Here is a 72089-nt window from a genome sequence, read left to right as displayed (position 1 = left end):
GTCTTTGAGTACTGCTTTCTACTCTCCCCGTTACCTCTTTGCTAACATTCTCTCGAGAGCGTTGTGCTCAAAAGCAAAGCACATATCAAGACATATCTCCACATGGAAACTGCCAGCAGGGAAAGGTGGGGACTGTTCTTGGACTCGATAGGAACTCCTTCAAGTCACCTAATTATGTTTCTGCCTACTCTCGCCATAGAGCTAGGCGCAAAACCAGCCAACAATCTTCTTGCTCTCCCTCCAACATGGAAAGAGCCAGGAGGGAATTGTAGGGCTTGTTTCTCAGTGTCTCCAATAACGGCATTCAGTGTGCCACCAACTTTTGTGCCTACACCCTCGAGGAGTTCTCCTCAAAATCCATAAACGTCTTGTTATACGTAAAACAAGCAAAGGGCCAAAAGTGAATTGTATGGTTGTTCTCAGTGTCTCTGAGAATTGCTCTGATTATCTGTGTGACCTCTTTGCTAAGACTCTCCAGAGAGACGTCCTCAAAACCAACACACATCTTGACATATCTCCCACATTGATGGCAGTGTCTCCAGGAACGCATTCAAGGAGCCAGGAACATTTCTGCCCACACTGTCCGGGGACAGTACCTTAAAACCAATATACATCCTGCTATATCTCCCACAGGGAAAATGCCAGGTGGGAAATGTAGAGCTTGTTCTCCCTGTCTTTGAGTACTGCTTTCTACTCTCCCGGTTACCTCTTTGCTAACGTTCTCTCAAGAGAGTTGTGCTCCAAACCAAAGCACACCTTGACATATCTCCCACATGGAAAGTGCTCTTAGGCAATTGTAGGATTTGATCGCAGTGTCTCTCCAGGAACGGCATTCAGGGAGCCAGGAACTTTTCTGCCTACACTGTCCACTGAGTTGTCCTCAAACCCGGTATATATCCTGCTATATCTACTACATGGGAAGTGCCAAGAGAATAATGTAGAGCTTGCTCTCCCTGTCTTTGAGTACTGTTTTCACTGTCCCGATTACCTCTTTGCTAACATTCCCTTCAGAGCTGCAGTGAAACCAGGAACCACGTGGAGAAGGCACCCACACTGAAAATGACTGGAAGGAACATTGGGGCTTCTTCTCAGTGTCTCTGACATAGGGTTTCACTGTCCCGGGAAAGTCTCTGCTAACAGCCTGCAGAGCGCAGTGCCCAATATACAGAAACGTCTTGCGGTATCTCCTACAGGGAAAGTGCCAAGAGCGAATTTTCGAACTTGTTCTCAGTGTCTCTGAGAATTGCTCTGATTATCCGTGTGACCTCTTTGCTAAGACTCTCCAGAGAGCCGTCCTCAAAACCAACACACGTGTTGACATATCTCCCACATTGATCGCAGGGTCTCCAGAAACGGCATTCAAGGAGCCAGGAACTTTTCTCCCTACATTGTCCATTGAGTTGTCCTCAAAACCAGTATACATCCTGCTATATCTCCTACATGGGAAGTGCCAGGTGGGAAACGTAGATCTTGTTCTCCCTGTCTTTGAGTACTGCTTTCTACTCTCCCCGTTACCTCTTTGCTAACATTCTCTCGAGAGCGTTGTGCTCAAAAGCAAAGCACATATCAAGACATATCTCCACATGGAAACTGCCAGCAGGGAAAGGTGGGGACTGTTCTTGGACTCGATAGGAACTCCTTCAAGTCACCTAATTATGTTTCTGCCTACTCTCGCCATAGAGCTAGGCGCAAAACCAGCCAACAATCTTCTTGCTCTCCCTCCAACATGGAAAGAGCCAGGAGGGAATTGTAGGGCTTGTTTCTCAGTGTCTCCAATAACGGCATTCAGTGTGCCACCAACTTTTGTGCCTACACCCTCGAGGAGTTCTCCTCAAAATCCATAAACGTCTTGTTATACGTAAAACAAGCAAAGGGCCAAAAGTGAATTGTATGGTTGTTCTCAGTGTCTCTGAGAATTGCTCTGATTATCTGTGTGACCTCTTTGCTAAGACTCTCCAGAGAGCCGTCCTCAAAACCAACACACATCTTGACATATCTCCCACATTGATGGCAGTGTCTCTCCAGGAACGGCATTCAGTGAGCCAGGAACTTTTCTGCCTACACTGTCTGGGGACAGTTCCTCAAAACCAATATACATCCTGCTATATCTCCCACAGGGAAAGTGCCAGGTGGGAAATGTAGAGCTTGTTCTCCCTGTCTTTGAGTACTGCTTTCTACTCTCCTGGTTACCTCTTTGCTAACGTTCTCTCGAGAGAGCTGTGCTCCAAACCAAAGCACACCTTGACATATCTCCCACATGGAAAGTGCTCTTAGGCAATTGTAGGATTTGATCGCAGTGTCTCTCCAGGAACGGCATTCAGTGAGCCAGGAACTTTTCTGCCTACGCTGTCCACTGAGTTGTCCTCAAACCCGGTATATATCCTGCTATATCTACTACATGGAAAGTGCCAAGAGAATAATGTAGAGCTTGCTCTCCCTGTCTTTGAGTACTGTTTTCACTGTCCCGATTACCTCTTTGCTAACATTCTCTTCAGAGCTGCAGTGAAACCAGGAACCACGTGGAGAAGGCACCCACACTGAAAATGACTGGAAGGAACATTGGGGCTTCTTCTCAGTGTCTCTGATGTCGGGTTTTACTGTATCGGGAAAGTCTCTGCTAACAGCCTGCAGAGCGCAGTGCCCAATATACAGAAACGTCTTGCGGTATCTCCTACAGGGAAAGTGCCAAGAGCGAATTGTCGAACTTGTTGTCAGTGTCTCTGAGAATTGCTCTGATTATCCGTGTGACCTCTTTGCTAAGACTCTCCAGAGAGACGTCCTCAAAACCAACACACATGTTGACATATCTCCCTCATTGATCTCAGTGTCTCCAGGAACGGCATTCAAGGAGCCAGGAACTTTTCTACCCACACTGTCCGGGGACAGTTCCTTAAAACCAATATACATCCTGCTATATCTCCACATGGAAAGTGCCAGGAGGGAAAAGTGGGGATTATGTTTAGACTTCCTCAGAACTGCTTCAAATCAACTAGATATCTTTGTGCTGTAAATCTCCCAACAGACAAATGTAAAAGCAGCAAACATCTCGCTCTATGTCCCACATCCAAAGTGCCAAGAGAGAGCTTGCTCTCCCTGTCTTTGAGTACTGTTTTTCACTGTCCCGATTACCTCTTTGCTAACATTCTCTTCAGAGAGGCAGTGAAACCAGGAACTATGTGGAGAAGGCACCCACACTGAAAATGACTGGAAGGAACATTGGGGCTTCTTCTCAGTGTCTCTGATGTCGGGTTTTACTGTATCGGGAAAGTCTCTGCTAACAGCCTGCAGAGCGCAGTGCCCAATATACAGAAAGGTCTTGCGGTATCTCCTACAGGGAAAGTGCCAGGAGGAATTGTGGAGCTTGGTCTCAGTGTCTCTGAGAATTGCTCTGATTATCCGTGTGACCTCTTTGCCAAGCCTCTCCAGAGAGCCGTCCTCAAAAGCAACACACATGTTGACATATCTCCCTCATTGATCGCAGTGTCTCTCCAGGAACGGCATTCAGTGAGCCAGGAACTTTTCTCCCTACACTGTCCACTGAGTTGTCCTCAAAACCGGTATATATCCTGCTATATCTACTACATGGAAAGTGCCAAGAGAATAATGTAGAGCTTGCTCTCCCTGTCTTTGAGTACTGTTTTCACTGTCCCGATTACCTCTTTGCTAACATTCTCTTCAGAGCTGCAGTGAAACCAGGAACCACGTGGAGAAGGCACCCACACTGAAAATGACTGGAAGGAACATTGGGGCTTCTTCTCATTGTCTCTGACATAGGGTTTTAGTGTCCCGAGAAAGTCTCTGCTAACAGCCTGCAGAGCGCAGTGCCCAATATACAGAAACGTCTTGCGGTATCTCCTACAGGGAAAGTGCCAAGAGCGAATTGTCGAACTTGTTCTCAGTGTCTCTGAGAATTGCTCTGATTATCCGTGTGACCTCTTTGCTAAGACTCTCCAGAGAGCCGTCCTCAAAACCAACACACGTGTTGACATATCTCCCACATTGATCGCAGGGTCTCCAGAAACGGCATTCAAGGAGCCAGGAACTTTTCTCCCTACATTGTCCATTGAGTTGTCCTCAAAACCAGTATACATCCTGCTATATCTCCTACATGGGAAGTGCCAGGTGGGAAACGTAGATCTTGTTCTCCCTGTCTTTGAGTACTGCTTTCTACTCTCCCCGTTACCTCTTTGCTAACGTTCTCTCGAGAGCGTTGTGCTCAAAAGCAAAGCACATATCAAGACATCTGTCCACATGGAAACTGCCAGCAGGGAAAGGTGGGGACTGTTCTTGGACTCGATAGGAACTGCTTCAAGTCACCTAATTATGTCTCTGCCTACTCTTGCCATAGAGCTAGGCGCAAAACCAGCCAACAATCTTCTTGCTCTCCCTCCAACATGGAAAGAGCCAGGAGGGAATTGTAGGGCTTGTTTCTCAGTGTCTCCAATAACGGCATTCAGTGTGCCACCAACTTTTGTGCCTACACCCTCGAGGAGTTCTCCTCAAAATCCATAAACGTCTTGTTATACGTAAAACAAGCAAAGGGCCAAAAGTGAATTGCATGGTTGTTCTCAGTGTCTCTGAGAATTGCTCTGATTATCCGTGTGACCTCTTTGCTAAGACTCTCCAGAGAGACGTCCTCAAAACCAACACACATCTTGACATATCTCCCACATTGATGGCAGTGTCTCTCCAGGAACGGCATTCAGTGAGCCAGGAACTTTTCTGCCTACACTGTCTGGGGACAGTTCCTCAAAACCAATATACATCCTGCTATATCTCCCACATGGAAAGTGCCAGGTGGGAAATGTAGAGCTTGTTCTCCCTGTCTTTGAGTACTGCTTTCTACTCTCCCGGTTACTTCTTTGCTAACGTTCTCTCGAGAGAGTTGTGCTCCAAACCAAAGCACACCTTGACATATCTCCCACATGGAAAGTGCTCTTAGGCAATTGTAGGATTTGATCGCAGTGTCTCTCCAGGAACGGCATTCAGTGAGCCAGGAACTTTTCTGCCTACACTGTCTGGGGACAGTTCCTCAAAACCAATATACATCCTGCTATATCTCCCACAGGGAAAGTGCCAGGTGGGAAATGTAGAGCTTGTTCTCCCTGTCTTTGAGTACTGCTTTCTACTCTCCCGGTTACCTCTTTGCTAACGTTCTCTCGAGAGAGTTGTGCTCCAAACCAAAGCACACCTTGACATATCTCCCACATGGAAAGTGCTCTTAGGCAATTGTAGGATTTGATCGCAGTGTCTCTCCAGGAACGGCATTCAGTGAGCCAGGAACTTTTCTGCCTACACTGTCCACTGAGTTGTCCTCAAAACCGGTATATATCCTGCTATATCTACTACATGGAAAGTGCCAAGAGAATAATGTAGAGCTTGCTCTCCCTGTCTTTGAGTACTGTTTTCACTGTCCCGATTACCTCTTTGCTAACATTCTCTTCAGAGCTGCAGTGAAACCAGGAACCACGTGGAGAAGGCACCCACACTGAAAATGACTGGAAGGAACATTGGGGCTTCTTCTCAGTGTCTCTGATGTCGGGTTTTAGTGTCCCGGGAAAATCTCTGCTAACACCCTGCAGAGCGCAGTGCCCAATATACAGAAACGTCTTGCGGTATCTCCTACAGGGAAAGTGCCATGAGGAATTGTGGTGCTTGGTCTTAGTGTCTCTGAGAATTGCTCTGATTATCCGTGTGACCTCTTTGCTAAGACTCTCCAGAGAGCCGTCCTCAAAACCAACACACGTGTTGACATACTCCACTGAGTTGTCCTCAAAACCGGTATATATCCTGCTATATCTACTACATGGAAAGTGCCAAGAGAATAATGTAGAGCTTGCTCTCCCTGTCTTTGAGTACTGTTTTCACTGTCCCGGTTACCTCTTTGCTAACATTCTCTTCAGAGCTGCAGTGAAACCAGGAACCACGTGGAGAAGGCACCCACACTGAAAATGACTGGAAGGAACATTGGGGCTTCTTCTCAGGGTCTCTGATGTCGGGTTTTACTGTATCGGGAAAGTCTCTGCTAACAGCCTGCAGAGCGCAGTGCCCAATATACAGAAACGTCTTGCGGTATCTCCTACAGGGAAAGTGCCAAGAGCGAATTGTCGAACTTGTTGTCAGTGTCTCTGAGAATTGCTCTGATTATCCGTGTGACCTCTCTGCTAAGACTCTCCAGAGAGCCGTCCTCAAAAGCAACACACGTGTTGACATATCTCCCACATTGATCGCAGTGTCTCTCCAGGAACGGCATTCAGTGAGCCAGGAACTTTTCTGCCTACACTGTCCACTGAGTTGTCCTCAAAACCGGTATATATCCTGCTATATCTACTACATGGAAAGTGCCAAGAGAACAATGTAGAGCTTGCTCTCCCTGTCTTTGAGTACTGTTTTCACTGTCCCGATTACCTCTTTGCTAACATTCTCTTCAGAGCTGCAGTGAAACCAGGAACCACGTGGAGAAGGCACCCACACTGAAAATGACTGGAAGGAACATTGGGGCTTCTTCTCAGTGTCTCTGACATAGGGTTTTAGTGTCCCGAGAAAGTCTCTGCTAACAGCCTGCAGAGCGCAGTGCCCAATATACAGAAACGTCTTGCGGTATCTCCTACAGGGAAAGTGCCAGGAGGAATTGTGGAGCTTGGTCTCAGTGTCTCTGAGAATTGCTCTGATTATCCGTGTGACCTCTTTGCTAAGACTCTCCAGAGAGCCGTCCTCAAAACCAACACACGTGTTGACATATCTCCCACATTGATCGCAGGGTCTCCAGAAACGGCATTCAAGGAGCCAGGAACTTTTCTCCCTACATTGTCCATTGAGTTGTCCTCAAAACCAGTATACATCCTGCTATATCTCCTACATGGGAAGTGCCAGGTGGGAAACGTAGATCTTGTTCTCCCTGTCTTTGAGTACTGCTTTCTACTCTCCCCGTTACCTCTTTGCTAACATTCTCTCGAGAGCGTTGTGCTCAAAAGCAAAGCACATATCAAGACATATGTCCACATGGAAGCTGCCAGCAGGGAAAGGTGGGGACTGTTCTTGGACTCGATAGGAACTGCTTCAAGTCACCTAATTATGTCTCTGCCTACTCTTGCCATAGAGCTAGGCGCAAAACCAGCCAACAATCTTCTTGCTCTCCCTCCAACATGGAAAGAGCCAGGAGGGAATTGTAGGGCTTGTTTCTCAGTGTCTCCAATAACGGCATTCAGTGTGCCACCAACTTTTGTGCCTACACCCTCGAGGAGTTCTCCTCAAAATCCATAAACGTCTTGTTATACGTAAAACAAGCAAAGGGCCAAAAGTGAATTGCATGGTTGTTCTCAGTGTCTCTGAGAATTGCTCTGATTATCCGTGTGACCTCTTTGCTAAGACTCTCCAGAGAGACGTCCTCAAAACCAACACACATCTTGACATATCTCCCACATTGATGGCAGTGTCTCTCCAGGAACGGCATTCAGTGAGCCAGGAACTTTTCTGCCTACACTGTCTGGGGACAGTTCCTCAAAACCAATATACATCCTGCTATATCTCCCACATGGAAAGTGCCAGGTGGGAAATGTAGAGCTTGTTCTCCCTGTCTTTGAGTACTGCTTTCTACTCTCCCGGTTACCTCTTTGCTAACGTTCTCTCGAGAGAGTTGTGCTCCAAACCAAAGCACACCTTGACATATCTCCCACATGGAAAGTGCTCTTAGGCAATTGTAGGATTTGATCGCAGTGTCTCTCCAGGAACGGCATTCAGTGAGCCAGGAACTTTTCTGCCTACACTGTCCACTGAGTTGTCCTCAAACCCGGTATATATCCTGCTATATCTACTACATGGAAAGTGCCAAGAGAATAATGTAGAGCTTGCTCTCCCTGTCTTTGAGTACTGTTTTCACTGTCCCGATTACCTCTTTGCTAACATTCTCTTCAGAGCTGCAGTGAAACCAGGAACCACGTGGAGAAGGCACCCACACTGAAAATGACTGGAAGGAACATTGGGGCTTCTTCTCAGTGTCTCTGATGTCGGGTTTTAGTGTCCCGGGAAAATCTCTGCTAACAGCCTGCAGAGCGCAGTGCCCAATATACAGAAACGTCTTGCGGTATCTCCTACAGGGAAAGTGCCATGAGGAATTGTGGTGCTTGGTCTCAGTGTCTCTGAGAATTGCTCTGATTATCCGTGTGACCTCTTTGCTAAGACTCTCCAGAGAGCCGTCCTCAAAACCAACACACGTGTTGACATACTCCACTGAGTTGTCCTCAAAACCGGTATATATCCTGCTATATCTACTACATGGAAAGTGCCAAGAGAATAATGTAGAGCTTGCTCTCCCTGTCTTTGAGTACTGTTTTCACTGTCCCGATTACCTCTTTGCTAACATTCTCTTCAGAGCTGCAGTGAAACCAGGAACCACGTGGAGAAGGCACCCACACTGAAAATGACAGGAAGGAACGTTGGGGCTTCTTCTCAGTGTCTCTGACATAGGGTTTCACTGTCCCGAGAAAGTCTCTGCTAACACCCTGCAGAGCGCAGTGCCCAATATACAGAAACGTCTTGCGGTATCTCCTACAGGGAAAGTGCCATGAGGAATTGTGGTGCTTGGTCTCAGTGTCTCTGAGAATTGCTCTGATTATCCGTGTGACCTCTTTGCTAAGACTCTCCAGAGAGCCGTCCTCAAAACCAACACACATCTTGACATATCTCCCACATTGATCGCAGTGTCTCTCCAGGAACGGCATTCAGTGAGCCAGGAACTTTTCTCCCTACACTGTCCATTGAGTTGTCCTCAAAACCAGTATACATCCTGCTATATCTCCTACATGGGAAGTGCCAGGTGGGAAATGTAGATCTTGTTCTCCCTGTCTTTGAGTACTGCTTTCTACTCTCCCCGTTACCTCTTTGCTAACATTCTCTCGAGAGAGTTGTGCTCAAAAGCAAAGCACATATCAAGACATATGTCCACATGGAAACTGCCAGCAGGGAAAGGTGGGGACTGTTCTTGGACTCGATAGGAACTGCTTCAAGTCACCTAATTATGTCTCTGCCTACTCTCGCCATAGAGCTAGGCGCAAAACCAGCCAACAATCTTCTTGCTCTCCCTCCAACATGGAAAGAGCCAGGAGGGAATTGTAGGGCTTGTTTCTCAGTGTCTCCAATAACGGCATTCAGTGTGCCACCAACTTTTGTGCCTACACCCTCGAGGAGTTCTCCTCAAAATCCATAAACGTCTTGTTATACGTAAAACAAGCAAAGGGCCAAAAGTGAATTGTATGGTTGTTCTCAGTGTCTCTGAGAATTGCTCTGATTATCCGTGTGACCTCTTTGCTAAGACTCTCCAGAGAGCCGTCCGCAAAACCAACACACGTGTTGACATATCTCCCTCATTGATCGCAGTGTCTCCAGGAACGCATTTAAGGAGCCAGGAACTTTTCTGCCCACACTGTCCGGGGACAGTTCCTTAAAACCAATATACATCCTGCTATATCTCCCACATGGAAAGTGCCAGGAGGGAAAAGTGGGGATTATGTTTAGACTTTCTCAGAACTGCTTCAAATCAACTAGATATCTTTGTGCTGTGAATCTCCCAACAGACAAATGTAAAAGCAGCAAACATCTCGCTGTATGTCCCACATCCAAAGTGCCAAGAGAGAGCTTGCTCTCCCTGTCTTTGAGTACTGTTTTCACTGTCCCGGTTACCTCTTTGCTAACATTCTCTTCAGAGCTGCAGTGAAACCAGGAACCACGTGGAGAAGGCACCCACACTGAAAATGACTGGAAGGAACATTGGGGCTTCTTCTCAGTGTCTCTGATGTCGGGTTTTACTGTATCGGGAAAGTCTCTGCTAACAGCCTGCAGAGCGCAGTGCCCAATATACAGAAACGTCTTGCGGTATCTCCTACAGGGAAAGTGCCAAGAGCGAATTGTCGAACTTGTTGTCAGTGTCTCTGAGAATTGCTCTGATTATCCGTGTGACCTCTTTGCTAAGACTCTCCAGAGAGCCGTCCTCAAAACCAACACACGTGTTGACATATCTCCCACATTGATTGCAGTGTCTCTCCAGGAACGGCATTCAGTGAGCCAGGAACTTTTCTCCCTACACTGTCCACTGAGTTGTCCTCAAAACCGGTATATATCCTGCTATATCTACTACATGGAAAGTGCCAAGAGAATAATGTAGAGCTTGCTCTCCCTGTCTTTGAGTACTGTTTTCACTGTCCCGATTACCTCTTTGCTAACATTCTCTTCAGAGCTGCAGTGAAACCAGGAACCACGTGGAGAAGGCACCCACACTGAAAATGACTGGAAGGAACACTGGGGCTTCTTCTCAGTGTCTCTGACATAGGGTTTTAGTGTCCCGAGAAAGTCTCTGCTAACAGCCTGCAGAGTGCTGTGCCCAATATACAGAAACGTCTTGCGGTATCTCCTACAGGGAAAGTGCCAAGAGCGAATTGTCGAACTTGTTGTCAGTGTCTCTGAGAATTGCTCTGATTATCCGTGTGACCTCTTTGCTAAGACTCTCCAGAGAGCCGTCCTCAAAACCAACACACGTGTTGACATATCTCCCACATTGATCGCAGGGTCTCTCCAGGAACGGCATTCAGTGAGCCAGGAACTTTTCTCCCTACACTGTCCATTGAGTTGTCCTCAAAACCAGTATACATCCTGCTATATCTCCTACATGGGAAGTGCCAGGTGGGAAATGTAGATCTTGTTCTCCCTGTCTTTGAGTACTGCTTTCTACTCTCCCCGTTACCTCTTTGCTAACATTCTCTCGAGAGAGTTGTGCTCAAAAGCAAAGCACATATCAAGACATATGTCCACATGGAAACTGCCAGCAGGGAAAGGTGGGGACTGTTCTTGGACTCGATAGGAACTGCTTCAAGTCACCTAATTATGTCTCTGCCTACTCTCGCCATAGAGCTAGGCGCAAAACCAGCCAACAATCTTCTTGCTCTCCCTCCAACATGGAAAGAGCCAGGAGGGAATTGTAGGGCTTGTTTCTCAGTGTCTCCAATAACGGCATTCAGTGTGCCACCAACTTTTGTGCCTACACCCTCGAGGAGTTCTCCTCAAAATCCATAAACGTCTTGTTATACGTAAAACAAGCAAAGGGCCAAAAGTGAATTGTATGGTTGTTCTCAGTGTCTCTGAGAATTGCTCTGATTATCTGTGTGACCTCTTTGCTAAGACTCTCCAGAGAGCCGTCCTCAAAACCAACACACATCTTGACATATCTCCCACATTGATGGCAGTGTCTCTCCAGGAACGGCATTCAGTGAGCCAGGAACTTTTCTGCCTACACTGTCTGGGGACAGTTCCTCAAAACCAATATACATCCTGCTATATCTCCCACAGGGAAAGTGCCAGGTGGGAAATGTAGAGCTTGTTCTCCCTGTCTTTGAGTACTGCTTTCTACTCTCCTGGTTACCTCTTTGCTAACGTTCTCTCGAGAGAGCTGTGCTCCAAACCAAAGCACACCTTGACATATCTCCCACATGGAAAGTGCTCTTAGGCAATTGTAGGATTTGATCGCAGTGTCTCTCCAGGAACGGCATTCAGTGAGCCAGGAACTTTTCTGCCTACGCTGTCCACTGAGTTGTCCTCAAACCCGGTATATATCCTGCTATATCTACTACATGGAAAGTGCCAAGAGAATAATGTAGAGCTTGCTCTCCCTGTCTTTGAGTACTGTTTTCACTGTCCCGATTACCTCTTTGCTAACATTCTCTTCAGAGCTGCAGTGAAACCAGGAACCACGTGGAGAAGGCACCCACACTGAAAATGACTGGAAGGAACATTGGGGCTTCTTCTCAGTGTCTCTGATGTCGGGTTTTACTGTATCGGGAAAGTCTCTGCTAACAGCCTGCAGAGCGCAGTGCCCAATATACAGAAACGTCTTGCGGTATCTCCTACAGGGAAAGTGCCAAGAGCGAATTGTCGAACTTGTTGTCAGTGTCTCTGAGAATTGCTCTGATTATCCGTGTGACCTCTTTGCTAAGACTCTCCAGAGAGACGTCCTCAAAACCAACACACATGTTGACATATCTCCCTCATTGATCTCAGTGTCTCCAGGAACGGCATTCAAGGAGCCAGGAACTTTTCTACCCACACTGTCCGGGGACAGTTCCTTAAAACCAATATACATCCTGCTATATCTCCACATGGAAAGTGCCAGGAGGGAAAAGTGGGGATTATGTTTAGACTTCCTCAGAACTGCTTCAAATCAACTAGATATCTTTGTGCTGTAAATCTCCCAACAGACAAATGTAAAAGCAGCAAACATCTCGCTCTATGTCCCACATCCAAAGTGCCAAGAGAGAGCTTGCTCTCCCTGTCTTTGAGTACTGTTTTTCACTGTCCCGATTACCTCTTTGCTAACATTCTCTTCAGAGAGGCAGTGAAACCAGGAACTATGTGGAGAAGGCACCCACACTGAAAATGACTGGAAGGAACATTGGGGCTTCTTCTCAGTGTCTCTGATGTCGGGTTTTACTGTATCGGGAAAGTCTCTGCTAACAGCCTGCAGAGCGCAGTGCCCAATATACAGAAAGGTCTTGCGGTATCTCCTACAGGGAAAGTGCCAGGAGGAATTGTGGAGCTTGGTCTCAGTGTCTCTGAGAATTGCTCTGATTATCCGTGTGACCTCTTTGCCAAGCCTCTCCAGAGAGCCGTCCTCAAAAGCAACACACATGTTGACATATCTCCCTCATTGATCGCAGTGTCTCTCCAGGAACGGCATTCAGTGAGCCAGGAACTTTTCTCCCTACACTGTCCACTGAGTTGTCCTCAAAACCGGTATATATCCTGCTATATCTACTACATGGAAAGTGCCAAGAGAATAATGTAGAGCTTGCTCTCCCTGTCTTTGAGTACTGTTTTCACTGTCCCGATTACCTCTTTGCTAACATTCTCTTCAGAGCTGCAGTGAAACCAGGAACCACGTGGAGAAGGCACCCACACTGAAAATGACTGGAAGGAACATTGGGGCTTCTTCTCATTGTCTCTGACATAGGGTTTTAGTGTCCCGAGAAAGTCTCTGCTAACAGCCTGCAGAGCGCAGTGCCCAATATACAGAAACGTCTTGCGGTATCTCCTACAGGGAAAGTGCCAAGAGCGAATTGTCGAACTTGTTCTCAGTGTCTCTGAGAATTGCTCTGATTATCCGTGTGACCTCTTTGCTAAGACTCTCCAGAGAGCCGTCCTCAAAACCAACACACGTGTTGACATATCTCCCACATTGATCGCAGGGTCTCCAGAAACGGCATTCAAGGAGCCAGGAACTTTTCTCCCTACATTGTCCATTGAGTTGTCCTCAAAACCAGTATACATCCTGCTATATCTCCTACATGGGAAGTGCCAGGTGGGAAACGTAGATCTTGTTCTCCCTGTCTTTGAGTACTGCTTTCTACTCTCCCCGTTACCTCTTTGCTAACGTTCTCTCGAGAGCGTTGTGCTCAAAAGCAAAGCACATATCAAGACATCTGTCCACATGGAAACTGCCAGCAGGGAAAGGTGGGGACTGTTCTTGGACTCGATAGGAACTGCTTCAAGTCACCTAATTATGTCTCTGCCTACTCTTGCCATAGAGCTAGGCGCAAAACCAGCCAACAATCTTCTTGCTCTCCCTCCAACATGGAAAGAGCCAGGAGGGAATTGTAGGGCTTGTTTCTCAGTGTCTCCAATAACGGCATTCAGTGTGCCACCAACTTTTGTGCCTACACCCTCGAGGAGTTCTCCTCAAAATCCATAAACGTCTTGTTATACGTAAAACAAGCAAAGGGCCAAAAGTGAATTGCATGGTTGTTCTCAGTGTCTCTGAGAATTGCTCTGATTATCCGTGTGACCTCTTTGCTAAGACTCTCCAGAGAGACGTCCTCAAAACCAACACACATCTTGACAGATCTCCCACATTGATGGCAGTGTCTCTCCAGGAACGGCATTCAGTGAGCCAGGAACTTTTCTGCCTACACTGTCTGGGGACAGTTCCTCAAAACCAATATACATCCTGCTATATCTCCCACATGGAAAGTGCCAGGTGGGAAATGTAGAGCTTGTTCTCCCTGTCTTTGAGTACTGCTTTCTACTCTCCCGGTTACTTCTTTGCTAACGTTCTCTCGAGAGAGTTGTGCTCCAAACCAAAGCACACCTTGACATATCTCCCACATGGAAAGTGCTCTTAGGCAATTGTAGGATTTGATCGCAGTGTCTCTCCAGGAACGGCATTCAGTGAGCCAGGAACTTTTCTGCCTACACTGTCTGGGGACAGTTCCTCAAAACCAATATACATCCTGCTATATCTCCCACAGGGAAAGTGCCAGGTGGGAAATGTAGAGCTTGTTCTCCCTGTCTTTGAGTACTGCTTTCTACTCTCCCGGTTACCTCTTTGCTAACGTTCTCTCGAGAGAGTTGTGCTCCAAACCAAAGCACACCTTGACATATCTCCCACATGGAAAGTGCTCTTAGGCAATTGTAGGATTTGATCGCAGTGTCTCTCCAGGAACGGCATTCAGTGAGCCAGGAACTTTTCTGCCTACACTGTCCACTGAGTTGTCCTCAAAACCGGTATATATCCTGCTATATCTACTACATGGAAAGTGCCAAGAGAATAATGTAGAGCTTGCTCTCCCTGTCTTTGAGTACTGTTTTCACTGTCCCGATTACCTCTTTGCTAACATTCTCTTCAGAGCTGCAGTGAAACCAGGAACCACGTGGAGAAGGCACCCACACTGAAAATGACTGGAAGGAACATTGGGGCTTCTTCTCAGTGTCTCTGATGTCGGGTTTTAGTGTCCCGGGAAAATCTCTGCTAACACCCTGCAGAGCGCAGTGCCCAATATACAGAAACGTCTTGCGGTATCTCCTACAGGGAAAGTGCCATGAGGAATTGTGGTGCTTGGTCTTAGTGTCTCTGAGAATTGCTCTGATTATCCGTGTGACCTCTTTGCTAAGACTCTCCAGAGAGCCGTCCTCAAAACCAACACACGTGTTGACATACTCCACTGAGTTGTCCTCAAAACCGGTATATATCCTGCTATATCTACTACATGGAAAGTGCCAAGAGAATAATGTAGAGCTTGCTCTCCCTGTCTTTGAGTACTGTTTTCACTGTCCCGGTTACCTCTTTGCTAACATTCTCTTCAGAGCTGCAGTGAAACCAGGAACCACGTGGAGAAGGCACCCACACTGAAAATGACTGGAAGGAACATTGGGGCTTCTTCTCAGGGTCTCTGATGTCGGGTTTTACTGTATCGGGAAAGTCTCTGCTAACAGCCTGCAGAGCGCAGTGCCCAATATACAGAAACGTCTTGCGGTATCTCCTACAGGGAAAGTGCCAAGAGCGAATTGTCGAACTTGTTGTCAGTGTCTCTGAGAATTGCTCTGATTATCCGTGTGACCTCTCTGCTAAGACTCTCCAGAGAGCCGTCCTCAAAAGCAACACACGTGTTGACATATCTCCCACATTGATCGCAGTGTCTCTCCAGGAACGGCATTCAGTGAGCCAGGAACTTTTCTGCCTACACTGTCCACTGAGTTGTCCTCAAAACCGGTATATATCCTGCTATATCTACTACATGGAAAGTGCCAAGAGAACAATGTAGAGCTTGCTCTCCCTGTCTTTGAGTACTGTTTTCACTGTCCCGATTACCTCTTTGCTAACATTCTCTTCAGAGCTGCAGTGAAACCAGGAACCACGTGGAGAAGGCACCCACACTGAAAATGACTGGAAGGAACATTGGGGCTTCTTCTCAGTGTCTCTGACATAGGGTTTTAGTGTCCCGAGAAAGTCTCTGCTAACAGCCTGCAGAGCGCAGTGCCCAATATACAGAAACGTCTTGCGGTATCTCCTACAGGGAAAGTGCCAGGAGGAATTGTGGAGCTTGGTCTCAGTGTCTCTGAGAATTGCTCTGATTATCCGTGTGACCTCTTTGCTAAGACTCTCCAGAGAGCCGTCCTCAAAACCAACACACGTGTTGACATATCTCCCACATTGATCGCAGGGTCTCCAGAAACGGCATTCAAGGAGCCAGGAACTTTTCTCCCTACATTGTCCATTGAGTTGTCCTCAAAACCAGTATACATCCTGCTATATCTCCTACATGGGAAGTGCCAGGTGGGAAACGTAGATCTTGTTCTCCCTGTCTTTGAGTACTGCTTTCTACTCTCCCCGTTACCTCTTTGCTAACATTCTCTCGAGAGCGTTGTGCTCAAAAGCAAAGCACATATCAAGACATATGTCCACATGGAAGCTGCCAGCAGGGAAAGGTGGGGACTGTTCTTGGACTCGATAGGAACTGCTTCAAGTCACCTAATTATGTCTCTGCCTACTCTTGCCATAGAGCTAGGCGCAAAACCAGCCAACAATCTTCTTGCTCTCCCTCCAACATGGAAAGAGCCAGGAGGGAATTGTAGGGCTTGTTTCTCAGTGTCTCCAATAACGGCATTCAGTGTGCCACCAACTTTTGTGCCTACACCCTCGAGGAGTTCTCCTCAAAATCCATAAACGTCTTGTTATACGTAAAACAAGCAAAGGGCCAAAAGTGAATTGCATGGTTGTTCTCAGTGTCTCTGAGAATTGCTCTGATTATCCGTGTGACCTCTTTGCTAAGACTCTCCAGAGAGACGTCCTCAAAACCAACACACATCTTGACATATCTCCCACATTGATGGCAGTGTCTCTCCAGGAACGGCATTCAGTGAGCCAGGAACTTTTCTGCCTACACTGTCTGGGGACAGTTCCTCAAAACCAATATACATCCTGCTATATCTCCCACATGGAAAGTGCCAGGTGGGAAATGTAGAGCTTGTTCTCCCTGTCTTTGAGTACTGCTTTCTACTCTCCCGGTTACCTCTTTGCTAACGTTCTCTCGAGAGAGTTGTGCTCCAAACCAAAGCACACCTTGACATATCTCCCACATGGAAAGTGCTCTTAGGCAATTGTAGGATTTGATCGCAGTGTCTCTCCAGGAACGGCATTCAGTGAGCCAGGAACTTTTCTGCCTACACTGTCCACTGAGTTGTCCTCAAACCCGGTATATATCCTGCTATATCTACTACATGGAAAGTGCCAAGAGAATAATGTAGAGCTTGCTCTCCCTGTCTTTGAGTACTGTTTTCACTGTCCCGATTACCTCTTTGCTAACATTCTCTTCAGAGCTGCAGTGAAACCAGGAACCACGTGGAGAAGGCACCCACACTGAAAATGACTGGAAGGAACATTGGGGCTTCTTCTCAGTGTCTCTGATGTCGGGTTTTAGTGTCCCGGGAAAATCTCTGCTAACAGCCTGCAGAGCGCAGTGCCCAATATACAGAAACGTCTTGCGGTATCTCCTACAGGGAAAGTGCCATGAGGAATTGTGGTGCTTGGTCTCAGTGTCTCTGAGAATTGCTCTGATTATCCGTGTGACCTCTTTGCTAAGACTCTCCAGAGAGCCGTCCTCAAAACCAACACACGTGTTGACATACTCCACTGAGTTGTCCTCAAAACCGGTATATATCCTGCTATATCTACTACATGGAAAGTGCCAAGAGAATAATGTAGAGCTTGCTCTCCCTGTCTTTGAGTACTGTTTTCACTGTCCCGATTACCTCTTTGCTAACATTCTCTTCAGAGCTGCAGTGAAACCAGGAACCACGTGGAGAAGGCACCCACACTGAAAATGACAGGAAGGAACGTTGGGGCTTCTTCTCAGTGTCTCTGACATAGGGTTTCACTGTCCCGAGAAAGTCTCTGCTAACACCCTGCAGAGCGCAGTGCCCAATATACAGAAACGTCTTGCGGTATCTCCTACAGGGAAAGTGCCATGAGGAATTGTGGTGCTTGGTCTCAGTGTCTCTGAGAATTGCTCTGATTATCCGTGTGACCTCTTTGCTAAGACTCTCCAGAGAGCCGTCCTCAAAACCAACACACATCTTGACATATCTCCCACATTGATCGCAGTGTCTCTCCAGGAACGGCATTCAGTGAGCCAGGAACTTTTCTCCCTACACTGTCCATTGAGTTGTCCTCAAAACCAGTATACATCCTGCTATATCTCCTACATGGGAAGTGCCAGGTGGGAAATGTAGATCTTGTTCTCCCTGTCTTTGAGTACTGCTTTCTACTCTCCCCGTTACCTCTTTGCTAACATTCTCTCGAGAGAGTTGTGCTCAAAAGCAAAGCACATATCAAGACATATGTCCACATGGAAACTGCCAGCAGGGAAAGGTGGGGACTGTTCTTGGACTCGATAGGAACTGCTTCAAGTCACCTAATTATGTCTCTGCCTACTCTCGCCATAGAGCTAGGCGCAAAACCAGCCAACAATCTTCTTGCTCTCCCTCCAACATGGAAAGAGCCAGGAGGGAATTGTAGGGCTTGTTTCTCAGTGTCTCCAATAACGGCATTCAGTGTGCCACCAACTTTTGTGCCTACACCCTCGAGGAGTTCTCCTCAAAATCCATAAACGTCTTGTTATACGTAAAACAAGCAAAGGGCCAAAAGTGAATTGTATGGTTGTTCTCAGTGTCTCTGAGAATTGCTCTGATTATCCGTGTGACCTCTTTGCTAAGACTCTCCAGAGAGCCGTCCGCAAAACCAACACACGTGTTGACATATCTCCCTCATTGATCGCAGTGTCTCCAGGAACGCATTTAAGGAGCCAGGAACTTTTCTGCCCACACTGTCCGGGGACAGTTCCTTAAAACCAATATACATCCTGCTATATCTCCCACATGGAAAGTGCCAGGAGGGAAAAGTGGGGATTATGTTTAGACTTTCTCAGAACTGCTTCAAATCAACTAGATATCTTTGTGCTGTGAATCTCCCAACAGACAAATGTAAAAGCAGCAAACATCTCGCTGTATGTCCCACATCCAAAGTGCCAAGAGAGAGCTTGCTCTCCCTGTCTTTGAGTACTGTTTTCACTGTCCCGGTTACCTCTTTGCTAACATTCTCTTCAGAGCTGCAGTGAAACCAGGAACCACGTGGAGAAGGCACCCACACTGAAAATGACTGGAAGGAACATTGGGGCTTCTTCTCAGTGTCTCTGATGTCGGGTTTTACTGTATCGGGAAAGTCTCTGCTAACAGCCTGCAGAGCGCAGTGCCCAATATACAGAAACGTCTTGCGGTATCTCCTACAGGGAAAGTGCCAAGAGCGAATTGTCGAACTTGTTGTCAGTGTCTCTGAGAATTGCTCTGATTATCCGTGTGACCTCTTTGCTAAGACTCTCCAGAGAGCCGTCCTCAAAACCAACACACGTGTTGACATATCTCCCACATTGATTGCAGTGTCTCTCCAGGAACGGCATTCAGTGAGCCAGGAACTTTTCTCCCTACACTGTCCACTGAGTTGTCCTCAAAACCGGTATATATCCTGCTATATCTACTACATGGAAAGTGCCAAGAGAATAATGTAGAGCTTGCTCTCCCTGTCTTTGAGTACTGTTTTCACTGTCCCGATTACCTCTTTGCTAACATTCTCTTCAGAGCTGCAGTGAAACCAGGAACCACGTGGAGAAGGCACCCACACTGAAAATGACTGGAAGGAACACTGGGGCTTCTTCTCAGTGTCTCTGACATAGGGTTTTAGTGTCCCGAGAAAGTCTCTGCTAACAGCCTGCAGAGTGCTGTGCCCAATATACAGAAACGTCTTGCGGTATCTCCTACAGGGAAAGTGCCAAGAGCGAATTGTCGAACTTGTTGTCAGTGTCTCTGAGAATTGCTCTGATTATCCGTGTGACCTCTTTGCTAAGACTCTCCAGAGAGCCGTCCTCAAAACCAACACACGTGTTGACATATCTCCCACATTGATCGCAGGGTCTCTCCAGGAACGGCATTCAGTGAGCCAGGAACTTTTCTCCCTACACTGTCCATTGAGTTGTCCTCAAAACCAGTATACATCCTGCTATATCTCCTACATGGGAAGTGCCAGGTGGGAAATGTAGATCTTGTTCTCCCTGTCTTTGAGTACTGCTTTCTACTCTCCCCGTTACCTCTTTGCTAACATTCTCTCGAGAGAGTTGTGCTCAAAAGCAAAGCACATATCAAGACATATGTCCACATGGAAACTGCCAGCAGGGAAAGGTGGGGACTGTTCTTGGACTCGATAGGAACTGCTTCAAGTCACCTAATTATGTCTCTGCCTACTCTCGCCATAGAGCTAGGCGCAAAACCAGCCAACAATCTTCTTGCTCTCCCTCCAACATGGAAAGAGCCAGGAGGGAATTGTAGGGCTTGTTTCTCAGTGTCTCCAATAACGGCATTCAGTGTGCCACCAACTTTTGTGCCTACACCCTCGAGGAGTTCTCCTCAAAATCCATAAACGTCTTGTTATACGTAAAACAAGCAAAGGGCCAAAAGTGAATTGTATGGTTGTTCTCAGTGTCTCTGAGAATTGCTCTGATTATCCGTGTGACCTCTTTGCTAAGACTCTCCAGAGAGCCGTCCGCAAAACCAACACACGTGTTGACATATCTCCCTCATTGATCGCAGTGTCTCCAGGAACGCATTCAAGGAGCCAGGAACTTTTCTGCCCACACTGTCCGGGGACAGTTCCTTAAAACCAATATACATCCTGCTATATCTCCCACATGGAAAGTGCCAGGAGGGAAAAGTGGGGATTATGTTTAGACTTTCTCAGAACTGCTTCAAATCAACTAGATATCTTTGTGCTGTGAATCTCCCAACAGACAAATGTAAAAGCAGCAAACATCTCGCTGTATGTCCCACATCCAAAGTGCCAAGAGAGAGCTTGCTCTCCCTGTCTTTGAGTACTGTTTTCACTGTCCCGGTTACCTCTTTGCTAACATTCTCTTCAGAGCTGCAGTGAAACCAGGAACCACGTGGAGAAGGCACCCACACTGAAAATGACTGGAAGGAACATTGGGGCTTCTTCTCAGTGTCTCTGATGTCGGGTTTTACTGTATCGGGAAAGTCTCTGCTAACAGCCTGCAGAGCGCAGTGCCCAATATACAGAAACGTCTTGCGGTATCTCCTACAGGGAAAGTGCCAAGAGCGAATTGTCGAACTTGTTGTCAGTGTCTCTGAGAATTGCTCTGATTATCCGTGTGACCTCTTTGCTAAGACTCTCCAGAGAGCCGTCCTCAAAACCAACACACGTGTTGACATATCTCCCACATTGATTGCAGTGTCTCTCCAGGAACGGCATTCAGTGAGCCAGGAACTTTTCTCCCTACACTGTCCACTGAGTTGTCCTCAAAACCGGTATATATCCTGCTATATCTACTACATGGAAAGTGCCAAGAGAATAATGTAGAGCTTGCTCTCCCTGTCTTTGAGTACTGTTTTCACTGTCCCGATTACCTCTTTGCTAACATTCTCTTCAGAGCTGCAGTGAAACCAGGAACCACGTGGAGAAGGCACCCACACTGAAAATGACTGGAAGGAACACTGGGGCTTCTTCTCAGTGTCTCTGACATAGGGTTTTAGTGTCCCGAGAAAGTCTCTGCTAACAGCCTGCAGAGCGCTGTGCCCAATATACAGAAACGTCTTGCGGTATCTCCTACAGGGAAAGTGCCAAGAGCGAATTGTCGAACTTGTTGTCAGTGTCTCTGAGAATTGCTCTGATTATCCGTGTGACCTCTTTGCTAAGACTCTCCAGAGAGCCGTCCTCAAAACCAACACACGTGTTGACATATCTCCCACATTGATCGCAGTGTCTCCAGGAACGCATTCAAGGAGCCAGGAACTTTTCTGCCCACACTGTCCGGGGACAGTTCCTTAAAACCAATATACATCCTGCTATATCTCCCACATGGAAAGTGCCAGGAGGGAAAAGTGGGGATTATGTTTAGACTTTCTCAGAACTGCTTCAAATCAACTAGATATCTTTGTGCTGTGAATCTCCCAACAGACAAATGTAAAAGCAGCAAACATCTCGCTGTATGTCCCACATCCAAAGTGCCAAGAGAGAGCTTGCTCTCCCTGTCTTTGAGTACTGTTTTCACTGTCCCCGTTACCTCTTTGCTAACATTCTCTTCAGAGCTGCAGTGAAACCAGGAACCACGTGGAGAAGGCACCCACACTGAAAATGACTGGAAGGAACATTGGGGCTTCTTCTCAGTGTCTCTAATGTCGGGTTTTACTGTATCGGGAAAGTCTCTGCTAACACCCTGCAGAGCGCAGTGCCCAATATACAGAAAGGTCTTGCGGTATCTCCTACAGGGAAAGTGCCAAGAGCGAATTGTCGAACTTGTTGTCAGTGTCTCTGAGAATTGCTCTGATTATCCGTGTGACCTCTCTGCTAAGACTCTCCAGAGAGCCGTCCTCAAAACCAACACACGTGTTGACATATCTCCCACATTGATCGCAGTGTCTCTCCAGGAACGGCATTCAGTGAGCCAGGAACTTTTCTCCCTACACTGTCCACTGAGTTGTCCTCAAAACCGGTATATATCCTGCTATATCTACTACATGGAAAGTGCCAAGAGAACAATGTAGAGCTTGCTCTCCCTGTCTCTGAGTACTGTTTTCACTGTCCCGATTACCTCTTTGCTAACATTCTCTTCAGAGCTGCAGTGAAACCAGGAACCATGTGGAGAAGGCACCCACACTGAAAATGACTGGAAGGAACATTGGGGCTTCTTCTCAGTGTCTCTGACATAGGGTTTTAGTGTCCCGAGAAAGCCTCTGCTAACACCCTGCAGAGCGCTGTGCCCAATATACAGAAACGTCTTGCGGTATCTCCTACAGGGAAAGTGCCAAGAGCGAATTGTCGAACTTGTTGTCAGTGTCTCTGAGAATTGCTCTGATTATCCGTGTGACCTCTTTGCTAAGACTCTCCAGAGAGCCGTCCTCAAAACCAACACACGTGTTGACATATCTCCCACATTGATCGCAGGGTCTCTCCAGGAACGGCATTCAGTGAGCCAGGAACTTTTCTCCCTACACTGTCCATTGAGTTGTCCTCAAAACCAGTATACATCCTGCTATATCTCCTACATGGGAAGTGCCAGGTGGGAAATGTAGATCTTGTTCTCCCTGTCTTTGAGTACTGCTTTCTACTCTCCCCGTTACCTCTTTGCTAACATTCTCTCGAGAGAGTTGTGCTCAAAAGCAAAGCACATATCAAGACATATGTCCACATGGAAACTGCCAGCAGGGAAAGGTGGGGACTGTTCTTGGACTCGATAGGAACTGCTTCAAGTCACCTAATTATGTCTCTGCCTACTCTCGCCATAGAGCTAGGCGCAAAACCAGCCAACAATCTTCTTGCTCTCCCTCCAACATGGAAAGAGCCAGGAGGGAATTGTAGGGCTTGTTTCTCAGTGTCTCCAATAACGGCATTCAGTGTGCCACCAACTTTTGTGCCTACACCCTCGAGGAGTTCTCCTCAAAATCCATAAACGTCTTGTTATACGTAAAACAAGCAAAGGGCCAAAAGTGAATTGTATGGTTGTTCTCAGTGTCTCTGAGAATTGCTCTGATTATCCGTGTGACCTCTTTGCTAAGACTCTCCAGAGAGCCGTCCGCAAAACCAACACACGTGTTGACATATCTCCCTCATTGATCGCAGTGTCTCCAGGAACGCATTCAAGGAGCCAGGAACTTTTCTGCCCACACTGTCCGGGGACAGTTCCTTAAAACCAATATACATCCTGCTATATCTCCCACATGGAAAGTGCCAGGAGGGAAAAGTGGGGATTATGTTTAGACTTTCTCAGAACTGCTTCAAATCAACTAGATATCTTTGTGCTGTGAATCTCCCAACAGACAAATGTAAAAGCAGCAAACATCTCGCTGTATGTCCCACATCCAAAGTGCCAAGAGAGAGCTTGCTCTCCCTGTCTTTGAGTACTGTTTTCACTGTCCCGGTTACCTCTTTGCTAACATTCTCTTCAGAGCTGCAGTGAAACCAGGAACCACGTGGAGAAGGCACCCACACTGAAAATGACTGGAAGGAACATTGGGGCTTCTTCTCAGTGTCTCTGATGTCGGGTTTTACTGTATCGGGAAAGTCTCTGCTAACAGCCTGCAGAGCGCAGTGCCCAATATACAGAAACGTCTTGCGGTATCTCCTACAGGGAAAGTGCCAAGAGCGAATTGTCGAACTTGTTGTCAGTGTCTCTGAGAATTGCTCTGATTATCCGTGTGACCTCTTTGCTAAGACTCTCCAGAGAGCCGTCCTCAAAACCAACACACGTGTTGACATATCTCCCACATTGATTGCAGTGTCTCTCCAGGAACGGCATTCAGTGAGCCAGGAACTTTTCTCCCTACACTGTCCACTGAGTTGTCCTCAAAACCGGTATATATCCTGCTATATCTACTACATGGAAAGTGCCAAGAGAATAATGTAGAGCTTGCTCTCCCTGTCTTTGAGTACTGTTTTCACTGTCCCGATTACCTCTTTGCTAACATTCTCTTCAGAGCTGCAGTGAAACCAGGAACCACGTGGAGAAGGCACCCACACTGAAAATGACTGGAAGGAACACTGGGGCTTCTTCTCAGTGTCTCTGACATAGGGTTTTAGTGTCCCGAGAAAGTCTCTGCTAACAGCCTGCAGAGCGCTGTGCCCAATATACAGAAACGTCTTGCGGTATCTCCTACAGGGAAAGTGCCAAGAGCGAATTGTCGAACTTGTTGTCAGTGTCTCTGAGAATTGCTCTGATTATCCGTGTGACCTCTTTGCTAAGACTCTCCAGAGAGCCGTCCTCAAAACCAACACACGTGTTGACATATCTCCCACATTGATCGCAGTGTCTCCAGGAACGCATTCAAGGAGCCAGGAACTTTTCTGCCCACACTGTCCGGGGACAGTTCCTTAAAACCAATATACATCCTGCTATATCTCCCACATGGAAAGTGCCAGGAGGGAAAAGTGGGGATTATGTTTAGACTTTCTCAGAACTGCTTCAAATCAACTAGATATCTTTGTGCTGTGAATCTCCCAACAGACAAATGTAAAAGCAGCAAACATCTCGCTGTATGTCCCACATCCAAAGTGCCAAGAGAGAGCTTGCTCTCCCTGTCTTTGAGTACTGTTTTCACTGTCCCCGTTACCTCTTTGCTAACATTCTCTTCAGAGCTGCAGTGAAACCAGGAACCACGTGGAGAAGGCACCCACACTGAAAATGACTGGAAGGAACATTGGGGCTTCTTCTCAGTGTCTCTAATGTCGGGTTTTACTGTATCGGGAAAGTCTCTGCTAACACCCTGCAGAGCGCAGTGCCCAATATACAGAAAGGTCTTGCGGTATCTCCTACAGGGAAAGTGCCAAGAGCGAATTGTCGAACTTGTTGTCAGTGTCTCTGAGAATTGCTCTGATTATCCGTGTGACCTCTCTGCTAAGACTCTCCAGAGAGCCGTCCTCAAAACCAACACACGTGTTGACATATCTCCCACATTGATCGCAGTGTCTCTCCAGGAACGGCATTCAGTGAGCCAGGAACTTTTCTCCCTACACTGTCCACTGAGTTGTCCTCAAAACCGGTATATATCCTGCTATATCTACTACATGGAAAGTGCCAAGAGAACAATGTAGAGCTTGCTCTCCCTGTCTCTGAGTACTGTTTTCACTGTCCCGATTACCTCTTTGCTAACATTCTCTTCAGAGCTGCAGTGAAACCAGGAACCATGTGGAGAAGGCACCCACACTGAAAATGACTGGAAGGAACATTGGGGCTTCTTCTCAGTGTCTCTGACATAGGGTTTTAGTGTCCCGAGAAAGCCTCTGCTAACACCCTGCAGAGCGCTGTGCCCAATATACAGAAACGTCTTGCGGTATCTCCTACAGGGAAAGTGCCAAGAGCGAATTGTCGAACTTGTTGTCAGTGTCTCTGAGAATTGCTCTGATTATCCGTGTGACCTCTTTGCTAAGACTCTCCAGAGAGCCGTCCTCAAAACCAACACACGTGTTGACATATCTCCCACATTGATCGCAGGGTCTCTCCAGGAACGGCATTCAGTGAGCCAGGAACTTTTCTCCCTACACTGTCCATTGAGTTGTCCTCAAAACCAGTATACATCCTGCTATATCTCCTACATGGGAAGTGCCAGGTGGGAAATGTAGATCTTGTTCTCCCTGTCTTTGAGTACTGCTTTCTACTCTCCCCGTTACCTCTTTGCTAACATTCTCTCGAGAGAGTTGTGCTCAAAAGCAAAGCACATATCAAGACATATGTCCACATGGAAACTGCCAGCAGGGAAAGGTGGGGACTGTTCTTGGACTCGATAGGAACTGCTTCAAGTCACCTAATTATGTCTCTGCCTACTCTCGCCATAGAGCTAGGCGCAAAACCAGCCAACAATCTTCTTGCTCTCCCTCCAACATGGAAAGAGCCAGGAGGGAATTGTAGGGCTTGTTTCTCAGTGTCTCCAATAACGGCATTCAGTGTGCCACCAACTTTTGTGCCTACACCCTCGAGGAGTTCTCCTCAAAATCCATAAACGTCTTGTTATACGTAAAACAAGCAAAGGGCCAAAAGTGAATTGTATGGTTGTTCTCAGTGTCTCTGAGAATTGCTCTGATTATCCGTGTGACCTCTTTGCTAAGACTCTCCAGAGAGCCGTCCGCAAAACCAACACACGTGTTGACATATCTCCCTCATTGATCGCAGTGTCTCCAGGAACGCATTCAAGGAGCCAGGAACTTTTCTGCCCACACTGTCCGGGGACAGTTCCTTAAAACCAATATACATCCTGCTATATCTCCCACATGGAAAGTGCCAGGAGGGAAAAGTGGGGATTATGTTTAGACTTTCTCAGAACTGCTTCAAATCAACTAGATATCTTTGTGCTGTGAATCTCCCAACAGACAAATGTAAAAGCAGCAAACATCTCGCTGTATGTCCCACATCCAAAGTGCCAAGAGAGAGCTTGCTCTCCCTGTCTTTGAGTACTGTTTTCACTGTCCCGGTTACCTCTTTGCTAACATTCTCTTCAGAGCTGCAGTGAAACCAGGAACCACGTGGAGAAGGCACCCACACTGAAAATGACTGGAAGGAACATTGGGGCTTCTTCTCAGTGTCTCTGATGTCGGGTTTTACTGTATCGGGAAAGTCTCTGCTAACAGCCTGCAGAGCGCAGTGCCCAATATACAGAAACGTCTTGCGGTATCTCCTACAGGGAAAGTGCCAAGAGCGAATTGTCGAACTTGTTGTCAGTGTCTCTGAGAATTGCTCTGATTATCCGTGTGACCTCTTTGCTAAGACTCTCCAGAGAGCCGTCCTCAAAACCAACACACGTGTTGACATATCTCCCACATTGATTGCAGTGTCTCTCCAGGAACGGCATTCAGTGAGCCAGGAACTTTTCTCCCTACACTGTCCACTGAGTTGTCCTCAAAACCGGTATATATCCTGCTATATCTACTACATGGAAAGTGCCAAGAGAATAATGTAGAGCTTGCTCTCCCTGTCTTTGAGTACTGTTTTCACTGTCCCGATTACCTCTTTGCTAACATTCTCTTCAGAGCTGCAGTGAAACCAGGAACCACGTGGAGAAGGCACCCACACTGAAAATGACTGGAAGGAACACTGGGGCTTCTTCTCAGTGTCTCTGACATAGGGTTTTAGTGTCCCGAGAAAGTCTCTGCTAACAGCCTGCAGAGCGCTGTGCCCAATATACAGAAACGTCTTGCGGTATCTCCTACAGGGAAAGTGCCAAGAGCGAATTGTCGAACTTGTTGTCAGTGTCTCTGAGAATTGCTCTGATTATCCGTGTGACCTCTTTGCTAAGACTCTCCAGAGAGCCGTCCTCAAAACCAACACACGTGTTGACATATCTCCCACATTGATCGCAGTGTCTCCAGGAACGCATTCAAGGAGCCAGGAACTTTTCTGCCCACACTGTCCGGGGACAGTTCCTTAAAACCAATATACATCCTGCTATATCTCCCACATGGAAAGTGCCAGGAGGGAAAAGTGGGGATTATGTTTAGACTTTCTCAGAACTGCTTCAAATCAACTAGATATCTTTGTGCTGTGAATCTCCCAACAGACAAATGTAAAAGCAGCAAACATCTCGCTGTATGTCCCACATCCAAAGTGCCAAGAGAGAGCTTGCTCTCCCTGTCTTTGAGTACTGTTTTCACTGTCCCCGTTACCTCTTTGCTAACATTCTCTTCAGAGCTGCAGTGAAACCAGGAACCACGTGGAGAAGGCACCCACACTGAAAATGACTGGAAGGAACATTGGGGCTTCTTCTCAGTGTCTCTAATGTCGGGTTTTACTGTATCGGGAAAGTCTCTGCTAACACCCTGCAGAGCGCAGTGCCCAATATACAGAAAGGTCTTGCGGTATCTCCTACAGGGAAAGTGCCAAGAGCGAATTGTCGAACTTGTTGTCAGTGTCTCTGAGAATTGCTCTGATTATCCGTGTGACCTCTTTGCTAAGACTCTCCAGAGAGCCGTCCTCAAAACCAACACACGTGTTGACATATCTCCCACATTGATTGCAGTGTCTCTCCAGGAACGGCATTCAGTGAGCCAGGAACTTTTCTCCCTACACTGTCCACTGAGTTGTCCTCAAAACCGGTATATATCCTGCTATATCTACTACATGGAAAGTGCCAAGAGAATAATGTAGAGCTTGCTCTCCCTGTCTTTGAGTACTGTTTTCACTGTCCCGATTACCTCTTTGCTAACATTCTCTTCAGAGCTGCAGTGAAACCAGGAACCACGTGGAGAAGGCACCCACACTGAAAATGACTGGAAGGAACACTGGGGCTTCTTCTCAGTGTCTCTGACATAGGGTTTTAGTGTCCCGAGAAAGCCTCTGCTAACACCCTGCAGAGCGCTGTGCCCAATATACAGAAACGTCTTGCGGTATCTCCTACAGGGAAAGTGCCAAGAGCGAATTGTCGAACTTGTTGTCAGTGTCTCTGAGAATTGCTCTGATTATCCGTGTGACCTCTTTGCTAAGACTCTCCAGAGAGCCGTCCTCAAAACCAACACACGTGTTGACATATCTCCCACATTGATCGCAGGGTCTCTCCAGGAACGGCATTCAGTGAGCCAGGAACTTTTCTCCCTACACTGTCCATTGAGTTGTCCTCAAAACCAGTATACATCCTGCTATATCTCCTACATGGGAAGTGCCAGGTGGGAAATGTAGATCTTGTTCTCCCTGTCTTTGAGTACTGCTTTCTACTCTCCCCGTTACCTCTTTGCTAACATTCTCTCGAGAGAGTTGTGCTCAAAAGCAAAGCACATATCAAGACATATGTCCACATGGAAACTGCCAGCAGGGAAAGGTGGGGACTGTTCTTGGACTCGATAGGAACTGCTTCAAGTCACCTAATTATGTCTCTGCCTACTCTCGCCATAGAGCTAGGCGCAAAACCAGCCAACAATCTTCTTGCTCTCCCTCCAACATGGAAAGAGCCAGGAGGGAATTGTAGGGCTTGTTTCTCAGTGTCTCCAATAACGGCATTCAGTGTGCCACCAACTTTTGTGCCTACACCCTCGAGGAGTTCTCCTCAAAATCCATAAACGTCTTGTTATACGTAAAACAAGCAAAGGGCCAAAAGTGAATTGTATGGTTGTTCTCAGTGTCTCTGAGAATTGCTCTGATTATCCGTGTGACCTCTTTGCTAAGACTCTCCAGAGAGCCGTCCGCAAAACCAACACACGTGTTGACATATCTCCCTCATTGATCGCAGTGTCTCCAGGAACGCATTCAAGGAGCCAGGAACTTTTCTGCCCACACTGTCCGGGGACAGTTCCTTAAAACCAATATACATCCTGCTATATCTCCCACATGGAAAGTGCCAGGAGGGAAAAGTGGGGATTATGTTTAGACTTTCTCAGAACTGCTTCAAATCAACTAGATATCTTTGTGCTGTGAATCTCCCAACAGACAAATGTAAAAGCAGCAAACATCTCGCTGTATGTCCCACATCCAAAGTGCCAAGAGAGAGCTTGCTCTCCCTGTCTTTGAGTACTGTTTTCACTGTCCCGGTTACCTCTTTGCTAACATTCTCTTCAGAGCTGCAGTGAAACCAGGAACCACGTGGAGAAGGCACCCACACTGAAAATGACTGGAAGGAACATTGGGGCTTCTTCTCAGTGTCTCTGATGTCGGGTTTTACTGTATCGGGAAAGTCTCTGCTAACAGCCTGCAGAGCGCAGTGCCCAATATACAGAAACGTCTTGCGGTATCTCCTACAGGGAAAGTGCCAAGAGCGAATTGTCGAACTTGTTGTCAGTGTCTCTGAGAATTGCTCTGATTATCCGTGTGACCTCTTTGCTAAGACTCTCCAGAGAGCCGTCCTCAAAACCAACACACGTGTTGACATATCTCCCACATTGATTGCAGTGTCTCTCCAGGAACGGCATTCAGTGAGCCAGGAACTTTTCTCCCTACACTGTCCACTGAGTTGTCCTCAAAACCGGTATATATCCTGCTATATCTACTACATGGAAAGTGCCAAGAGAATAATGTAGAGCTTGCTCTCCCTGTCTTTGAGTACTGTTTTCACTGTCCCGATTACCTCTTTGCTAACATTCTCTTCAGAGCTGCAGTGAAACCAGGAACCACGTGGAGAAGGCACCCACACTGAAAATGACTGGAAGGAACACTGGGGCTTCTTCTCAGTGTCTCTGACATAGGGTTTTAGTGTCCCGAGAAAGTCTCTGCTAACAGCCTGCAGAGCGCTGTGCCCAATATACAGAAACGTCTTGCGGTATCTCCTACAGGGAAAGTGCCAAGAGCGAATTGTCGAACTTGTTGTCAGTGTCTCTGAGAATTGCTCTGATTATCCGTGTGACCTCTTTGCTAAGACTCTCCAGAGAGCCGTCCTCAAAACCAACACACGTGTTGACATATCTCCCACATTGATCGCAGTGTCTCCAGGAACGCATTCAAGGAGCCAGGAACTTTTCTGCCCACACTGTCCGGGGACAGTTCCTTAAAACCAATATACATCCTGCTATATCTCCCACATGGAAAGTGCCAGGAGGGAAAAGTGGGGATTATGTTTAGACTTTCTCAGAACTGCTTCAAATCAACTAGATATCTTTGTGCTGTGAATCTCCCAACAGACAAATGTAAAAGCAGCAAACATCTCGCTGTATGTCCCACATCCAAAGTGCCAAGAGAGAGCTTGCTCTCCCTGTCTTTGAGTACTGTTTTCACTGTCCCCGTTACCTCTTTGCTAACATTCTCTTCAGAGCTGCAGTGAAACCAGGAACCACGTGGAGAAGGCACCCACACTGAAAATGACTGGAAGGAACATTGGGGCTTCTTCTCAGTGTCTCTAATGTCGGGTTTTACTGTATCGGGAAAGTCTCTGCTAACACCCTGCAGAGCGCAGTGCCCAATATACAGAAAGGTCTTGCGGTATCTCCTACAGGGAAAGTGCCAAGAGCGAATTGTCGAACTTGTTGTCAGTGTCTCTGAGAATTGCTCTGATTATCCGTGTGACCTCTCTGCTAAGACTCTCCAGAGAGCCGTCCTCAAAACCAACACACGTGTTGACATATCTCCCACATTGATCGCAGTGTCTCTCCAGGAACGGCATTCAGTGAGCCAGGAACTTTTCTCCCTACACTGTCCACTGAGTTGTCCTCAAAACCGGTATATATCCTGCTATATCTACTACATGGAAAGTGCCAAGAGAACAATGTAGAGCTTGCTCTCCCTGTCTCTGAGTACTGTTTTCACTGTCCCGATTACCTCTTTGCTAACATTCTCTTCAGAGCTGCAGTGAAACCAGGAACCATGTGGAGAAGGCACCCACACTGAAAATGACTGGAAGGAACATTGGGGCTTCTTCTCAGTGTCTCTGACATAGGGTTTCACTGTCCCGAGAAAGCCTCTGCTAACACCCTGCAGAGCGCTGTGCCCAATATACAGAAACGTCTTGCGGTATCTCCTACAGGGAAAGTGCCAAGAGCGAATTGTCGAACTTGTTGTCAGTGTCTCTGAGAATTGCTCTGATTATCCGTGTGACCTCTTTGCTAAGACTCTCCAGAGAGCCGTCCTCAAAACCAACACACGTGTTGACATATCTCCCACATTGATCGCAGGGTCTCTCCAGGAACGGCATTCAGTGAGCCAGGAACTTTTCTCCCTACACTGTCCATTGAGTTGTCCTCAAAACCAGTATACATCCTGCTATATCTCCTACATGGGAAGTGCCAGGTGGGAAATGTAGATCTTGTTCTCCCTGTCTTTGAGTACTGCTTTCTACTCTCCCCGTTACCTCTTTGCTAACATTCTCTCGAGAGAGTTGTGCTCAAAAGCAAAGCACATATCAAGACATATGTCCACATGGAAACTGCCAGCAGGGAAAGGTGGGGACTGTTCTTGGACTCGATAGGAACTGCTTCAAGTCACCTAATTATGTCTCTGCCTACTCTCGCCATAGAGCTAGGCGCAAAACCAGCCAACAATCTTCTTGCTCTCCCTCCAACATGGAAAGAGCCAGGAGGGAATTGTAGGGCTTGTTTCTCAGTGTCTCCAATAACGGCATTCAGTGTGCCACCAACTTTTGTGCCTACACCCTCGAGGAGTTCTCCTCAAAATCCATAAACGTCTTGTTATACGTAAAACAAGCAAAGGGCCAAAAGTGAATTGTATGGTTGTTCTCAGTGTCTCTGAGAATTGCTCTGATTATCCGTGTGACCTCTTTGCTAAGACTCTCCAGAGAGCCGTCCGCAAAACCAACACACGTGTTGACATATCTCCCTCATTGATCGCAGTGTCTCCAGGAACGCATTCAAGGAGCCAGGAACTTTTCTGCCCACACTGTCCGGGGACAGTTCCTTAAAACCAATATACATCCTGCTATATCTCCCACATGGAAAGTGCCAGGAGGGAAAAGTGGGGATTATGTTTAGACTTTCTCAGAACTGCTTCAAATCAACTAGATATCTTTGTGCTGTGAATCTCCCAACAGACAAATGTAAAAGCAGCAAACATCTCTCTGTATGTCCCACATCCAAAGTGCCAAGAGAGAGCTTGCTCTCCCTGTCTTTGAGTACTGTTTTCACTGTCCCGGTTACCTCTTTGCTAACATTCTCTTCAGAGCTGCAGTGAAACCAGGAACCACGTGGAGAAGGCACCCACACTGAAAATGACTGGAAGGAACATTGGGGCTTCTTCTCAGTGTCTCTGATGTCGGGTTTTACTGTATCGGGAAAGTCTCTGCTAACAGCCTGCAGAGCGCAGTGCCCAATATACAGAAACGTCTTGCGGTATCTCCTACAGGGAAAGTGCCAAGAGCGAATTGTCGAACTTGTTGTCAGTGTCTCTGAGAATTGCTCTGATTATCCGTGTGACCTCTTTGCTAAGACTCTCCAGAGAGCCGTCCTCAAAACCAACACACGTGTTGACATATCTCCCACATTGATTGCAGTGTCTCTCCAGGAACGGCATTCAGTGAGCCAGGAACTTTTCTCCCTACACTGTCCACTGAGTTGTCCTCAAAACCGGTATATATCCTGCTATATCTACTACATGGAAAGTGCCAAGAGAATAATGTAGAGCTTGCTCTCCCTGTCTTTGAGTACTGTTTTCACTGTCCCGATTACCTCTTTGCTAACATTCTCTTCAGAGCTGCAGTGAAACCAGGAACCACGTGGAGAAGGCACCCACACTGAAAATGACTGGAAGGAACACTGGGGCTTCTTCTCAGTGTCTCTGACATAGGGTTTTAGTGTCCCGAGAAAGTCTCTGCTAACAGCCTGCAGAGCGCTGTGCCCAATATACAGAAACGTCTTGCGGTATCTCCTACAGGGAAAGTGCCAAGAGCGAATTGTCGAACTTGTTGTCAGTGTCTCTGAGAATTGCTCTGATTATCCGTGTGACCTCTTTGCTAAGACTCTCCAGAGAGCCGTCCTCAAAACCAACACACGTGTTGACATATCTCCCACATTGATCGCAGTGTCTCCAGGAACGCATTCAAGGAGCCAGGAACTTTTCTGCCCACACTGTCCGGGGACAGTTCCTTAAAACCAATATACATCCTGCTATATCTCCCACATGGAAAGTGCCAGGAGGGAAAAGTGGGGATTATGTTTAGACTTTCTCAGAACTGCTTCAAATCAACTAGATATCTTTGTGCTGTGAATCTCCCAACAGACAAATGTAAAAGCAGCAAACATCTCGCTGTATGTCCCACATCCAAAGTGCCAAGAGAGAGCTTGCTCTCGCTGTCTTTGAGTACTGTTTTCACTGTCCCCGTTACCTCTTTGCTAACATTCTCTTCAGAGCTGCAGTGAAACCAGGAACCACGTGGAGAAGGCACCCACACTGAAAATGACTGGAAGGAACATTGGGGCTTCTTCTCAGTGTCTCTAATGTCGGGTTTTACTGTATCGGGAAAGTCTCTGCTAACACCCTGCAGAGCGCAGTGCCCAATATACAGAAAGGTCTTGCGGTATCTCCTACAGGGAAAGTGCCAAGAGCGAATTGTCGAACTTGTTGTCAGTGTCTCTGAGAATTGCTCTGATTATCCGTGTGACCTCTCTGCTAAGACTCTCCAGAGAGCCGTCCTCAAAACCAACACACGTGTTGACATATCTCCCACATTGATCGCAGTGTCTCTCCAGGAACGGCATTCAGTGAGCCAGGAACTTTTCTCCCTACACTGTCCACTGAGTTGTCCTCAAAACCGGTATATATCCTGCTATATCTACTACATGGAAAGTGCCAAGAGAACAATGTAGAGCTTGCTCTCCCTGTCTCTGAGTACTGTTTTCACTGTCCCGATTACCTCTTTGCTAACATTCTCTTCAGAGCTGCAGTGAAACCAGGAACCATGTGGAGAAGGCACCCACACTGAAAATGACTGGAAGGAACATTGGGGCTTCTTCTCAGTGTCTCTGACATAGGGTTTTAGTGTCCCGAGAAAGTCTCTGCTAACACCCTGCAGAGCGCTGTGCCCAATATACAGAAACGTCTTGCGGTATCTCCTACAGGGAAAGTGCCAAGAGCGAATTGTCGAACTTGTTGTCAGTGTCTCTGAGAATTGCTCTGATTATCCGTGTGACCTCTTTGCTAAGACTCTCCAGAGAGCCGTCCTCAAAACCAACACACGTGTTGACATATCTCCCACATTGATCGCAGGGTCTCTCCAGGAACGGCATTCAGTGAGCCAGGAACTTTTCTCCCTACACTGTCCATTGAGTTGTCCTCAAAACCAGTATACATCCTGCTATATCTCCTACATGGGAAGTGCCAGGTGGGAAATGTAGATCTTGTTCTCCCTGTCTTTGAGTACTGCTTTCTACTCTCCCCGTTACCTCTTTGCTAACATTCTCTCGAGAGAGTTGTGCTCAAAAGCAAAGCACATATCAAGACATATGTCCACATGGAAACTGCCAGCAGGGAAAGGTGGGGACTGTTCTTGGACTCGATAGGAACTGCTTCAAGTCACCTAATTATGTCTCTGCCTACTCTCGCCATAGAGCTAGGCGCAAAACCAGCCAACAATCTTCTTGCTCTCCCTCCAACATGGAAAGAGCCAGGAGGGAATTGTAGGGCTTGTTTCTCAGTGTCTCCAATAACGGCATTCAGTGTGCCACCAAATTTTGTGCCTACACCCTCGAGGAGTTCTCCTCAAAATCCATAAACGTCTTGTTATACGTAAAACAAGCAAAGGGCCAAAAGTGAATTGTATGGTTGTTCTCAGTGTCTCTGAGAATTGCTCTGATTATCCGTGTGACCTCTTTGCTAAGACTCTCCAGAGAGCCGTCCTCAAAACCAACACACATCTTGACATATCTCCCACATTGATGGCAGTGTCTCTCCAGGAACGGCATTCAGTGAGCCAGGAACTTTTCTGCCTACACTGTCTGGGGACAGTTCCTCAAAACCAATATACATCCTGCTATATCTCCCACAGGGAAAGTGCCAGGTGGGAAATGTAGAGTTTGTTCTCCCTGTCTTTGAGTACTGCTTTCTACTCTCCCGGTTACCTCTTTGCTAACGTTCTCTCGAGAGAGTTGTGCTCCAAACCAAAGCACACCTTGACATATCTCCCACATGGAAAGTGCTCTTAGGCAATTGTAGGATTTGATCGCAGTGTCTCTCCAGGAACGGCATTCAGGGAGCCAGGAACTTTTCTGCCTACACTGTCCACTGAGTTGTCCTCAAACCCGGTATATATCCTGCTATATCTACTACATGGAAAGTGCCAAGAGAGTAATGTAGGGCTTGCTCTCCCTGTCTTTGAGTACTGTTTTCACTGTCCTGATTACCTCTTTGCTAACATTCTCTTCAGAGCTGCAGTGAAACCAGGAACCACGTGGAGAAGGCACCCACACTGAAAATGACTGGAAGGAACATTGGGGCTTCTTCTCAATGTCTCTGAAGTCGGGTTTTAGTGTCCCGGGAAAATCTCTGCTAACACCCTGCAGAGCGCAGTGCCCAATATACAGAAAGGTCTTGCGGTATCTCCTACAGGGAAAGTGCCAAGAGGAATTGTCGAACTTGTTGTCAGTGTCTCTGAGAATTGCTCTGATTATCCGTGTGACCTCTCTGCTAAGACTCTCCAGAGAGCCGTCCTCAAAACCAACACACGTGTTGACATATCTCCCTCATTGATCGCAGTGTCTCCAGGAACGGCATTCAAGGAGCCAGGAACTTTTCTGCCCACACTGTCCGGGGACAGTTCCTTAAAACCAATATACATCCTGCTATATCTCCCACATGGAAAGTGCCAGGAGGGAAAAGTGGGGATTATGTTTAGACTTTCTCAGAACTGCTTCAAATCAACTAGATATCTTTGTGCTGTAGATCTCCCAACAGCCAAATGTAAAAGCTGCAAACATCTCGCTGTATGTCCCACATCCAAAGTGCCAAGAGAGAGCTTGCTCTCCCTGTCTTTGAGTACTGTTTTCACTGTCCCGATTACCTCTTTGCTAACATTCTCTTCAGAGCTGCAGTGAAACCAGGAACCACGTGGAGAAGGCACCCACACTGAAAATGACAGGAAGGAACGTTGGGGCTTCTTCTCAGTGTCTCTGACATAGGGTTTCACTGTCCCGGGAAAGTCTCTGCTAACACCCTGCAGAGCGCAGTGCCCAATATACAGAAACGTCTTGCGGTATCTCCTACAGGGAAAGTGCCAAGAGCGAATTGTCGAGCTTGGTCTCAGTGTCTCTGAGAATTGCTCTGATTATCCGTGTGACCTCTTTGCTAAGACTCTCCAGAGAGCCGTTCTCAAAACCAACACACGTGTTGACATATCTCCCACATTGATCGCAGGGTCTCCAGAAACGGCATTCAAGGAGCCAGGAACTTTTCTCCCTACATTGTCCATTGAGTTGTCCTCAAAACCAGTATACATCCTGCTATATCTCCTACATGGGAAGTGCCAGGTGGGAAACGTAGATCTTGTTCTCCCTGTCTTTGAGTACTGCTTTCTACTCTCCCCGTTACCTCTTTGCTAACATTCTCTCGAGAGAGTTGTGCTCAAAAGCAAAGCACATATCAAGACATATGTCCACATGGAAACTGCCAGCAGGGAAAGGTGGGGACTGTTCTTGGACTCGATAGGAACTGCTTCAAGTCACCTAATTATGTCTCTGCCTACTCTCGCCATAGAGCTAGGCGCAAAACCAGCCAACAATCTTCTTGCTCTCCCTCCAACATGGAAAGAGCCAGGAGGGAATTGTAGGGCTTGTTTCTCAGTGTCTCCAATAACGGCATTCAGTGTGCCACCAACTTTTGTGCCTACACCCTCGAGGAGTTCTCCTCAAAATCCATAAACGTCTTGTTATACGTAAAACAAGCAAAGGGCCAAAAGTGAATTGTATGGTTGTTCTCAGTGTCTCTGAGAATTGCTCTGATTATCCGTGTGACCTCTTTGCTAAGACTCTCCAGAGAGCCGTCCTCAAAAGCAACACACATCTTGACATATCTCCCACATTGATGGCAGTGTCTCTCCAGGAACGGCATTCAGTGAGCCAGGAACTTTTCTGCCTACACTGTCTGGGGACAGTTCCTCAAAACCAATATACATCCTGCTATATCTCCCACATGGAAAGTGCCAGGTGGGAAATGTAGAGCTTGTTCTCCCTGTCTTTGAGTACTGCTTTCTACTCTCCCGGTTACCTCTTTGCTAACGTTCTCTCGAGAGAGTTGTGCTCCAAACCAAAGCACACCTTGACATATCTCCCACATGGAAAGTGCTCTTAGGCAATTGTAGGATTTGATCGCAGTGTCTCTCCAGGAACGGCATTCAGTGAGCCAGGAACTTTTCTGCCTACACTGTCCACTGAGTTGTCCTCAAAACCGGTATATATCCCGCTCTATCTACTACATGGAAAGTGCCAAGAGAATAATGTAGAGCTTGCTCTCCCTGTCTCTGAGTACTGTTTTCACTGTCCCGGTTACCTCTTTGCTAACATTCTCTTCAGAGCTGCAGTGAAACCAGGAACCACGTGGAGAAGGCACCCACACTGAAAATGACTGGAAGGAACATTGGGGCTTCTTCTCAGTGTCTCTGACATAGGGTTTCACTGTCCCGGGAAAGTCTCTGCTAACACCCTGCAGAGCGCAGTGCCCAATATACAGAAACGTCTTGCGGTATCTCCTATAGGGAAAGTGCCAGGAGGAATTGTGGAGCTTGGTCTCAGTGTCTCTGAGAATTGCTCTGATTATCCGTGTGACCTCTTTGCTAAGACTCTCCAGAGAGCCGTCCTCAAAACCAACACACATCTTGACATATCTCCCACATTGATCGCAGTGTCTCCAGGAACGGCATTCAAGGAGCCAGGAACTTTTGTGCCCACACTGTCCGGGGACAGATCCTTAAAACCAATATACATCCTGCTATATCTCCCACATGGAAAATGCCAGGAGGGAAAAGTGGGGATTATGTTTAGACTTTCTCAGAACTGCTTCAAATCAACTAGATATCTTTGTGCTGTAGATCTCCCAACAGCCAAATGTAAAAGCTGCAAACATCTCGCTGTATGGCCCAGATCCAAAGTGCCAAGAGAGAGCTTGCTCTCCCTGTCTTTGAGTACTGTTTTCACTGTCCCGATTACCTCTTTGCTAACATTCTCTTCAGAGCTGCAGTGAAACCAGGAACCACGTGGAGAAGGCACCCACACTGAAAATGACTGGAAGGAACGTTGGGGCTTCTTCTCAGTGTCTCTGACGTCGGGTTTCACTGTCCCGGGAAAGTCTCTGCTAACACCCTGCAGAGCGCAGTGCCCAATATACAGAAACGTCTTGCGGTATCTCCTACAGGGAAAGTGCCAGGAGGAATTGTCGAGCTTGGTCTCAGTGTCTCTGAGAATTGCTCTGATTATCCGTGTGACCTCTTTGCTAAGACTCTCCAGAGAGACGTCCTCAAAACCAACACACGTGTTGACATATCTCCCACATTGATCGCAGCGTCTCCAGAAACGGCATTCAAGGAGCCAGGAACTTTTCTCCCTACATTGTCCATTGAGTTGTCCTCAAAACCAGTATACATCCTGCTATATCTCCTACATGGGAAGTGCCAGGTGGGAAATGTAGAGCTTGTTCTCCCTGTCTTTGAGTACTGCTTTCTACTCTCCCGGTTACCTCTTTGCTAACGTTCTCTCGAGAGAGTTGTGCTCCAAACCAAAGCACACCTTGACATATCTCCCACATGGAAAGTGCTCTTAGGCAATTGTAGGATTTGATCGCAGTGTCTCTCCAGGAACGGCATTCAGTGAGCCAGGAACTTTTCTGCCTACACTGTCCACTGAGTTGTCCTCAAAACCGGTATATATCCCGCTCTATCTCCTACATGGAAAGTGCCAAGAGAATAATGTAGAGCTTGCTCTCCCTGTCTCTGAGTACTGTTTTCACTGTCCCAGTTACCTCTTTGCTAACATTCTCTTCAGAGCTGCAGTGAAACCAGGAACCACGTGGAGAAGGCACCCACACTGAAAATGACTGGAAGGAACATTGGGGCTTCTTCTCAGTGTCTCTGACGTCGGGTTTCACTGTCCCGGGAAAGTCTCTGCTAACACCCTGCAGAGCGCAGTGCCCAATATACAGAAACGTCTTGCGGTATCTCCTACAGGGAAAGTGCCAGGAGGAATTGTGGAGCTTGGTCTCAGTGTCTCTGAGAATTGCTCTGATTATCCGTGTGACCTCTTTGCTAAGACTCTCCAGAGAGCCGTCCTCAAAACCAACACACATCTTGAGATATCTCCCACATTGATCGCAGTGTCTCCAGGAACGGCATTCAAGGAGCCAGGAAGGAACTTTTCTGCCCACACTGTCCGGGGACAGTTCCTTAAAACCAATATACATCCTGCTATATCTCCCACATGGAAAGTGCCAGGAGGGGAAAGTGGGGATTATGTTTAGACTTTCTCAGAACTGCTTCAAATCAACTAGATATCTTTGTGCTGTAGATCTCCCAACAGCCAAATGTAAAAGCTGCAAACATCTCGCTGTATGTCCCACATCCAAAGTGCCAAGAGAGAGCTTGCTCTCCCTGTCTTTGAGTACTGTTTTCACTGTCCCGATTACCTCTTTGCTAACATTCTCTTCAGAGCTGCAGTGAAACCAGGAACCACGTGGAGAAGGCACCCACACTGAAAATGACAGGAAGGAACGTTGGGGCTTCTTCTCAGTGTCTCTGACATAGGGTTTCACTGTCCCGGGAAAGTCTCTGCTAACACCCTGCAGAGCGCAGTGCCCAATATACAGAAACGTCTTGCGGTATCTCCTACAGGGAAAGTGCCAAGAGCGAATTGTCGATCTTGGTCTCAGTGTCTCTGAGAATTGCTCTGATTATCCATGTGACCTCTTTGCTAAGACTCTCCAGAGAGCCGTCCTCAAAACCAACACACGTGTTGACATATCTCCCACATTGATCGCAGGGTCTCCAGAAACGGCATTCAAGGAGCCAGGAACTTTTCTCCCTACACTGTCCATTGAGTTGTCCTCAAAACCAGTATACATCCTGCTATATCTCCTACATGGGAAGTGCCAGGTGGGAAACGTAGATCTTCTTCTCCCTGTCTTTGAGTACTGCTTTCTACTCTCCCCGTTACCTCTTTGCTAACATTCTCTCGAGAGAGTTGTGCTCAAAAGCAAAGCACATATCAAGACATATCTCCACATGGAAACTGCCAGCAGGGAAAGGTGGGGACTGTTCTTGGACTCGATAGGAACTGCTTCAAGTCACCTAATTATGTCTCTGCCTACTCTCGCCATAGAGCTAGGCGCAAAACCAACCAACAATCTTCTTGCTCTCCCTCCAACATGGAAAGAGCCAGGAGGGAATTGTAGGGCTTGTTTCTCAGTGTCTCCAATAACGGCATTCAGTGTGCCACCAACTTTTGTGCCTACACCCTCGAGGAGTTCTCCTCAAAATCCATAAACGTCTTGTTATACGTAAAACAAGCAAAGGGCCAAAAGTGAATTGTATGGTTGTTCTCAGTGTCTCTGAGAATTGCTCTGATTATCCGTGTGACCTCTTTGCTAAGACTCTCCAGAGAGACGTCCTCAAAACCAACACACGTGTTGACATATCTCCCACATTGATCGCAGCGTCTCCAGAAACGGCATTCAAGGAGCCAGGAACTTTTCTCCCTACATTGTCCATTGAGTTGTCCTCAAAACCAGTATACATCCTGCTATATCTCCTACATGGGAAGTGCCAGGTGGGAAATGTAGAGCTTGTTCTCCCTGTCTTTGAGTACTGCTTTCTACTCTCCCGGTTACCTCTTTGCTAACGTTCTCTCGAGAGAGTTGTGCTCCAAACCAAAGCACACCTTGACATATCTCCCACATGGAAAGTGCTCTTAGGCAATTGTAGGATTTGATCGCAGTGTCTCTCCAGGAACGGCATTCAGTGAGCCAGGAACTTTTCTGCCTACACTGTCCACTGAGTTGTCCTCAAAACCGGTATATATCCCGCTCTATCTCCTACATGGAAAGTGCCAAGAGAATAATGTAGAGCTTGCTCTCCCTGTCTCTGAGTACTGTTTTCACTGTCCCAGTTACCTCTTTGCTAACATTCTCTTCAGAGCTGCAGTGAAACCAGGAACCACGTGGAGAAGGCACCCACACTGAAAATGACTGGAAGGAACATTGGGGCTTCTTCTCAGTGTCTCTGACGTCGGGTTTCACTGTCCCGGGAAAGTCTCTGCTAACACCCTGCAGAGCGCAGTGCCCAATATACAGAAACGTCTTGCGGTATCTCCTACAGGGAAAGTGCCAGGAGGAATTGTGGAGCTTGGTCTCAGTGTCTCTGAGAATTGCTCTGATTATCCGTGTGACCTCTTTGCTAAGACTCTCCAGAGAGCCGTCCTCAAAACCAACACACATCTTGACATATCTCCCACATTGATCGCAGTGTCTCCAGGAACGGCATTCAAGGAGCCAGGAAGGAACTTTTCTGCCCACACTGTCCGGGGACAGTTCCTTAAAACCAATATACATCCTGCTATATCTCCCACATGGAAAGTGCCAGGAGGGGAAAGTGGGGATTATGTTTAGACTTTCTCAGAACTGCTTCAAATCAACTAGATATCTTTGTGCTGTAGATCTCCCAACAGCCAAATGTAAAAGCTGCAAACATCTCGCTGTATGTCCCACATCCAAAGTGCCAAGAGAGAGCTTGCTCTCCCTGTCTTTGAGTACTGTTTTCACTGTCCCGATTACCTCTTTGCTAACATTCTCTTCAGAGCTGCAGTGAAACCAGGAACCACGTGGAGAAGGCACCCACACTGAAAATGACAGGAAGGAACGTTGGGGCTTCTTCTCAGTGTCTCTGACATAGGGTTTCACTGTCCCGGGAAAGTCTCTGCTAACACCCTGCAGAGCGCAGTGCCCAATATACAGAAACGTCTTGCGGTATCTCCTACAGGGAAAGTGCCAAGAGCGAATTGTCGATCTTGGTCTCAGTGTCTCTGAGAATTGCTCTGATTATCCATGTGACCTCTTTGCTAAGACTCTCCAGAGAGCCGTCCTCAAAACCAACACACGTGTTGACATATCTCCCACATTGATCGCAGGGTCTCCAGAAACGGCATTCAAGGAGCCAGGAACTTTTCTCCCTACACTGTCCATTGAGTTGTCCTCAAAACCAGTATACATCCTGCTATATCTCCTACATGGGAAGTGCCAGGTGGGAAACGTAGATCTTGTTCTCCCTGTCTTTGAGTACTGCTTTCTACTCTCCCCGTTACCTCTTTGCTAACATTCTCTCGAGAGAGTTGTGCTCAAAAGCAAAGCACATATCAAGACATATCTCCACATGGAAACTGCCAGCAGGGAAAGGTGGGGACTGTTCTTGGACTCGATAGGAACTGCTTCAAGTCACCTAATTATGTCTCTGCCTACTCTCGCCATAGAGCTAGGCGCAAAACCAACCAACAATCTTCTTGCTCTCCCTCCAACATGGAAAGAGCCAGGAGGGAATTGTAGGGCTTGTTTCTCAGTGTCTCCAATAACGGCATTCAGTGTGCCACCAACTTTTGTGCCTACACCCTCGAGGAGTTCTCCTCAAAATCCATAAACGTCTTGTTATACGTAAAACAAGCAAAGGGCCAAAAGTGAATTGTATGGTTGTTCTCAGTGTCTCTGAGAATTGCTCTGATTATCCGTGTGACCTCTTTGCTAAGACTCTCCAGAGAGCCGTCCTCAAAAGCAACACACATCTTGACATATCTCCCACATTGATGGCAGTGTCTCTCCAGGAACGGCATTCAGTGAGCCAGGAACTTTTCTGCCTACACTGTCTGGGGACAGTTCCTCAAAACCAATATACATCCTGCTATATCTCCCACATGGAAAGTGCCAGGTGGGAAATGTAGAGCTTGTTCTCCCTGTCTTTGAGTACTGCTTTCTACTCTCCCGGTTACCTCTTTGCTAACGTTCTCTCGAGAGAGTTGTGCTCCAAACCAAAGCACACCTTGACATATCTCCCACATGGAAAGTGCTCTTAGGCAATTGTAGGATTTGATCGCAGTGTCTCTCCAGGAACGGCATTCAGTGAGCCAGGAACTTTTCTGCCTACACTGTCCACTGAGTTGTCCTCAAAACCGGTATATATCCCGCTCTATCTACTACATGGAAAGTGCCAAGAGAATAATGTAGAGCTTGCTCTCCCTGTCTCTGAGTACTGTTTTCACTGTCCCGGTTACCTCTTTGCTAACATTCTCTTCAGAGCTGCAGTGAAACCAGGAACCACGTGGAGAAGGCACCCACACTGAAAATGACTGGAAGGAACATTGGGGCTTCTTCTCAGTGTCTCTGACGTCGGGTTTCACTGTCCCGGGAAAGTCTCTGCTAACACCCTGCAGAGCGCAGTGCCCAATATACAGAAACGTCTTGCGGTATCTCCTACAGGGAAAGTGCCAGGAGGAGTTGTCGAGCTTGGTCTCAGTGTCTCTGAGAATTGCTCTGATTATCCGTGTGACCTCTTTGCTAAGACTCTCCAGAGAGCCGTCCTCAAAACCAACACACATCTTGACATATCTCCCACATTGATCGCAGTGTCTCCAGGAACGGCATTCAAGGAGCCAGGAACTTTTGTGCCCACACTGTCCGGGGACAGATCCTTAAAACCAATATACATCCTGCTATATCTCCCACATGGAAAATGCCAGGAGGGAAAAGTGGGGATTATGTTTAGACTTTCTCAGAACTGCTTCAAATCAACTAGATATCTTTGTGCTGTAGATCTCCCAACAGCCAAATGTAAAAGCTGCAAACATCTCGCTGTATGGCCCAGATCCAAAGTGCCAAGAGAGAGCTTGCTCTCCCTGTCTTTGAGTACTGTTTTCACTGTCCCGATTACCTCTTTGCTAACATTCTCTTCAGAGCTGCAGTGAAACCAGGAACCACGTGGAGAAGGCACCCACACTGAAAATGACTGGAAGGAACGTTGGGGCTTCTTCTCAGTGTCTCTGACGTCGGGTTTCACTGTCCCGGGAAAGTCTCTGCTAACACCCTGCAGAGCGCAGTGCCCAATATACAGAAACGTCTTGCGGTATCTCCTACAGGGAAAGTGCCAGGAGGAATTGTCGAGCTTGGTCTCAGTGTCTCTGAGAATTGCTCTGATTATCCGTGTGACCTCTTTGCTAAGACTCTCCAGAGAGACGTCCTCAAAACCAACACACGTGTTGACATATCTCCCACATTGATCGCAGCGTCTCCAGAAACGGCATTCAAGGAGCCAGGAACTTTTCTCCCTACATTGTCCATTGAGTTGTCCTCAAAACCAGTATACATCCTGCTATATCTCCTACATGGGAAGTGCCAGGTGGGAAATGTAGAGCTTGTTCTCCCTGTCTTTGAGTACTGCTTTCTACTCTCCCGGTTACCTCTTTGCTAACGTTCTCTCGAGAGAGTTGTGCTCCAAACCAAAGCACACCTTGACATATCTCCCACATGGAAAGTGCTCTTAGGCAATTGTAGGATTTGATCGCAGTGTCTCTCCAGGAACGGCATTCAGTGAGCCAGGAACTTTTCTGCCTACACTGTCCACTGAGTTGTCCTCAAAACCGGTATATATCCCGCTCTATCTCCTACATGGAAAGTGCCAAGAGAATAATGTAGAGCTTGCTCTCCCTGTCTCTGAGTACTGTTTTCACTGTCCCAGTTACCTCTTTGCTAACATTCTCTTCAGAGCTGCAGTGAAACCAGGAACCACGTGGAGAAGGCACCCACACTGAAAATGACTGGAAGGAACATTGGGGCTTCTTCTCAGTGTCTCTGACGTCGGGTTTCACTGTCCCGGGAAAGTCTCTGCTAACACCCTGCAGAGCGCAGTGCCCAATATACAGAAACGTCTTGCGGTATCTCCTACAGGGAAAGTGCCAGGAGGAATTGTGGAGCTTGGTCTCAGTGTCTCTGAGAATTGCTCTGATTATCCGTGTGACCTCTTTGCTAAGACTCTCCAGAGAGCCGTCCTCAAAACCAACACACATCTTGAGATATCTCCCACATTGATCGCAGTGTCTCCAGGAACGGCATTCAAGGAGCCAGGAAGGAACTTTTCTGCCCACACTGTCCGGGGACAGTTCCTTAAAACCAATATACATCCTGCTATATCTCCCACATGGAAAGTGCCAGGAGGGGAAAGTGGGGATTATGTTTAGACTTTCTCAGAACTGCTTCAAATCAACTAGATATCTTTGTGCTGTAGATCTCCCAACAGCCAAATGTAAAAGCTGCAAACATCTCGCTGTATGTCCCACATCCAAAGTGCCAAGAGAGAGCTTGCTCTCCCTGTCTTTGAGTACTGTTTTCACTGTCCCGATTACCTCTTTGCTAACATTCTCTTCAGAGCTGCAGTGAAACCAGGAACCACGTGGAGAAGGCACCCACACTGAAAATGACAGGAAGGAACGTTGGGGCTTCTTCTCAGTGTCTCTGACATAGGGTTTCACTGTCCCGGGAAAGTCTCTGCTAACACCCTGCAGAGCGCAGTGCCCAATATACAGAAACGTCTTGCGGTATCTCCTACAGGGAAAGTGCCAAGAGCGAATTGTCGATCTTGGTCTCAGTGTCTCTGAGAATTGCTCTGATTATCCATGTGACCTCTTTGCTAAGACTCTCCAGAGAGCCGTCCTCAAAACCAACACACGTGTTGACATATCTCCCACATTGATCGCAGGGTCTCCAGAAACGGCATTCAAGGAGCCAGGAACTTTTCTCCCTACACTGTCCATTGAGTTGTCCTCAAAACCAGTATACATCCTGCTATATCTCCTACATGGGAAGTGCCAGGTGGGAAACGTAGATCTTGTTCTCCCTGTCTTTGAGTACTGCTTTCTACTCTCCCCGTTACCTCTTTGCTAACATTCTCTCGAGAGAGTTGTGCTCAAAAGCAAAGCACATATCAAGACATATCTCCACATGGAAACTGCCAGCAGGGAAAGGTGGGGACTGTTCTTGGACTCGATAGGAACTGCTTCAAGTCACCTAATTATGTCTCTGCCTACTCTCGCCATAGAGCTAGGCGCAAAACCAACCAACAATCTTCTTGCTCTCCCTCCAACATGGAAAGAGCCAGGAGGGAATTGTAGGGCTTGTTTCTCAGTGTCTCCAATAACGGCATTCAGTGTGCCACCAACTTTTGTGCCTACACCCTCGAGGAGTTCTCCTCAAAATCCATAAACGTCTTGTTATACGTAAAACAAGCAAAGGGCCAAAAGTGAATTGTATGGTTGTTCTCAGTGTCTCTGAGAATTGCTCTGATTATCCGTGTGACCTCTTTGCTAAGACTCTCCAGAGAGACGTCCTCAAAACCAACACACGTGTTGACATATCTCCCACATTGATCGCAGCGTCTCCAGAAACGGCATTCAAGGAGCCAGGAACTTTTCTCCCTACATTGTCCATTGAGTTGTCCTCAAAACCAGTATACATCCTGCTATATCTCCTACATGGGAAGTGCCAGGTGGGAAATGTAGAGCTTGTTCTCCCTGTCTTTGAGTACTGCTTTCTACTCTCCCGGTTACCTCTTTGCTAACGTTCTCTCGAGAGAGAGTTGTGCTCCAAACCAAAGCACACCTTGACATATCTCCCACATGGAAAGTGCTCTTAGGCAATTGTAGGATTTGATCGCAGTGTCTCTCCAGGAACGGCATTCAGTGAGCCAGGAACTTTTCTGCCTACACTGTCCACTGAGTTGTCCTCAAAACCGGTATATATCCCGCTCTATCTACTACATGGAAAGTGCCAAGAGAATAATGTAGAGCTTGCTCTCCCTGTCTCTGAGTACTGTTTTCACTGTCCCGGTTACCTCTTTGCTAACATTCTCTTCAGAGCTGCAGTGAAACCAGGAACCACGTGGAGAAGGCACCCACACTGAAAATGACTGGAAGGAACATTGGGGCTTCTTCTCAGTGTCTCTGACGTCGGGTTTCACTGTCCCGGGAAAGTCTCTGCTAACACCCTGCAGAGCGCAGTGCCCAATATACAGAAACGTCTTGCGGTATCTCCTACAGGGAAAGTGCCAGGAGGAATTGTGGAGCTTGGTCTCAGTGTCTCTGAGAATTGCTCTGATTATCCGTGTGACCTCTTTGCTAAGACTCTCCAGAGAGCCGTCCTCAAAACCAACACACATCTTGAGATATCTCCCACATTGATCGCAGTGTCTCCAGGAACGGCATTCAAGGAGCCAGGAAGGAACTTTTCTGCCCACACTGTCCGGGGACAGTTCCTTAAAACCAATATACATCCTGCTATATCTCCCACATGGAAAGTGCCAGGAGGGGAAAGTGGGGATTATGTTTAGACTTTCTCAGAACTGCTTCAAATCAACTAGATATCTTTGTGCTGTAGATCTCCCAACAGCCAAATGTAAAAGCTGCAAACATCTCGCTGTATGTCCCACATCCAAAGTGCCAAGAGAGAGCTTGCTCTCCCTGTCTTTGAGTACTGTTTTCACTGTCCCGATTACCTCTTTGCTAACATTCTCTTCAGAGCTGCAGTGAAACCAGGAACCACGTGGAGAAGGCACCCACACTGAAAATGACAGGAAGGAACGTTGGGGCTTCTTCTCAGTGTCTCTGACATAGGGTTTCACTGTCCCGGGAAAGTCTCTGCTAACACCCTGCAGAGCGCAGTGCCCAATATACAGAAACGTCTTGCGGTATCTCCTACAGGGAAAGTGCCAAGAGCGAATTGTCGATCTTGGTCTCAGTGTCTCTGAGAATTGCTCTGATTATCCATGTGACCTCTTTGCTAAGACTCTCCAGAGAGCCGTCCTCAAAACCAACACACGTGTTGACATATCTCCCACATTGATCGCAGGGTCTCCAGAAACGGCATTCAAGGAGCCAGGAACTTTTCTCCCTACACTGTCCATTGAGTTGTCCTCAAAACCAGTATACATCCTGCTATATCTCCTACATGGGAAGTGCCAGGTGGGAAACGTAGATCTTGTTCTCCCTGTCTTTGAGTACTGCTTTCTACTCTCCCCGTTACCTCTTTGCTAACATTCTCTCGAGAGAGTTGTGCTCAAAAGCAAAGCACATATCAAGACATATCTCCACATGGAAACTGCCAGCAGGGAAAGGTGGGGACTGTTCTTGGACTCGATAGGAACTGCTTCAAGTCACCTAATTATGTCTCTGCCTACTCTCGCCATAGAGCTAGGCGCAAAACCAACCAACAATCTTCTTGCTCTCCCTCCAACATGGAAAGAGCCAGGAGGGAATTGTAGGGCTTGTTTCTCAGTGTCTCCAATAACGGCATTCAGTGTGCCACCAACTTTTGTGCCTACACCCTCGAGGAGTTCTCCTCAAAATCCATAAACGTCTTGTTATACGTAAAACAAGCAAAGGGCCAAAAGTGAATTGTATGGTTGTTCTCAGTGTCTCTGAGAATTGCTCTGATTATCCGTGTGACCTCTTTGCTAAGACTCTCCAGAGAGCCGTCCTCAAAAGCAACACACATCTTGACATATCTCCCACATTGATGGCAGTGTCTCTCCAGGAACGGCATTCAGTGAGCCAGGAACTTTTCTGCCTACACTGTCTGGGGACAGTTCCTCAAAACCAATATACATCCTGCTATATCTCCCACATGGAAAGTGCCAGGTGGGAAATGTAGAGCTTGTTCTCCCTGTCTTTGAGTACTGCTTTCTACTCTCCCGGTTACCTCTTTGCTAACGTTCTCTCGAGAGAGTTGTGCTCCAAACCAAAGCACACCTTGACATATCTCCCACATGGAAAGTGCTCTTAGGCAATTGTAGGATTTGATCGCAGTGTCTCTCCAGGAACGGCATTCAGTGAGCCAGGAACTTTTCTGCCTACACTGTCCACTGAGTTGTCCTCAAAACCGGTATATATCCCGCTCTATCTACTACATGGAAAGTGCCAAGAGAATAATGTAGAGCTTGCTCTCCCTGTCTCTGAGTACTGTTTTCACTGTCCCGATTACCTCTTTGCTAACATTCTCTTCAGAGCTGCAGTGAAACCAGGAACCACGTGGAGAAGGCACCCACACTGAAAATGACTGGAAGGAACATTGGGGCTTCTTCTCAGTGTCTCTGACGTCGGGTTTCACTGTCCCGGGAAAGTCTCTGCTAACACCCTGCAGAGCGCAGTGCCCAATATACAGAAACGTCTTGCGGTATCTCCTACAGGGAAAGTGCCAGGAGGAGTTGTCGAGCTTGGTCTCAGTGTCTCTGAGAATTGCTCTGATTATCCGTGTGACCTCTTTGCTAAGACTCTCCAGAGAGCCGTCCTCAAAACCAACACACATCTTGAGATATCTCCCTCATTGATCGCAGTGTCTCCAGGAACGGCATTCAAGGAGCCAGGAAGGAACTTTTCTGCCCACACTGTCCGGGGACAGTTCCTTAAAACCAATATACATCCTGCTATATCTCCCACATGGAAAGTGCCAGGAGGGGAAAGTGGGGATTATGTTTAGACTTTCTCAGAACTGCTTCAAATCAACTAGATATCTTTGTGCTGTAGATCTCCCAACAGCCAAATGTAAAAGCTGCAAACATCTCGCTGTATGTCCCACATCCAAAGTGCCAAGAGAGAGCTTGCTCTCCCTGTCTTTGAGTACTGTTTTCACTGTCCCGGTTACCTCTTTGCTAACATTCTCTTCAGAGCTGCAGTGAAACCAGGAACCACGTGGAGAAGGCACCCACACTGAAAATGACTGGAAGGAACGTTGGGGCTTCTTCTCAGTGTCTCTGACATAGGGTTTCACTGTCCCGGGAAAGTCTCTGCTAACACCCTGCAGAGCGCAGTGCCCAATATACAGAAACGTCTTGCGGTATCTCCTACAGGGAAAGTGCCAAGAGCGAATTGTCGATCTTGGTCTCAGTGTCTCTGAGAATTGCTCTGATTATCCATGTGACCTCTTTGCTAAGACTCTCCAGAGAGCCGTCCTCAAAACCAACACACGTGTTGACATATCTCCCACATTGATCGCAGGGTCTCCAGAAACGGCATTCAAGGAGCCAGGAACTTTTCTCCCTACACTGTCCATTGAGTTGTCCTCAAAACCAGTACACATCCTGCTATATCTCCTACATGGGAAGTGCCAGGTGGGAAACGTAGATCTTGTTCTCCCTGTCTTTGAGTACTGCTTTCTACTCTCCCCGTTACCTCTTTGCTAACATTCTCTCGAGAGAGTTGTGCTCAAAAGCAAAGCACATATCAAGACATATCTCGACATGGAAACTGCCAGCAGGGAAAGGTGGGGACTGTTCTTGGACTCGATAGGAACTGCTTCAAGTCACCTAATTATGTCTCTGCCTACTCTCGCCATAGAGCTAGGCGCAAAACCAACCAACAATCTTCTTGCTCTCCCTCCAACATGGAAAGAGCCAGGAGGGAATTGTAGGGCTTGTTTCTCAGTGTCTCCAATAACGGCATTCAGTGTGCCACCAACTTTTGTGCCTACACCCTCGAGGAGTTCTCCTCAAAATCCATAAACGTCTTGTTATACGTAAAACAAGCAAAGGGCCAAAAGTGAATTGTATGGTTGTTCTCAGTGTCTCTGAGAATTGCTCTGATTATCCGTGTGACCTCTTTGCTAAGACTCTCCAGAGAGCCGTCCTCAAAACCAACACACATCTTGACATATCTCCCACATTGATGGCAGTGTCTCTCCAGGAACGGCATTCAGTGAGCCAGGAACTTTTCTGCCTACACTGTCTGGGGACAGTTCCTCAAAACCAATATACATCCTGCTATATCTCCCACATGGAAAGTGCCAGGTGGGAAATGTAGATCTTGTTCTCCCTGTCTTTGAGTACTGCTTTCTACTCTCCCGGTTACCTCTTTGCTAACGTTCTCTCGAGAGAGTTGTGCTCCAAACCAAAGCACACCTTGACATATCTCCCACATGGAAAGTGCTCTTAGGCAATTGTAGGATTTGATCGCAGTGTCTCTCCAGGAACGGCATTCAGTGAGCCAGGAACTTTTCTGCCTACACTGTCCACTGAGTTGTCCTCAAACCCGGTATATATCCCGCTCTATCTACTACATGGAAAGTGCCAAGAGAATAATGTAGAGCTTGCTCTCCCTGTCTCTGAGTACTGTTTTCACTGTCCCGATTACCTCTTTGCTAACATTCTCTTCAGAGCTGCACTGAAACCAGGAACCACGTGGAGAAGGCACCCACACTGAAAATGACTGGAAGGAACATTGGGGCTTCTTCTCAGTGTCTCTGACATAGGGTTTCACTGTCCCGGGAAAGTCTCTGCTAACACCCTGCAGAGTGCTGTGCCCAATATACAGAAACGTCTTGCGGTATCTCCTACAGGGAAAGTGCCAAGAGCGAATTGGTGATCTTGTTCTCAGTGTCTCTGAGAATTGCTCTGATTATCCGTGTGACCTCTTTGCTAAGACTCTCCAGAGAGCCGTCCTCAAAACCAACACACGTGTTGACATATCTCCCACATTGATCGCAGGGTCTCCAGAAACGGCATTCAAGGAGCCAGGAACTTTTCTCCCTACATTGTCCATTGAGTTGTCCTCAAAACCAGTATACATCCTGCTATATCTCCTACATGGGAAGTGCCAGGTGGGAAACGTAGATCTTCTTCTCCCTGTCTTTGAGTACTGTTTCTACTCTCCCCGTTACCTCTTTGCTAACATTCTCTTGAGAGAGAGTTGTGCTCAAAAGCAAAGCACATATCAAGACATATCTCCACATGGAATCTGCCAGCAGGGAAAGGTGGGGACTGTTCTTGGACTCGATAGGAACTGCTTCAAGTCACCTAATTATGTCTCTGCCTACTCTCGCCATAGAGCTAGGCGCAAAACCAGCCAACAATCTTCTTGCTCTCCCTCCAACATGGAAAGAGCCAGGAGGGAATTGTAGGGCTTGTTTCTCAGTGTCTCCAATAACGGCATTCAGTGTGCCACCAACTTTTGTGCCTACACCCTCGAGGAGTTCTCCTCAAAATCCATAAACGTCTTGTTATACGTAAAACAAGCAAAGGGCCAAAAGTGAATTGTATGGTTGTTCTCAGTGTCTCTGAGAATTGCTCTGATTATCCGTGTGACCTCTTTGCTAAGACTCTCCAGAGAGCCGTCCTCAAAACCAACACACATCTTGACATATCTCCCACAATGATGGCAGTGTCTCTCCAGGAACGGCATTCAGTGAGCCAGGAACTTTTCTGCCTACACTGTCTGGGGACAGTTCCTCAAAACCAGTATACATCCTGCTATATCTCCCACATGGAAAGTGCCAGGTGGGAAATGTAGAGCTTGTTCTCCCTGTCTTTGAGTACTGCTTTCTACTCTCCCGGTTACCTCTTTGCTAACGTTCTCTCGAGAGAGTTGTGCTCCAAACCAAAGCACACCTTGACATATCTCCCACATGGAAAGTGCTCTTAGGCAATTGTAGGATTTGATCGCAGTGTCTCTCCAGGAACGGCATTCAGTGAGCCAGGAACTTTTCTGCCTACACTGTCCACTGAGTTGTCCTCAAAACCGGTATATATCCCGCTCTATCTCCTACATGGAAAGTGCCAAGAGAATAATGTAGAGCTTGCTCTCCCTGTCTCTGAGTACTGTTTTCACTGTCCCGGTTACCTCTTTGCTAACATTCTCTTCAGAGCTGCAGTGAAACCAGGAACCACGTGGAGAAGGCACCCACACTGAAAATGACTGGAAGGAACATTGGGGCTTCTTCTCAGTGTCTCTGACGTCGGGTTTCACTGTCCCGGGAAAGTCTCTGCTAACAGCCTGCAGAGTGCTGTGCCCAATATACAGAAACGTCTTGCGGTATCTCCTACAGGGAAAGTGCCAAGAGCGAATTGGTGATCTTGTTCTCAGTGTCTCTGAGAATTGCTCTGATTATCCGTGTGACCTCTTTGCTAAGACTCTCCAGAGAGCCGTCCTCAAAACCAACACACGTGTTGACATATCTCCCACATTGATCGCAGGGTCTCCAGGAACGGCATTCAAGGAGCCAGGAACTTTTCTCCCTACATTGTCCATTGAGTTGTCCTCAAAACCAGTATACATCCTGCTATATCTCCTACATGGGAAGTGCCAGGTGGGAAACGTAGATCTTGTTCTCCCTGTCTTTGAGTACTGCTTTCTACTCTCCCCGTTACCTCTTTGCTAACATTCTCTCGAGAGAGTTGTGCTCAAAAGCAAAGCACATATCAAGACATATGTCCACATGGAAACTGCCAGCAGGGAAAGGTGGGGACTGTTCTTGGACTCGATAGGAACTGCTTCAAGTCACCTAATTATGTCTCTGCCTACTCTCGCCATAGAGCTAGGCGCAAAACCAGCCAACAATCTTCTTGCTCTCCCTCCAACATGGAAAGAGCCAGGAGGGAATTGTAGGGCTTGTTTCTCAGTGTCTCCAATAACGGCATTCAGTGTGCCACCAACTTTTGTGCCTACACCCTCGAGGAGTTCTCCTCAAAATCCATAAACGTCTTGTTATACGTAAAACAAGCAAAGGGCCAAAAGTGAATTGTATGGTTGTTCTCAGTGTCTCTGAGAATTGCTCTGATTATCCGTGTGACCTCTTTGCTAAGACTCTCCAGAGAGCCGTCCTCAAAACCAACACACATCTTGACATATCTCCCACATTGATGGCAGTGTCTCTCCAGGAACGGCATTCAGTGAGCCAGGAACTTTTCTGCCTACACTGTCTGGGGACAGTTCCTCAAAACCAGTATACATCCTGCTATATCTCCCACAGGGAAAGTGCCAGGTGGGAAATGTAGAGCTTGTTCTCCCTGTCTTTGAGTACTGCTTTCTACTCTCCCGGTTACCTCTTTGCTAACGTTCTCTCGAGAGAGTTGTGCTCCAAACCAAAGCACACCTTGACATATCTCCCACATGGAAAGTGCTCTTAGGCAATTGTAGGATTTGATCGCAGTGTCTCTCCAGGAACGGCATTCAGTGAGCCAGGAACTTTTCTGCCTACACTGTCCACTGAGTTGTCCTCAAAACCGGTATATATCCCGCTCTATCTACTACATGGAAAGTGCCAAGAGAATAATGTAGAGCTTGCTCTCCCTGTCTCTGAGTACTGTTTTCACTGTCCCGGTTACCTCTTTGCTAACATTCTCTTCAGAGCTGCAGTGAAACCAGGAACCACGTGGAGAAGGCACCCACACTGAAAATGACTGGAAGGAACATTGGGGCTTCTTCTCAATGTCTCTGAAGTCGGGTTTTAGTGTCCCGGGAAAGTCTCTGCTAACACCCTGCAGAGCGCAGTGCCCAATATACAGAAACGTCTTGCGGTATCTCCTACAGGGAAAGTGCCAGGAGGAATTGTGGAGCTTGGTCTCAGTGTCTCTGAGAATTGCTCTGATTATCCGTGTGACCTCTTTGCTAAGACTCTCCAGAGAGCCGTCCTCAAAACCAACACACATCTTGACATATCTCCCACATTGATCGCAGTGTCTCCAGGAACGGCATTCAAGGAGCCAGGATCTTTTCTGCCCACACTGTCCGGGGAGAGTTCCTTAAAACCAATATACATCCTGCTGTATCTCCCACATGGAAAGTGCCAGGAGGGGAAAGTGGGGATTATGTTTAGACTTTCTCAGAACTGCTTCAAATCAACTAGATATCTTTGTGCTGTAGATCTCCCAACAGCCAAATGTAAAAGCTGCAAACATCTCGCTGTATGTCCCACATCCAAAGTGCCAAGAGAGAGCTTGCTCTCCCTGTCTTTGAGTACTGTTTTCACTGTCCCGGTTACCTCTTTGCTAACATTCTCTTCAGAGCTGCAGTGAAACCAGGAACCACGTGGAGAAGGCACCCACACTGAAAATGACTGGAAGGAACGTTGGGGCTTCTTCTCAGTGTCTCTGACGTCGGGTTTCACTGTCCCGGGAAAGTCTCTGCTAACACCCTGCAGAGCGCAGTGCCCAATATACAGAAACGTCTTGCGGTATCTCCTACAGGGAAAGTGCCAAGAGCGAATTGTCGATCTTGGTCTCAGTGTCTCTGAGAATTGCTCTGATTATCCATGTGACCTCTTTGCTAAGACTCTCCAGAGAGCCGTCCTCAAAACCAACACACGTGTTGACATATCTCCCACATTGATCGCAGGGTCTCCAGAAACGGCATTCAAGGAGCCAGGAAATTTTCTCCCTACACTGTCCATTGAGTTGTCCTCAAAACCAGTACACATCCTGCTATATCTCCTACATGGGAAGTGCCAGGTGGGAAACGTAGATCTTCTTCTCCCTGTCTTTGAGTACTGTTTCTACTCTCCCCGTTACCTCTTTGCTAACATTCTCTTGAGAGAGAGTTGTGCTCAAAAGCAAAGCACATATCAAGACATATCTCCACATGGAATCTGCCAGCAGGGAAAGGTGGGGACTGTTCTTGGACTCGATAGGAACTGCTTCAAGTCACCTAATTATGTCTCTGCCTACTCTCGCCATAGAGCTAGGCGCAAAACCAGCCAACAATCTTCTTGCTCTCCCTCCAACATGGAAAGAGCCAGGAGGGAATTGTAGGGCTTGTTTCTCAGTGTCTCCAATAACGGCATTCAGTGTGCCACCAACTTTTGTGCCTACACCCTCGAGGAGTTCTCCTCAAAATCCATAAACGTCTTGTTATACGTAAAACAAGCAAAGGGCCAAAAGTGAATTGTATGGTTGTTCTCAGTGTCTCTGAGAATTGCTCTGATTATCCGTGTGACCTCTTTGCTAAGACTCTCCAGAGAGCCGTCCTCAAAACCAACACACATCTTGACATATCTCCCACAATGATGGCAGTGTCTCTCCAGGAACGGCATTCAGTGAGCCAGGAACTTTTCTGCCTACACTGTCTGGGGACAGTTCCTCAAAACCAGTATACATCCTGCTATATCTCCCACATGGAAAGTGCCAGGTGGGAAATGTAGAGCTTGTTCTCCCTGTCTTTGAGTACTGCTTTCTACTCTCCCGGTTACCTCTTTGCTAACGTTCTCTCGAGAGAGTTGTGCTCCAAACCAAAGCACACCTTGACATATCTCCCACATGGAAAGTGCTCTTAGGCAATTGTAGGATTTGATCGCAGTGTCTCTCCAGGAACGGCATTCAGTGAGCCAGGAACTTTTCTGCCTACACTGTCCACTGAGTTGTCCTCAAAACCGGTATATATCCCGCTCTATCTACTACATGGAAAGTGCCAAGAGAATAATGTAGAGCTTGCTCTCCCTGTCTCTGAGTACTGTTTTCACTGTCCCGGTTACCTCTTTGCTAACATTCTCTTCAGAGCTGCAGTGAAACCAGGAACCACGTGGAGAAGGCACCCACACTGAAAATGACTGGAAGGAACATTGGGGCTTCTTCTCAGTGTCTCTGACGTCGGGTTTCACTGTCCCGGGAAAGTCTCTGCTAACAGCCTGCAGAGTGCTGTGCCCAATATACAGAAACGTCTTGCGGTATCTCCTACAGGGAAAGTGCCAAGAGCGAATTGGTGATCTTGTTCTCAGTGTCTCTGAGAATTGCTCTGATTATCCGTGTGACCTCTTTGCTAAGACTCTCCAGAGAGCCGTCCTCAAAACCAACACACGTGTTGACATATCTCCCACATTGATCGCAGGGTCTCCAGAAACGGCATTCAAGGAGCCAGGAACTTTTCTCCCTACATTGTCCATTGAGTTGTCCTCAAAACCAGTATACATCCTGCTATATCTCCTACATGGGAAGTGCCAGGTGGGAAACGTAGATCTTGTTCTCCCTGTCTTTGAGTACTGCTTTCTACTCTCCCCGTTACCTCTTTGCTAACATTCTCTCGAGAGAGTTGTGCTCAAAAGCAAAGCACATATCAAGACATATGTCCACATGGAAACTGCCAGCAGGGAAAGGTGGGGACTGTTCTTGGACTCGATAGGAACTGCTTCAAGTCACCTAATTATGTCTCTGCCTACTCTCGCCATAGAGCTAGGCGCAAAACCAGCCAACAATCTTCTTGCTCTCCCTCCAACATGGAAAGAGCCAGGAGGGAATTGTAGGGCTTGTTTCTCAGTGTCTCCAATAACGGCATTCAGTGTGCCACCAACTTTTGTGCCTACACCCTCGAGGAGTTCTCCTCAAAATCCATAAACGTCTTGTTATACGTAAAACAAGCAAAGGGCCAAAAGTGAATTGTATGGTTGTTCTCAGTGTCTCTGAGAATTGCTCTGATTATCCGTGTGACCTCTTTGCTAAGACTCTCCAGAGAGCCGTCCTCAAAACCAACACACATCTTGACATATCTCCCACATTGATGGCAGTGTCTCTCCAGGAACGGCATTCAGTGAGCCAGGAACTTTTCTGCCTACACTGTCTGGGGACAGTTCCTCAAAACCAGTATACATCCTGCTATATCTCCCACAGGGAAAGTGCCAGGTGGGAAATGTAGAGCTTGTTCTCCCTGTCTTTGAGTACTGCTTTCTACTCTCCCGGTTACCTCTTTGCTAACGTTCTCTCGAGAGAGAGTTGTGCTCCAAACCAAAGCACACCTTGACATATCTCCCACATGGAAAGTGCTCTTAGGCAATTGTAGGATTTGATCGCAGTGTCTCTCCAGGAACGGCATTCAGTGAGCCAGGAACTTTTCTGCCTACACTGTCCACTGAGTTGTCCTCAAAACCGGTATATATCCCGCTCTATCTACTACATGGAAAGTGCCAAGAGAATAATGTAGAGCTTGCTCTCCCTGTCTCTGAGTACTGTTTTCACTGTCCCGGTTACCTCTTTGCTAACATTCTCTTCAGAGCTGCAGTGAAACCAGGAACCACGTGGAGAAGGCACCCACACTGAAAATGACTGGAAGGAACATTGGGGCTTCTTCTCAATGTCTCTGAAGTCGGGTTTTAGTGTCCCGGGAAAGTCTCTGCTAACACCCTGCAGAGCGCAGTGCCCAATATACAGAAACGTCTTGCGGTATCTCCTACAGGGAAAGTGCCAGGAGGAATTGTGGAGCTTGGTCTCAGTGTCTCTGAGAATTGCTCTGATTATCCGTGTGACCTCTTTGCTAAGACTCTCCAGAGAGCCGTCCTCAAAACCAACACACATCTTGACATATCTCCCACATTGATCGCAGTGTCTCCATGAACGGCATTCAAGGAGCCAGGATCTTTTCTGCCCACACTGTCCGGGGAGAGTTCCTTAAAACCAATATACATCCTGCTGTATCTCCCACATGGAAAGTGCCAGGAGGGGAAAGTGGGGATTATGTTTAGACTTTCTCAGAACTGCTTCAAATCAACTAGATATCTTTGTGCTGTAGATCTCCCAACAGCCAAATGTAAAAGCTGCAAACATCTCGCTGTATGTCCCACATCCAAAGTGCCAAGAGAGAGCTTGCTCTCCCTGTCTTTGAGTACTGTTTTCACTGTCCCGGTTACCTCTTTGCTAACATTCTCTTCAGAGCTGCAGTGAAACCAGGAACCACGTGGAGAAGGCACCCACACTGAAAATGACTGGAAGGAACGTTGGGGCTTCTTCTCAGGGTCTCTGACGTCGGGTTTCACTGTCCCGGGAAAGTCTCTGCTAACACCCTGCAGAGCGCAGTGCCCAATATACAGAAACGTCTTGCGGTATCTCCTACAGGGAAAGTGCCAAGAGCGAATTGTCGATCTTGGTCTCAGTGTCTCTGAGAATTGCTCTGATTATCCATGTGACCTCTTTGCTAAGACTCTCCAGAGAGCCGTCCTCAAAACCAACACACGTGTTGACATATCTCCCACATTGATCGCAGGGTCTCCAGAAACGGCATTCAAGGAGCCAGGAACTTTTCTCCCTACACTGTCCATTGAGTTGTCCTCAAAACCAGTACACATCCTGCTATATCTCCTACATGGGAAGTGCCAGGTGGGAAACGTAGATCTTGTTCTCCCTGTCTTTGAGTACTGCTTTCTACTCTCCCCGTTACCTCTTTGCTAACATTCTCTCGAGAGAGTTGTGCTCAAAAGCAAAGCACATATCAAGACATATCTCGACATGGAAACTGCCAGCAGGGAAAGGTGGGGACTGTTCTTGGACTCGATAGGAACTGCTTCAAGTCACCTAATTATGTCTCTGCCTACTCTCGCCATAGAGCTAGGCGCAAAACCAACCAACAATCTTCTTGCTCTCCCTCCAACATGGAAAGAGCCAGGAGGGAATTGTAGGGCTTGTTTCTCAGTGTCTCCAATAACGGCATTCAGTGTGCCACCAACTTTTGTGCCTACACCCTCGAGGAGTTCTCCTCAAAATCCATAAACGTCTTGTTATACGTAAAACAAGCAAAGGGCCAAAAGTGAATTGTATGGTTGTTCTCAGTGTCTCTGAGAATTGCTCTGATTATCCGTGTGACCTCTTTGCTAAGACTCTCCAGAGAGCCGTCCTCAAAACCAACACACATCTTGACATATCTCCCACATTGATGGCAGTGTCTCTCCAGGAACGGCATTCAGTGAGCCAGGAACTTTTCTGCCTACACTGTCTGGGGACAGTTCCTCAAAACCAATATACATCCTGCTATATCTCCCACATGGAAAGTGCCAGGTGGGAAATGTAGAGCTTGTTCTCCCTGTCTTTGAGTACTGCTTTCTACTCTCCCGGTTACCTCTTTGCTAACGTTCTCTCGAGAGAGTTGTGCTCCAAACCAAAGCACACCTTGACATATCTCCCACATGGAAAGTGCTCTTAGGCAATTGTAGGATTTGATCGCAGTGTCTCTCCAGGAACGGCATTCAGTGAGCCAGGAACTTTTCTGCCTACACTGTCCACTGAGTTGTCCTCAAAACCGGTATATATCCCGCTCTATCTACTACATGGAAAGTGCCAAGAGAATAATGTAGAGCTTGCTCTCCCTGTCTCTGAGTACTGTTTTCACTGTCCCGATTACCTCTTTGCTAACATTCTCTTCAGAGCTGCAGTGAAACCAGGAACCACGTGGAGAAGGCACCCACACTGAAAATGACTGGAAGGAACATTGGGGCTTCTTCTCAGTGTCTCTGACATAGGGTTTCACTGTCCCGGGAAAGTCTCTGCTAACAGCCTGCAGAGTGCTGTGCCCAATATACAGAAACGTCTTGCGGTATCTCCTACAGGGAAAGTGCCAAGAGCGAATTGTCGATCTTGTTCTAAGTGTCTCTGAGAATTGCTCTGATTATCCGTGTGACCTCTTTGCTAAGACTCTCCAGAGAGCCGTCCTCAAAACCAACACACGTGTTGACATATCTCCCACATTGATCGCAGGGTCTCCAGGAACGGCATTCAAGGAGCCAGGAACTTTTCTCCCTACATTGTCCATTGAGTTGTCCTCAAAACCAGTATACATCCTGCTATATCTCCTACATGGGAAGTGCCAGGTGGGAAACGTAGATCTTGTTCTCCCTGTCTTTGAGTACTGCTTTCTACTCTCCCCGTTACCTCTTTACTAACATTCTCTCGAGAGAGTTGTGCTCAAAAGCAAAGCACATATCAAGACATATGTCCACATGGAAACTGCCAGCAGGGAAAGGTGGGGACTGTTCTTGGACTCGATAGGAACTGCTTCAAGTCACCTAATTATGTCTCTGCCTACTCTCGCCATAGAGCTAGGCGCAAAACCAGCCAACAATCTTCTTGCTCTCCCTCCAACATGGAAAGAGCCAGGAGGGAATTGTAGGGCTTGTTTCTCAGTGTCTCCAATAACGGCATTCAGTGTGCCACCAACTTTTGTGCCTACACCCTCGAGGAGTTCTCCTCAAAATCCATAAACGTCTTGTTATACGTAAAACAAGCAAAGGGCCAAAAGTGAATTGTATGGTTGTTCTCAGTGTCTCTGAGAATTGCTCTGATTATCCGTGTGACCTCTTTGCTAAGACTCTCCAGAGAGCCGTCCTCAAAACCAACACACATCTTGACATATCTCCCACATTGATGGCAGTGTCTCTCCAGGAACGGCATTCAGTGAGCCAGGAACTTTTCTGCCTACACTGTCCACTGAGTTGTCCTCAAAACCGGTATATATCCCGCTCTATCTACTACATGGAAAGTGCCAAGAGAATAATGTAGAGCTTGCTCTCCCTGTCTCTGAGTACTGTTTTCACTGTCCCGGTTACCTCTTTGCTAACATTCTCTTCAGAGCTGCAGTGAAACCAGGAACCACGTGGAGAAGGCACCCACACTGAAAATGACTGGAAGGAACATTGGGGCTTCTTCTCAATGTCTCTGAAGTCGGGTTTTAGTGTCCCGGGAAAGTCTCTGCTAACACCCTGCAGAGCGCAGTGCCCAATATACAGAAACGTCTTGCGGTATCTCCTACAGGGAAAGTGCCAGGAGGAATTGTGGAGCTTGGTCTCAGTGTCTCTGAGAATTGCTCTGATTATCCGTGTGACCTCTTTGCTAAGACTCTCCAGAGAGCCGTCCTCAAAACCAACACACATCTTGACATATCTCCCACATTGATCGCAGTGTCTCCAGGAACGGCATTCAAGGAGCCAGGAACTTTTCTGCCCACACTGTCCGGGGACAGTTCCTTAAAACCAATATACATCCTGCTGTATCTCCCACATGGAAAGTGCCAGGAGGGGAAAGTGGGGATTATGTTTAGACTTTCTCAGAACTGCTTCAAATCAACTAGATATCTTTGTGCTGTACATCTCCCAACAGCCAAATGTAAAAGCTGCAAACATCTCGCTGTATGTCCCACATCCAAAGTGCCAAGAGAGAGCTTGCTCTCCCTGTCTTTGAGTACTGTTTTCACTGTCCCGATTACCTCTTTGCTAACATTCTCTTCAGAGCTGCAGTGAAACCAGGAACCACGTGGAGAAGGCACCCACACTGAAAATGACAGGAAGGAACGTTGGGGCTTCTTCTCAGTGTCTCTGACATAGGGTTTCACTGTCCCGGGAAAGTCTCTGCTAACACCCTGCAGAGCGCAGTGCCCAATATACAGAAACGTCTTGCGGTATCTCCTACAGGGAAAGTGCCAAGAGCGAATTGTCGATCTTGTTCTCAGTGTCTCTGAGAATTGCTCTGATTATCCGTGTGACCTCTTTGCTAAGACTCTCCAGAGAGCCGTCCTCAAAACCAACACACGTGTTGACATATCTCCCACATTGATCGCAGGGTCTCCAGGAACGGCATTCAAGGAGCCAGGAACTTTTCTCCCTACATTGTCCATTGAGTTGTCCTCAAAACCAGTATACATCCTGCTATATCTCCTACATGGGAAGTGCCAGGTGGGAAACGTAGATCTTGTTCTCCCTGTCTTTGAGTACTGCTTTCTACTCTCCCCGTTACCTCTTTGCTAACATTCTCTCGAGAGAGTTGTGCTCAAAAGCAAAGCACATATCAAGACATATGTCCACATGGAAACTGCCAGCAGGGAAAGGTGGGGACTGTTCTTGGACTCGATAGGAACTGCTTCAAGTCACCTAATTATGTCTCTGCCTACTCTCGCCATAGAGCTAGGCGCAAAACCAGCCAACAATCTTCTTGCTCTCCCTCCAACATGGAAAGAGCCAGGAGGGAATTGTAGGGCTTGTTTCTCAGTGTCTCCAATAACGGCATTCAGTGTGCCACCAACTTTTGTGCCTACACCCTCGAGGAGTTCTCCTCAAAATCCATAAACGTCTTGTTATACGTAAAACAAGCAAAGGGCCAAAAGTGAATTGTATGGTTGTTCTCAGTGTCTCTGAGAATTGCTCTGATTATCCGTGTGACCTCTTTGCTAAGACTCTCCAGAGAGCCGTCCTCAAAACCAACACACATCTTGACATATCTCCCACATTGATGGCAGTGTCTCTCCAGGAACGGCATTCAGTGAGCCAGGAACTTTTCTGCCTACACTGTCTGGGGACAGTTCCTCAAAACCAATATACATCCTGCTATATCTCCCACAGGGAAAGTGCCAGGTGGGAAATGTAGAGCTTGTTCTCCCTGTCTTTGAGTACTGCTTTCTACTCTCCCGGTTACCTCTTTGCTAACGTTCTCTCGAGAGAGTTGTGCTCCAAACCAAAGCACACCTTGACATACCTCCCACATGGAAAGTGCTCTTAGGCAATTGTAGGATTTGATCGCAGTGTCTCTCCAGGAACGGCATTCAGGGAGCCAGGAACTTTTCTGCCTACACTGTCCACTGAGTTGTCCTCAAAACCGGTATATATCCCGCTCTATCTACTACATGGAAAGTGCCAAGAGAATAATGTAGAGCTTGCTCTCCCTGTCTCTGAGTACTGTTTTCACTGTCCCGGTTACCTCTTTGGTAACATTCTCTTCAGAGCTGCAGTGAAACCAGGAACCACGTGGAGAAGGCACCCACACTGAAAATGACTGGAAGGAACATTGGGGCTTCTTCTCAATGTCTCTGAAGTCGGGTTTTAGTGTCCCGGGAAAATCTCTGCTAACACCCTGCAGAGCGCAGTGCCCAATATACAGAAACGTCTTGCGGTATCTCCTACAGGGAAAGTGCCATGAGGAATTGTTGATCTTGGTCTCAGTGTCTCTGAGAATTGCTCTGATTATCCGTGTGACCTCTTTGCTAAGACTCTCCAGAGAGCCGTCCTCAAAACCAACACACATCTTGAGATATCTCCCTCATTGATCGCAGTGTCTCCAGGAACGGCATTCAAGGAGCCAGGAACTTTTCTGCCCACACTGTCCGGGGACAGTACCTTAAAACCAATATACATCCTGCTATATCTCCCACATGGAAAATGCCAGGAGGGAAAAGTGGGGATTATGTTTAGACTTTCTCAGAACTGCTTCAAATCAACTAGATATCTTTGTGCTGTAAATCTCCCAACAGCCAAATGTAAAAGCTGCAAACATCTCGCTGTACGTCCCACATCCAAAGTGCCAAGAGAGAGCTTGCTCTCCCTGTCTTTGAGTACTGTTTTCACTGTCCCGATTACCTCTTTGCTAACATTCTCTTCAGAGCTGCAGTGAAACCAGGAACCACGTGGAGAAGGCACCCACACTGAAAATGACTGGAAGGAACATTGGGGCTTCTTCTCAGTGTCTCTGACGTCGGGTTTCACTGTCCCGGGAAAGTCTCTGCTAACAGCCTGCAGAGTGCTGTGCCCAATATACAGAAACGTCTTGCGGTATCTCCTACAGGGAAAGTGCCAAGAGCGAATTGGTGATCTTGTTCTCAGTGTCTCTGAGAATTGCTCTGATTATCCGTGTGACCTCTTTGCTAAGACTCTCCAGAGAGCCGTCCTCAAAACCAACACACGTGTTGACATATCTCCCACATTGATCGCAGGGTCTCCAGAAACGGCATTCAATGAGCCAGGAACTTTTCTCCCTTCACTGTCCATTGAGTTGTCCTCAAAACCAGTATACATCCTGCTATATCTCCTACATGGGAAGTGCCAGGTGGGAAACGTAGATCTTGTTCTCCCTGTCTTTGAGTACTGCTTTCTACTCTCCCCGTTACCTCTTTGCTAAGATTCTCTCGAGAGAGTTGTGCTCAAAAGCAAAGCACATATCAAGACATATGTCCACATGGAAACTGCCAGCAGGGAAAGGTGGGGACTGTTCTTGGACTCGATAGGAACTGCTTCAAGTCACCTAATTATGTCTCTGCCTACTCTCGCCATAGAGCTAGGCGCAAAACCAGCCAACAATCTTCTTGCTCTCCCTCCAACATGGAAAGAGCCAGGAGGGAATTGTAGGGCTTGTTTCTCAGTGTCTCCAATAACGGCATTCAGTGTGCCACCAACTTTTGTGCCTACACCCTCGAGGAGTTCCTCTCAAAATCCATAAACGTCTTGTTATACGTAAAACAAGCAAAGGGCCAAAAGTGAATTGTATGGTTGTTCTCAGTGTCTCTGAGAATTGCTCTGATTATCCGTGTGACCTCTTTGCTAAGACTCTCCAGAGAGACGTCCTCAAAACCAACACACCTCTTGACATATCTCCCACATTGATGGCAGTGTCTCTCCAGGAACGGCATTCAGTGAGCCAGGAACTTTTCTGCCTACACTGTCTGGGGACAGTTCCTCAAAACCAATATACATCCTGCTATATCTCCCACATGGAAAGTGCCAGGTGGGAAATGTAGAGCTTGTTCTCCCTGTCTTTGAGTACTGCTTTCTACTCTCCCGGTTACCTCTTTGCTAACGTTCTCTCGAGAGAGTTGTGCTCCAAACCAAAGCACACCTTGACATATCTCCCACATGGAAAGTGCTCTTAGGCAATTGTAGGATTTGATCGCAGTGTCTCTCCAGGAACGGCATTCAGTGAGCCAGGAACTTTTCTGCCTACACTGTCCACTGAGTTGTCCTCAAAACCGGTATATATCCCGCTCTATCTACTACATGGAAAGTGCCAAGAGAATAATGTAGAGCTTGCTCTCCCTGTCTCTGAGTACTGTTTTCACTGTCCCGGTTATCTCTTTGCTAACATTCTCTTCAGAGCTGCAGTGAAACCAGGAACCACGTGGAGAAGGCACCCACACTGAAAATGACTGGAAGGAACATTGGGGCTTCTTCTCAGTGTCTCTGACGTCGGGTTTCACTGTCCCGGGAAAGTCTCTGCTAACACCCTGCAGAGCGCTGTGCCCAATATACAGAAACGTCTTGCGGTATCTCCTACAGGGAAAGTGCCAGGAGGAATTGTCGATCTTGTTCTCAGTGTCTCTGAGAATTGCTCTGATTATCCGTGTGACCTCTTTGCTAAGACTCTCCAGAGAGCCGTCCTCAAAACCAACACACGTGTTGACATATCTCCCACATTGATCGCAGGGTCTCCAGGAACGGCATTCAAGGAGCCAGGAACTTTTCTCCCTACATTGTCCATTGAGTTGTCCTCAAAACCAGTATACATCCTGCTATATCTCCTACATGGGAAGTGCCAGGTGGGAAACGTAGATCTTGTTCTCCCTGTCTTTGAGTACTGCTTTCTACTCTCCCCGTTACCTCTTTGCTAACATTCTCTCGAGAGAGTTGTGCTCAAAAGCAAAGCACATACCAAGACATATCTCCACATGGAAACTGCCAGCAGGGAAAGGTGGGGACTGTTCTTGGACTCGATAGGAACTGCTTCAAGTCACCTAATTATGTCTCTGCCTACTCTCGCCATAGAGCTAGGCGCAAAACCAGCCAACAATCTTCTTGCTCTCCCTCCAACATGGAAAGAGCCAGGAGGGAATTGTAGGGCTTGTTTCTCAGTGTCTCCAATAACGGCATTCAGTGTGCCACCAACTTTTGTGCCTACACCCTCGAGGAGTTCTCCTCAAAATCCATAAACGTCTTGTTATACGTAAAACAAGCAAAGGGCCAAAAGTGAATTGTATGGTTGTTCTCAGTGTCTCTGAGAATTGCTCTGATTATCCGTGTGACCTCTTTGCTAAGACTCTCCAGAGAGCCGTCCTCAAAACCAACACACATCTTGACATATCTCCCACATTGATGGCAGTGTCTCTCCAGGAACGGCATTCAGTGAGCCAGGAACTTTTCTGCCTACACTGTCTGGGGACAGTTCCTCAAAACCAATATACATCCTGCTATATCTCCCACAGGGAAAGTGCCAGGTGGGAAATGTAGAGCTTGTTCTCCCTGTCTTTGAGTACTGCTTTCTACTCTCCCGGTTACCTCTTTGCTAACGTTCTCTCGAGAGAGTTGTGCTCCAAACCAAAGCACACCTTGACATACCTCCCACATGGAAAGTGCTCTTAGGCAATTGTAGGATTTGATCGCAGTGTCTCTCCAGGAACGGCATTCAGGGAGCCAGGAACTTTTCTGCCTACACTGTCCACTGAGTTGTCCTCAAAACCGGTATATATCCCGCTCTATCTACTACATGGAAAGTGCCAAGAGAATAATGTAGAGCTTGCTCTCCCTGTCTCTGAGTACTGTTTTCACTGTCCCGGTTACCTCTTTCGTAACATTCTCTTCAGAGCTGCAGTGAAACCAGGAACCACGTGGAGAAGGCACCCACACTGAAAATGACTGGAAGGAACATTGGGGCTTCTTCTCAATGTCTCTGAAGTCGGGTTTTAGTGTCCCGGGAAAATCTCTGCTAACACCCTGCAGAGCGCAGTGCCCAATATACAGAAACGTCTTGCGGTATCTCCTACAGGGAAAGTGCCATGAGGAATTGTTGATCTTGGTCTCAGTGTCTCTGAGAATTGCTCTGATTATCCGTGTGACCTCTTTGCTAAGACTCTCCAGAGAGCCGTCCTCAAAACCAACACACATCTTGAGATATCTCCCTCATTGATCGCAGTGTCTCCAGGAACGGCATTCAAGGAGCCAGGAACTTTTCTGCCCACACTGTCCGGGGACAGTACCTTAAAACCAATATACATCCTGCTATATCTCCCACATGGAAAATGCCAGGAGGGAAAAGTGGGGATTATGTTTAGACTTTCTCAGAACTGCTTCAAATCAACTAGATATCTTTGTGCTGTAAATCTCCCAACAGCCAAATGTAAAAGCTGCAAACATCTCGCTGTATGTCCCACATCCAAAGTGCCAAGAGAGAGCTTGCTCTCCCTGTCTTTGAGTACTGTTTTCACTGTCCCGATTACCTCTTTGCTAACATTCTCTTCAGAGCTGCAGTGAAACCAGGAACCACGTGGAGAAGGCACCCACACTGAAAATGACTGGAAGGAACATTGGGGCTTCTTCTCAGTGTCTCTGACGTCGGGTTTCACTGTCCCGGGAAAGTCTCTGCTAACAGCCTGCAGAGTGCTGTGCCCAATATACAGAAACGTCTTGCGGTATCTCCTACAGGGAAAGTGCCAAGAGCGAATTGGTGATCTTGTTCTCAGTGTCTCTGAGAATTGCTCTGATTATCCGTGTGACCTCTTTGCTAAGACTCTCCAGAGAGCCGTCCTCAAAACCAACACACGTGTTGACATATCTCCCACATTGATCGCAGGGTCTCCAGAAACGGCATTCAAGGAGCCAGGAACTTTTCTCCCTACATTGTCCATTGAGTTGTCCTCAAAACCAGTATACATCCTGCTATATCTCCTACATGGGAAGTGCCAGGTGGGAAACGTAGATCTTGTTCTCCCTGTCTTTGAGTACTGCTTTCTACTCTCCCCGTTACCTCTTTGCTAAGATTCTCTCGAGAGAGTTGTGCTCAAAAGCAAAGCACATATCAAGACATATCTCCACATGGAAACTGCCAGCAGGGAAAGGTGGGGACTGTTCTTGGACTCGATAGGAACTGCTTCAAGTCACCTAATTATGTCTCTGCCTACTCTCGCCATAGAGCTAGGCGCAAAACCAGCCAACAATCTTCTTGCTCTCCCTCCAACATGGAAAGAGCCAGGAGGGAATTGTAGGGCTTGTTTCTCAGTGTCTCCAATAACGGCATTCAGTGTGCCACCAACTTTTGTGCCTACACCCTCGAGGAGTTCTCCTCAAAATCCATAAACGTCTTGTTATACGTAAAACAAGCAAAGGGCCAAAAGTGAATTGTATGGTTGTTCTCAGTGTCTCTGAGAATTGCTCTGATTATCCGTGTGACCTCTTTGCTAAGACTCTCCAGAGAGCCGTCCTCAAAACCAACACACATCTTGACATATCTCCCACATTGATGGCAGTGTCTCTCCAGGAACGGCATTCAGTGAGCCAGGAACTTTTCTGCCTACACTGTCTGGGGACAGTTCCTCAAAACCAATATACATCCTGCTATATCTCCCACATGGAAAGTGCCAGGTGGGAAATGTAGAGCTTGTTCTCCCTGTCTTTGAGTACTGCTTTCTACTCTCCCGGTTACCTCTTTGCTAACGTTCTCTCGAGAGAGTTGTGCTCCAAACCAAAGCACACCTTGACATATCTCCCACATGGAAAGTGCTCTTAGGCAATTGTAGGATTTGATCGCAGTGTCTCTCCAGGAACGGCATTCAGTGAGCCAGGAACTTTTCTGCCTACACTGTCCACTGAGTTGTCCTCAAAACCGGTATATATCCCGCTCTATCTACTACATGGAAAGTGCCAAGAGAATAATGTAGAGCTTGCTCTCCCTGTCTCTGAGTACTGTTTTCACTGTCCCGGTTATCTCTTTGCTAACATTCTCTTCAGAGCTGCAGTGAAACCAGGAACCACGTGGAGAAGGCACCCACACTGAAAATGACTGGAAGGAACATTGGGGCTTCTTCTCAGTGTCTCTGACGTCGGGTTTCACTGTCCCGGGAAAGTCTCTGCTAACACCCTGCAGAGCGCTGTGCCCAATATACAGAAACGTCTTGCGGTATCTCCTACAGGGAAAGTGCCAGGAGGAATTGTCGATCTTGTTCTCAGTGTCTCTGAGAATTGCTCTGATTATCCGTGTGACCTCTTTGCTAAGACTCTCCAGAGAGCCGTCCTCAAAAGCAACACACATGTTGACATATCTCCCACATTGATCGCAGGGTCTCCAGGAACGGCATTCAAGGAGCCAGGAACTTTTCTCCCTACATTGTCCATTGAGTTGTCCTCAAAACCAGTATACATCCTGCTATATCTCCTACATGGGAAGTGCCAGGTGGGAAACGTAGATCTTGTTCTCCCTGTCTTTGAGTACTGCTTTCTACTCTCCCCGTTACCTCTTTGCTAACATTCTCTCGAGAGAGTTGTGCTCAAAAGCAAAGCACATATCAAGACATATGTCCACATGGAAACTGACAACAGGGAAAGGTGGGGACTGTTCTTGGACTCGATAGGAACTGCTTCAAGTCACCTAATTATGTCTCTGCCTACTCTCGCCATAGAGCTAGGCGCAAAACCAGCCAACAATCTTCTTGCTCTCCCTCCAACATGGAAAGAGCCAGGAGGGAATTGTAGGGCTTGTTTCTCAGTGTCTCCAATAACGGCATTCAGTGTGCCACCAACTTTTGTGCCTACACCCTCGAGGAGTTCTCCTCAAAATCCATAAACGTCTTGTTATACGTAAAACAAGCAAAGGGCCAAAAGTGAATTGTATGGTTGTTCTCAGTGTCTCTGAGAATTGCTCTGATTATCCGTGTGACCTCTTTGCTAAGACTCTCCAGAGAGACGTCCTCAAAACCAACACACCTCTTGACATATCTCCCACATTGATGGCAGTGTCTCTCCAGGAACGGCATTCAGTGAGCCAGGAACTTTTCTGCCTACACTGTCTGGGGACAGTTCCTCAAAACCAATATACATCCTGCTATATCTCCCACATGGAAAGTGCCAGGTGGGAAATGTAGAGCTTGTTCTCCCTGTCTTTGAGTACTGCTTTCTACTCTCCCGGTTACCTCTTTGCTAACGTTCTCGAGAGAGAGTTGTGCTCCAAACCAAAGCACACCTTGACATATCTCCCACATGGAAAGTGCTCTTAGGCAATTGTAGGATTTGATCGCAGTGTCTCTCCAGGAACGGCATTCAGGGAGCCAGGAACTTTTCTGCCTACACTGTCCACTGAGTTGTCCTCAAAACCGGTATATATCCCGCTCTATCTACTACATGGAAAGTGCCAAGAGAATAATGTAGAGCTTGCTCTCCCTGTCTCTGAGTACTGTTTTCACTGTCCCGGTTATCTCTTTGCTAACATTCTCTTCAGAGCTGCAGTGAAACCAGGAACCACGTGGAGAAGGCACCCACACTGAAAATGACTGGAAGGAACATTGGGGCTTCTTCTCAGTGTCTCTGACGTCGGGTTTCACTGTCCCGGGAAAGTCTCTGCCAACACCCTGCAGAGCGCAGTGCCCAATATACAGAAACATCTTGCGGTATCTCCTACAGGGAAAGTGCCAGGAGGAATTGTCGATCTTGTTCTCAGTGTCTCTGAGAATTGCTCTGATTATCCGTGTGACCTCTTTGCTAAGACTCTCCAGAGAGCCGTCCTCAAAACCAACACACGTGTTGACATATCTCCCACATTGATCGCAGGGTCTCCAGAAACGGCATTCAATGAGCCAGGAACTTTTCTCCCTACATTGTCCATTGAGTTGTCCTCAAAACCAGTATACATCCTGCTATATCTCCTACATGGGAAGTGCCAGGTGGGAAACGTAGATCTTGTTCTCCCTGTCTTTGAGTACTGCTTTCTACTCTCCCCGTTACCTCTTTGCTAACATTCTCTCGAGAGCGTTGTGCTCAAAAGCAAAGCACATATCAAGACATATCTCCACATGGAAACTGCCAGCAGGGAAAGGTGGGGACTGTTCTTGGACTCGATAGGAACTGCTTCAAGTCACCTAATTATGTCTCTGCCTACTCTCGCCATAGAGCTAGGCGCAAAACCAGCCAACAATCTTCTTGCTCTCCCTCCAACATGGAAAGAGCCAGGAGGGAATTGTAGGGCTTGTTTCTCAGTGTCTCCAATAACGGCATTCAGTGTGCCACCAACTTTTGTGCCTACACCCTCGAGGAGTTCTCCTCAAAATCCAT

The sequence above is a fragment of the Larus michahellis genome, chromosome 6 (assembly GCF_964199755.1).
Source record: "Larus michahellis chromosome 6, bLarMic1.1, whole genome shotgun sequence".
Taxonomy (NCBI): Eukaryota; Metazoa; Chordata; class Aves; order Charadriiformes; family Laridae; genus Larus; species Larus michahellis.
This window is presented reverse-complemented; position numbering follows the sequence as displayed.